Below are 72,089 nucleotides of genomic sequence, written 5' to 3' on the forward strand. Positions count from 1 at the left end.
CATTCTCTGCTTGCCCAGTGCTTCTTGTGTGTGCCATTCTCTGCTTGCCCAGTGCTGCTTGTGTGTGCCATTCTCTGCTTGCCCAGTGCTGCTTGTGTGTGCCATTCTCTGCTTGCCCAGTGCTTCTTGTGTGTGCCATTCTCTGCTTGCCCAGTGCTGCTTGTGTGTGTGCCATTCTCTGCTTGCCCAGTGCTGCTTGTGTGTGCCATTCTCTGCTTGCCCAGTGCTGCTTGTGTATGCCATTCTCTACTTGCCCAGTGCTGCTTGTGTGTGCCATTCTCTGCTTACTCAGTGCTGCTTGTGTGTGCCATTCTCTGCTTGCCCAGTGCTTCTTGTGTGTGCCATTCTCTGCTTGCCCAGTGCTGCTTGTGTGTGCCATTCTCTGCTTGCCCAGTGCTGCTTGTGTGTGCCATTCTCTGCTTGCCCAGTGCTGCTTGTGTGTGCCATTGTTTGCTTGCCCAGTGCTGCTTGTGTGTGCCATTGTTTGCCCAGTGCTGCTTGTGTATGCCATTCTCTACTTGCCCAGTGCTGCTTGTGTGTGCCATTCTCTGCTTACTCAGTGCTGCTTGTGTGTGCCATTCTCTGCTTGCCCAGTGCTGCTTGTGTATGCCATTCTCTACTTGCCCAGTGCTGCTTGTGTGTGCCATTCTCTGCTTACTCAGTGCTGCTTGTGTGTGCCATTCTCTGCTTGCCCAGTGCTGCTTGTGTGTGCCATTCTCTGCTTACTCAGTGCTGCTTGTGTGTGCCATTCTCTGCTTGCCCAGTGCTGCTTGTGTGTGCCATTCTCTGCTTGCCCAGTGCTGCTTGGGTGTGCCATTCTCTGCTTGCCCAGTGCTGCTTGTGTGTGCCATTCTCTGCTTGCCCAGTGCTGCTTGTGTTTGCCATTCTCTGCTTGCCCAGTGCTGCTTGTGTGTGCCATTTTCTGCTTGCCCTACGCTACCTGTGGGATGTAAGACTGTTAGGGGTTTGCTCTTGGGGTTTGTTAGCATTTGGAAATTGTTGTTAAGGATTCCCAAGGTGTTTAATCATGTGTTGGGGGTTGTTGTATTATCCACAGGGGAGGATGAGGCATATGGATTTAAGGGTATGTTTTTACTTAAATTTTTCACAAATGAGGGATATTCCTGCAGTGAGCACCAACCATTTGGTTTTTTGGTGTGCTACCGCCGTTAATGTGGATATGTTCTTAAAAGTTCTTGTGGTAACACAAGTGTGGTTTACAGTGGGTGTGGTTTAAAAGGGGGAGTGGCCAACACTGACTTCTATTATCTGCCGTCCACCACATAGGCCAGTAAAATTTTGGCCCTCGGTACCACAGAAGTTGGACAGCACTGCCATAAGGTAATATAGCTAATATGTAACATGAGGTAATTTGCAATTGCTGATAAAATATCAGTCTACATCATCCTAGAAGTAAATTTTACAGTGAACTACTACTTTAGCCCTAAAGTGAATAAAAGATTATGTACTCCTAAAATAAAAGTAAAGAGTTTCAAAATAAACTTTCTTCTGCTCGTGGGGTGAGCACTTATCCCTTCCATTCTGCACACTGTGCTCTGGGATGGGTGATTATAAAATTAAATAGAGAGATCAGTAAGGATCCCCATATTTTAGGTTCTCCTACTGAATGGAGTCCTAAGTCCTTTTATCTGATTCAAGTCAGAAAAAAGACACCTTATATAGTTACATAGTTAGATCATGTTGAAAAAAGATCAAAGTCCATCAAGTTCCACCCCTCCAAATGAAACCCAGCATCCATACATACACACAATCACACACACCGACCCCTCCATACCCTCACATAATCCCAAATCTATACTAACTATAGATTTTGGTATCACAAATAAGCTTGTCCAAGAAATCATCCAAGCCACTCTTAAAGGCAGTGCATTCCACAACCTCACTGTCCTGACTGTGAAGAACCCCCTACGTTGCTTCAAATGAAAGTTCTTTTCTTCTAGTCTAAAGGGGTGGCCTCTGGTACATTGATCCTCTTTATGGGTAAAAAGGCCCCCTGCTATTTGTCTATAATGTCCTCTAATGTACTTTTTTTTCCAGAGAAAACAACTCCAACCTTGACAGTCTCCCCTCATAATTTAAGTCTTCCATCCCTCTAACCAATTTAGTTGCACTTAGTCTCTGCACTCTCTCCAGCTCATTTATATCCCTCTTAAGGACTGGAGTCCAAAGCTGCACTGCATACTCCAGGTGAGGCCTCACCAGGGACCTATAGAGAGGCATAATTATGTTTTCATTCCTTGAGTTAATGCCCTGTTTATGAAAAACACTACTTTATTTGCTTATGTGGCTACACAACGGCACTGCCCAGAATTAGACAACTTTGCACTTTCTTGTTATGCCAGAATTCCATTCAGTGAGTTCTTTCGTCAGCAAGACAGGTGTTTTATGAAGTGGAAGGCCATTCAGTAGCAGCTGAACTGTTGCACCACTACACAAAACAGAAACTTGCACAGAGAGTGAGAATATACACAACAAACAATATAGGGGAACTCAACTTCACCCCTACATATTCTACTATTTACTGGTTTCTTGTATAGTTACCAGGTTACATAAGCTTTTGCTCCGATGACTGAAAAAGAAGCTAAAATATTATCATTTAATTAGATACTAAAAATCACTACCCTAAAGTCCTGTTTAAGCAAACAATTATTTTTATCTTGTTAGTGGCTTGTCCTAACTTATAATAGGATTACAAAAAAATGGAAAGGTTCTGGTAAAGACCTGTAACCAACCTGGCCTGAAGTATTACATTCAAATGCATGTATGAGGTGGTTATGCCACCTTTTCAAGTGCATAAACATTGCTGGGAACATCTCATAAAGATATCTATGTCTCTACAAAGCACAATACATTGTCTGAAGGCTGGAAAAACAATCCCTTGTTCCTTGTTTCTGCTTTTATTTCTTTCAGATCTTTTTAGAATTCAGTTGAGATAATTGCCACAGCAATGAATACCAGGAAATTAGCAACAGCCAGAATAAACCCTCTAATTTCCCTGACTTTGCAGATATAGCAAATGCATGCCAATGAACATTCAGTTGCACAGTGAGAAATGCTAAGGACATATAAAAACAGGACAAATATATATATACTAGACATTAAGCCCGTTAAATTAACGGGCGCTAGAGGTCCGTGGGGCACATGCGCAATAGCGCAATCCCACAGACACAGGGACTGGACGCAGAGACACTTCAACTTTATTATATAGGATACAAAATACAGCATTTCTAGCCTTATTCTATTTTAGACTTTACTTCCCCTTTAATTCCAGTCACTGAATGGCTGCCTTCTGGCTGAAACACACCAAGGGAGAATTTGCCTCACAAAGTGTCTGCCCTGAGGTGTATCCAACCAGTGTGACTGTGGCATGTGCTGGGCAAAACAAATCACCTAACCGAATTGCATTTGCCTCAGCTGTGGAGGGGCTGTGTATACCAGTCAGACTCTACCAAACAGCCCAGTCACATGGGGGAAACCAGAGATACATAAGGAAGTGGCAGGAATGAAAAAGCTCCAAACTGCCACTTCTGTGCCGTGTGTGTCAGTCTGGCACAGCTACAACACTGCTGCCAATGTAGCCATGGAGTTGGGCCAGTAGAAGTGCAGTAGAACTGTATAACTCCATCTGCGCATCTCTCCTACTGAATCAAGGGATTTCCAACATGGAAGCAAATGAGCATTTCGGTTAGTGTACCTGGTCCCGCTCCAATAAGCACCGTGCAGCTGTTCTGTTCCCACTCACCTGGTGTCCGAACTGGTTACAGGGGAAGGCGAGGACTTGCAGCCCGCGAGAGCCATATGTGCTCTGCAGCTTGCTCATCTGGGTATAATCCCGGATAGTTGTGCCTCAGAGCGATGCCACATTCTCAATGAGAAGCACTCGGCCCTGGTACTGGGACAGAGCCGCATTCTCCCCATTGGCGAGGAGCCGAGCAGATTAAATTAAATTAATGGGCGCTAGAGGTCCGTGGGGCACATGCGCAGTAGTGCAATCCCACGGACACAGGGACTGGACGCAGAGACACTTGAACTTTATTATATAGGATAATTACAATATTTGTTACGGCTGCTTCTAGATTTTGCCTTTTAGAGATGGTTGCGGTTAAAGGAGAACTAAACCCTAAAATGTAATATGGCTAAAAATGCCATCTTTTATATACTGAATGTATTGCACCAGCCTAAAGTGTCAGCTTCTCAATAGCAGCAATTATTCAGGACTTCAAACTTGGAAAGTGTCTGTGATACTCACATGTTCAGTGGGCTCTGAGCAGCTGTTGAGAAGCTAAGCTTAGGGCTTGTTGCAAATTATCAAGCAGAAAATGAGATTTGTCTGTATTATAAGATGATGCTCCAAGGCTGATTGTTAAATTCTGATGCTAATTGCACTGGTTTCTGTGCTGCCATGTTATAATTATCTGTATTAATTACTAATCAGCAATTTATATGTTCTATGTGTACTGTATTTTGTGAGTGGGTCCCTAAGCTCAGTAAGTGACAGCAGCACAGAGCATGTGCAGTGAATCAGCAGAAAAGAAGATGGGGAGCTACTGGCTAATGTACAACATTTCTGCCCTACTTCTTTAGTTAGTTAGCTGTCTCCGATAGTCTCAATTTTATTCAAATAATCAATTTTTTTAAAAAGTATTTCATATTTCTCTGTATTAATAAAACAGTACCTTGTACTTGATCCTAACTAATATATAATTATTCCTTATTGGAAGCAAAACCAGCCAATTGGGTTCATTTAATTTTTACATGATTTTCTAGTAGACTTACTAGACTAAGTAGACTTAAAGGAATTGTTCAGTGTAAAAATTAAAACTGGGTAAATAGATAGGCTGTGCAAAATAAAAAATGTTTCTAATATAGTTAGTTAGCCAAAAATGTAATGTATAAAGGCTGGAGTGATTTGATGTATAACATATCAGTCAGAACACTACTTCCTGCTTTTCAGCTCTCTTGGTTTACACTGACTGGTTACCCTGGTTACCAATCAGAGACTTGAGGGGGGGGTCACATAGGTCATATCTGTTGCTTTTGAATCTGAGCTGAATTCTGGGGATCAATTACAAACTCACTGAACAGAAATGTACCATGTGGCCCCCCATCAAGAGCTGAAAAGCAGGAAGTTGGATTCTGGCTATTATGTTACACATTCAGTCACTCCAGCCTTTATATATTACATATTTGGCTAACTAACTATATTAGAAACATTTTTTATTTTGCACAGCCTATCTATTTACCCAGTTTTTATTTTCACACTGAACTATTGCTTTAAGGTATGAAGATCTAGTAGTAATTTACTAGAAGTGGTTCCCCAGTAGCAAGTTTTTGTGGAAAAACAGATACTATGGTGCAGAAGCTGCACTGCTACATTCTTTAATTAATGTGTGGTCTATTTTTCAAACGTTGGATAACAAACCATTATACAGATCTTTTTAAAGGTATATACTGTACCCCACACCTGACACACTATGGGGCACATTTAGTAAAGTGTGAATTTTCTCTTCATCTAACTTCACCAAAGTTCACTTCAATTCGCCAGGTGAATTTTCACAACACGTAAGTACACTTTTTCAAGAGAAATGTGGTGAATAAGTACCTGAACTAGTTTAAATTATCTTTCACATACATTAGTAGTGGGGAAAATTCTCTTGAGAATTTTTGCTATGGATACAATTAGCTTGGAAAGAGTGATGTTGACAATGAGATTTAAAAGTGGCTACTCTATGTTTATAATGGTATTTCCCCAACCTGAACCTGGAGAAATTTCTTTTTGCAAAAATATTTTCTTTTGCTCTTAGTAAATTGGAGAATTTTCACTTGAGAAAGTTCACCTGGAGACAAGAAGAGATTTTACGCCAATACAAAGAGAATTTTTACCACTGTGAAGTTAATTCTTCAATACTTGGTGTATTCTCCTTTCATTAAATTGGAGATAGTGAGGGGAATCTTCATTTTTGGTGAAACTACTCCATATTTTCACTTTCAACCTTTAGTAAATATGCCTCTACCAGTGAAATTTAAATGTGGGATGCATGGATTCATTTCCAGCCTAGCCTCTACAATTGCAATCAATTTCAGGGTAACATTTGCTGGCCACTTCAAAGGGGCTCAAGTAAAGATGCTCAAGAATGACACGTTTGCCAGCTGTTAACATTAGTATTACTATTGTGATGTCAGAAGAGGCATCAGACTTCAGTGTGTGAATAGAAAGAGAAGGCATACATGCTGCGCTGTACTGATAATGGGATGGTTAAAGTTGTGCTAGGTGGTACCAGACCTTGTAGTGGACAGTGTGTGGAGTGATCCGACCCTGTATTGAACAGTTTGAGGGGTGATCAGTGCCATATAACAGGTTTAGCAACACACAATAACCAAAAAGACATTTGCTCTCAAACAGACCAATAATGTTAGCATGTTACCTTCTGCTACTGGAGAAAATGTGTCATGTTATAATGCTAACACCATATCATGCACATCAATGTTTATTCCACCTGAAGGTGTGATTTGGTCACAATTATGGTAGAGATTGCTCCTGCTCATATGTTTTGGTGGCATTAAGTAGTATCTACTGCTCAAGTTTGAAAGCATACTGTATATCCAATTGGATGCTATGAATTATTAGACCTGCTATATGCTATGACCTTCACTAAACTTCCCCTTAAAAAAAGTTGGATTCTTCTTAATTGATGGACCATCACAATTTTGTCTGTGCTACCCCATGCCCTGCTTTTTGTTTGATCATAAAACACAAGCCATTTTTTGTTTAACATATGGTACTGCTGCTCAGCCTGCTTCCTCTACCAGCCTGGTAATATCAGCTGCTCTGAAAGCCATATTCCTGTAAGTTTCAGTTAACACTTGCCAATGCCACTCCCTACTACAATGGAAGTTGGGTTTTTGAAAAGTCTTTCTGGAAAAAAGTTTTCTGGAAGTCCTTAGGTAAATCATTAATTAAGCTTAATATGGCGTCCTCAGAAGACATCCACTAAAAATATGATACTAAAACTGAAAACTAGAAATGAATGTTGTGCTACCCAATCCCATCCCTGCAGCTGTCCCCCCCCCCCAAGGCTAACACTGAAGAAACTGTTTGTTCCTTACAAGGTTATCACTCAGAGCCCTGGCCAACACTTGGTCCTTGGGATGAGAATGTTACTTTACGCATATAAAAAGGCCCTTCTTCAGAAGAGCAGAACTAGAGGCTCAGCCACTCACCTAAGCAAAGAATAAACAAAGCAATGGTTCTCCACCTCCACCACTTAGCTCTGCTAATTACTTTGCTCATGCCCCATTGGTGCTTGTGTTCAGCAAGCAATGAGTTGGGAATTAAACTGTGCGGACGAGAATTCATCCGGACTGTGGTGATGTCCTGCGGAGGTTCAAGATGGAAGAGATACTCACCAGAACCAGGACAGGAGAGAGTTAATCCCTACAGTAAGTGAGATTGTGTTGAATGTGACTGCATGAGACTGTTTAAAGAAAACTGAAGCTTAAGAAAGAAGTAGGTAGTTATGCTATTGATTATGGTTTGTGGTTTTGTACCAGCCCAAGACAACCACAGCCCTTTAGCAGAGAAGATCTGTGAATTCAAATATGTTCCCATCAACTCCCCATCTTCTTTTCTGCCTATTCACTGCACATGCTCTGTGATGTTTTCAGTTACTAAGCTTAGGGACCAGCACCCAATATACTGTATATATAGATTATTACATTTGTGACACAATTATAAGATTCAGACTCATTACATGGCACCTCCAAAATCATTCTTTTATACTCAGGCCTGTAACATCAGCATCTGTAAGAGGCAAAACTTGTTTTTGCGTGATGATTTGGGACAACAGCTAAGCTGACCTTCTAAACAGTAGCCTTAAAGCACACTGAGCATGTGCATGTCACTGACACACACTGAGAAGGCCTAAATTATTACTGATGGTGCTAAGCTTTTAGGCTGGTGTATTAAGCTAAATATATAATATATGGTATTTCATGTTTGTTTTTATGTTTTATTTCTCCTTTAAAGCATGCTTAATGCTTAAAGGGATGCCCATGCTTCATATGATGCAGCAAGACAATGACATTCTAAACCAAATTGCATTTACTTTCTATTTTTAGTGGTGTTTTATGGCCCTCTAGTTTAGCATTTGAACTTCTATCTGGTTGCCAGGCTTACAGCAAGGCATTTGCTTGAATATCAGAAGGAAGAATAAACAAATTAGTGGATGGACACAAAGATAAAAAAAAAAAGAATCAATGAGTCACACCTCACAATCAACCCTATCACTGGTTGCTAGTCAACTAAAAAGAAAATTGATTGTGAGGCTTAAATTTTAACAAATAGGCACACATTGAAAAAGGCTGAATAAAAAAAGCCAGTAATCCATGCAAGCAACAACAATTAAAAATGAAGACCAAATGCTATATTTCAATCTACACCATTCTAAAATTTCATTCTAACATTCTAAGATCCCAATTAACCTCACACTGTAAAAAACTTACTTTAATGCACATACAGTTTTATATTAAAGTGGGTGGATGATAAATAGTTTATTCTTTAATTAGTTGAGGAAGGTGAGGAAATCCGCCTGTTGCCTCCCTCAACACCAAGCAGCCAAATTGAACTTATATGGATCTATATGCAGCCATTATCACCAGCTTATGCAAGAGAGCAACAACAAATTACTTCCCTGCTGCAAATGAAGCTGATATTAAATTTTCAGGGTTTTTTTTTTTTTAGTTTACAAACTTTGCAATTGGTCTTTATTATTTAATAGTTATATTTTTTTAATTATTTGCCTTCTTCTTCTGTCTCTTTGCAGCTTTGAAATTGGGGTCACTAACCCCATTTCTATTTAGTGACTCTTCTCTTCATCTTCCAGTTTCTCATTTAAATAACTGCCTGGTTGCTAGGGTACATACAAACCCAGCAACAAGATGGCTGCTGGATTACAAAACGGGAAAGCTGCCGAAAAAATAGCTAAACAAAGGAAAAAGACAAAAAATAAAAAAGAAGACCAATTGTGATTGGTCTATCTCATACTAAATGTCGATTAAAAGTAAACTACCGCTTTAACAAACAAATAGGACAGTATGTTTGGCAAAGACAATCTGTGATCTCAGAAGATGCCTCCTGTAGTTCCTCATTTTCTTATCTGCTGATTTACAGCACATAATCTGTGTTCCTGTCTAGGGATGAGCGAATTTGACCCGCCAAAAACTCGCCGCCACCTTAATGTTGCTGACGCCCATTAAAGTCTAAAATTTTTTGTCACACGGCAAAAAATTTTTTGTCGCAATATGCCATACAAGTCTATGGGTGTCATTTCTGCAGCGAAACAAGGCCAAAAAAATTCGCCCATCCCCACTTACTTCTAGCTTTTTCTAGACATATTTATTTTTACAGTTTAATTCTCTTTTAGAGGCATGAAAGACAACTGATAATACACAATAACTATGGATAACCTGTGCAACATATCTATAATACACAGCCACGGACATCCTGTAAAATATGCCCTCATAAAAGATCACCACTTGTATATCACACTCTGACATATTAATAATTCCAATTAATTGTTAATTGCACGTTGTTGGTTTATAGACAAATTAACTCCCCACCCTGGGTATTATTCACTTGGGAAGTGTTGACGTTTTCATTAGGCATCTAGTCAGATGAATAAAAGTCTCAATAAAATAATAATTCTAACTAGGCAGGAACAACAGGTACGTGCACAGAGTGCCCAGCAATTCTACTGCATATTATTTTCTCCTAAGCCCTATTTACGAGTTTGCCTGCCAGAAACACAGGGGTGTGAGCTTGTATTTGTGTTATATTCTTAGCCAAATGTAAAATGTATTAATGCTAATCAGGAAATGCCAATGATAATTCAGCTGAATCATTTCAAATGTTCATGGTATTCACCTGTATTTTTTCATATAAAAATGTATTTAATATGAGGTCAGACTTTATTATGCCTTGGCTATGTTAAGGAGAAAAATCGACTGTTTATAAATAGGACTAACTTTAACACATGACTTGTATTGTATTTATTATGTTTGGGTTGCAGTCAGGATTCGTTTTGTTTCCAAAAACCCATTAAATACTATAGAAGTAGTAACTGCAACTATTACTGTATTGACAAATGTAGGGTTAATGGGGTTGTACACCTTTGAGTTAACTTTTAGTATGATATAAAGAGTGATATTCTGAGACAATTTGGTTTTCATTTTTTATTATTTGTGCATTTTGAATTATTTAGCTTTTTATTCGGCAGCTCTCCAGTTTGCAGTTTCAGCAATCTGGTGCTAGGGTCCTTATTACCCTAACAACCATGCACTGATTTAAATAAAATACTGAAATATGAATAGGAGGGGGCCTGAATAGAAAGATGAGTAATACAATTTAGCAATAACAATACTGTAGCCTTACACAGCATTTGTTTTTAGATAGGGTCAGTGACCCCCATTTGAAGCTGGACAGAGTCAGAATAAGAAGATAAATAATGAAGAACAATTCAAAAGTTGCTTAAACTTGGCCATTCTGTAACATACTAAAAGTTAACTTGAAAGTGAACCACTCCTAGTCACCTAACAGGAGCCATTTCTGTCCTATTTTTCCTGCCCTTTTTACTAACAAAGGTTTACAGTTGTCACAACCCACAGTATATTGCCAGAAATAATTGCAACCCATAGGTTGTGAGACCAAAAATAGCAGCGAGGGAGAAGGCAGTAAAAAAATGATTTTTAATAAAATCTGGAAACCTCTTTACTATTTTTGTAAATAAATGGAATAATATAAATAAACTGAGCAAAAAAAAGGCTCCCCGAAAATAATGTATCATAAAACAGTTCGAGCCACAATCCAATAAATTGTGCTGCTACCTCCCACACCTCAGATGACTGAAATACTTTTCTCAGTTACCAGCACGTCACAGACAAAGCCAAAATATACAGTTTGTATTTTTAAATTCCTGTTGTTCCCAGATGCAATACTTGGTCAAACTGGTGCGTGCCTTATTATTTTGGCTTTTTGTCTGTCTGAATGCCTGTATACCAACATTATTAATGGGTGAATGACTTTGTGTTTTATTGTCTTTGTCTATGATTATTACATGGAATTCTTTAAATATCTACAGTACGTGTAACATCCAGGCTAATTTGTTTTTTCTTTGTTTTGATTAGATTTTAGGTTGTCTGAAAGTAGATTTTGTTTCTTTTTGGAGTTTTAAAGGGATATTCACCTTTTAGGGGCACATTTACTAGGATTCGAATGAAAAAAACATCGAATTTCGAAGTATTTTTTTGGGTGCTTCGACCATCGAATAGGCTACTACGACCCGATTCAAACAAACAATTGTTCCACTATTCGACCATTCGAAGGTCGAAGTACTGTCTCTTTAAAAAATACTTTGACTACATACTTCGGCAGTTTAAACCTACCGAAGTACAATGTTAGCCTATGGGGACCTTCCCCAGCACTTTTCTAACCTTTTTTTGATCGAAGAAAAATCCTTCGATCAATAGCTTAAAATTGAAATTGACATTTTTTTGTGCTAAATCCTTCGAATTCGATATTCAAATTCAAAGGATTTAAATTCTAGGGTCGAATTCGAGGGTTTATTAACCCTCGATATTCGACCCTTGATAAATGTGCCCCTTAGTGTGTTATAGAATGGTCAGTTCTAAGCAACTTTTCAATTTTCCTCAATTTATTCTTTTCTATAGTTTTTGAATTATTTTCCTTATTTTTCTGACTCTTTCCAGCTTTCAAATGGGGTCACGACCCTCTCTAAAATAAATGATCTCTAAGGCTACAAATTAACTGTTACTTCTATATTTTATTTCTCATCTTTCTATTCAGACCCTCTCCTATTTATATTCCAGTCTCTTATTCAAATCAATGCATGGTTGCTAGGGTAATTTGGACCCTAGCAACCAGATTGCTGAAATTGCAAACTGGAGAGCTGCTGGATAAAAAGCTAAATAACTCAAAAACTACAAACCAACTGTTAATTGTTTAAGAATATCACTATATTATACTAAAAGTTAATTTGAAGTCATAATCAGACAAGATAGCTTAGGGGAAATGTAATAAAAATCATTATTGGAAATAAATGGTATCAATAAGAACCAAAACTTGAATTTTGAATGCTTGTCAAATACATAAAATACAGCACATTGGGTTTGATAAAATATATGACTGTGCTAAAATGCAAATCTGAAAACTAGTGGGTACAGACAAGTAGAACAAAAGAGAATCAGCTTGAGTGCTTATGTTCCCTAATAGAATGGCTTTGACCATAAGGAGAAATCCATTAAGATAATTCATACTTTAAGAGGGTACATTTTATGGACGAATGTGCTCATCTGTGTGAGCAAAAACAGAATATGGATTCTGTTATGTCTTTGGAAAAACTGTGCAAGAACATGGCCATTTGTTGGCAATGTTAGAAACTGCAATAGTTATTTATTAGTGGAGGCTGTTGTAGACAATTTTTTTTCAGACTTGTATCACTTAAACATTTCAATTAGGGCATGTGATACCGTCTCTGCACATTATGTACAATAAAGGTTTCCCCCCTGATGTATAAGACTAAGGCTGTTTTGATCAGCCTACCAAATCAAGCTGTCCTCTAAAACATCTCGATATTTGTTTTGTAGGAGACTTCATTGGCTGGCTCAACCAAGATTTCCTAGACAACCCAGAAAGCTTGAACTCATTGTACAATGAAGAGCATGGGGCTCAAAATGTCCCCTCTCCTGGACAGCAGCAGCAAGATGACACCATGGAACAGTTGCAGGGGCCCTTATATGATTCATTAGTAGGTCAAGAACCACGGAGCACCAGCCTAAGGATGAGGAGGAGTGCGGGGCCAGGAGGGTCTTGTTGTCAGAAAGGCTGCACCAAGACTGAACTCATGAAGTTTTGCTAGCAGAAGCTATAACACTCTACCCAGTGGCACCAACTATCTCTGTATCACTTCCAACAGCTTTTTTACTCTCAAAATAGCAACTCTGATTCTCCTGTTACCCCATTCCATTCTGGCATAATGACTACGAAGCATTCTAGATGTTCAGTCCTAACATTCAGTTATGCAGTGCTTGATGGTCCTTGTAATAATGCACATAGCAATCTCATTCATATTACAGCCCTATCATTCACTGGAATATCAGAAAAGCAATGTTTCTTAGTTACATCCCTAGCAGAAGAGCCACACACATACTTCAGCTTTGTATAATGATGTATTTTTGTGCATGCTTTGCATGATATCAGTTTCTAAAGTTTAAAGTAAATGAGGAAGTCACAACAAATGTAGGCCACTTCTGTTTTCTTCAGTTTATTGGGTCAATTATTTCATAAATATGTTTGGTGACTCTGTTATTGTTACAAGAGGTCTGTCGGGTCATGCTGCTGAACAAGGACCGTAGAACTCTATTAGTAGGCCACATCTGACCTGCACATTTCCTGTCCTGAGTTAGTTGGTAAGATAATACAGTAGCTTTACAAAACTCTTAAAGGAGAAGGAAAGGTTAAAACTAAGTAAGCCTTATCAGAAAGGTCCATCTAAATATACCAGTAAACCCCCAAAGTAATGCTGCTCTGAGTCCCCTGTCAAAAGAAACACAGCATTTCTTTACTTCTATTGTGTACACATGGGCTTCTGTATCAGACTTCCTGTTTTCATCTTAAACCTCATTGCCCTGGGCAGGTATTTTGGATCCGTTATCCGGAAACATGATTTCAAGATAGCTTTGAATTTTGGAAAGGCCATCTCCCATGGAGTCTATTTTAAGGAAATAATTCTAATTTTTAAAAATGATTTTTCTTTTTCTCTGTAATAATAAAACAGTAACTTGTACTTCATGGTAACAAAGCTACATGAATCAATATTGGAGGCAATAAATCTTATTGGATTTATTTAATGTTTAAATTATTATTAGCGGACTTAAGAGGTGATCCAAACTACAGAAAGGAAGTTATCTGGAAAACCCCAGGTCGCAAGCATTCTACATTATAGATCCTATACCTATATGAAGTATTTTTGAGCTGCAGTAGAAGCATTTTAGAAGGGGGATAGGCAGAAAACTATTTCAGTTAGAGAGCCATGCATTGGGATTCATTCAAGAGTTTTCTTCTTGTCTTGTTTCTTTAACGCAACTCTAAGAGGATTTATTTCTTCCCATCCAATAATCTAGTTTAATTTGCATTGTCCCTTAACAGTTTGTTTCATGCCTTGGCTTGGTTTTACATAATTTTCTTGAAGCAAATTCTTTTTGCATCTATCCCATCATTTATTTTCCCTTTTTGAGTTCCTAGCTTATTATGGACACACATATCTTTGCATCATTGCATTTAACATGAGAGTGTGAGCTGCTTTATTTCTAGCCTTCAGTGAAACATTCCTCTTCATAGGAATCAAATAGAACAGTGTCTGTATGACCACTAGATGATGATGCTCAATGAAAGTATACAGGGAATGCCTTTGAAGGCTTCATCTTCAAACACATCGAAATATAATACCGGCATACAATCTGTTATCAAGAAAGTTTCAAAATATAGGAAGGCCATTTCCCAAAAACTCAATTTTAAACAAATAATTCAAAACCATTTCCTTTTTGTCTATAATAATAATAGAACAGTATCTTGTACTTGATCACAATATATAAGTTATAATGAATCCTTAACGAAGGCAAAACAATACTATTGGAGTTATTTAATGTTATTTATTTTTTAGCAGACAAAGTATGGAGATCCAAATTATGGAAAGACTCCTTATCTAGAAAATTCCAGGTCCTGAGCATTCTGTATAACAGGTCCCATACCTGTACCTTATCTTTTATTATCAACTGTTTTGTAGCCCCAACACTATTTATACCAAACAGAAAAATACTGAATCTGTTTGAGCATTATTAATTGGACACCCTACCCCACGTTTAAAGGCATTTAAAAGACAAACCCTGCAAATAAAATGCAAATCCTGTTAATAAATTAGAACTATTTCCTAAAATCTTGGCACAGTCAGATTCTTACAGGCCACCAATACAATATGCCAGAGGTCAACAACCTTTTTTTACCGTGAGCCACATTCAAATGTAAAAAAAGTGGGAGGGTAACATATGCATAAGAAAAGTTCCTCTATCTTTTATCTAGCAGCTCTCCAGTCTGCAATTTCAGCAATTTGTTGCTAGGGTCCAACAATTTGAATAAGAGAATTTGAATAGGAGAGGCACAACTAGAAAGATGTGTAATAAAAAGTAACAATAACAATACATTTGTAGCCTTACCGAGCATTTGTTTTCGATGGGGTCAGTGAACCCCATATAAAAGTTGGAAATAATCAGAAAAAAAAGGCAAATAATAAATAAAAACTATAAAATAATAAAGACCAATTGAATAGTTGCTCAGAATTGGCCACCCTATAACATACTAAAAGTTAAATTAAAGATGAACACCCCTTTAATATGAACACAACACAAGTTCATAGGTGAATGATTTTGAAAAGGACTTATGGCCATCATAATCACTTCAAAAGTCAAAGAGAGATGTTATATCTGCCCCTAAATTTAGTACAGCTTGTATTTGGCAAGAATGAGGTGTAGAACTTACTGTACAGGTGTTTTATATATCATATAATATATATCTCTCACTCAGGGAGAACCTCAGCAGCCAAAAACACGTGTCTGCTGACAACCACTTACATTCCCCTAAATAGGAAATGTGCTGTCTATGGCACACACATTTATTTAAGAAGGTCATTTTTAACAACATACATATGCAGTCATTATTATAGGTGTTTCATGACTGACAAATAACAAACAATATAAAAAGTGTCAAATAACAAATAGACAATTTAAAAAGGGGCAAGAGGATTTAGCAGTTAAAGTCTTGGCGCCTCCACTTCATGATGTGCTCCTACTGGCAAGTGACTCTTGCAACTGCTCGACCTGCACCCCCAAGTCTTTAAATGATGGACGCTCAGAGGGAAGTGAAGACCAACACGAAAGCATTAATTTATACACCTAGAGGAAGCATACAAAAATCACCAAATAAAGCAGTATAATATTATTAAGAGAAATGAACTGGACAGGAAATAGTTACATGGAGCTAACATACCTGTATATCAATCGTAGATGCTATATAACAGATGTTTCTATACTTTTGTGGGGATTGCCCAATTTGTCGCAGCACTAAAACAATCACTAAAAACTCCACCATAGGTAATATATATAAACCAAAAATTGTCCTAATCACTTATTCTGTCTAACCAAAACAATTTTATATGTATTAAGAGAGACAGCAAATAGTTGAATAAACAAAAAACATAAGATTCAATGATAACATGAGGATGTAATGTGCAAAATATGAGAGTGAATTGGTTCCAAGAGAACCTTACCTCAGTAGGACAAGAGGCAGGTGTGCAAAGTCGTTTTCCTGCTCGTAAGAACTCTACCAAGCTACACACCGTTTGCTGAGAATTGTGAGGCCCCATCATACGCAGATACTCCTGCAGAAAGCATAATGAAGAGACGGTATACGCATTTTCTTCAACCTACATGGTTTGGGATGAATATGCTTCTCAAATGAAATTGTTAAATAATGGGTATTGTTTTGTTTGAGGTGCATTCTGGTTAGTGGTTACTCAGAATGAATGGTTTAGTGACATTTAGAAGGTCACCAGGAATTAGTATGTATGTATATTTTTATATAAGTGCTACTACTGAATGCAGCGCTGTACAGCAGTACAGTAAATTAATAGAACAAAAAGGGGTCAGTACAATAAGAAATACAAATAAATACAAAGTACACTAATATTAAAGATTAAGTACTGAAGGGGGAATGTAATAAAAATCGCAAGCTTTATTTAAAATGTCAGTTTTGCGAATGTTTAATGCTGCTCGCAATGTAAATTAATTTGCTGGTGAATATTCTATTGTGCATTATCACTAAGCAAAGGTTTAGCGTTAACACTTGCTCTGGAGTTTTGTTAAAGGAAAACTATACCCCGAAAATGAACACTTAAGCAACAGATAGTTAATATCATATTAAGTGGCATATTAAAGAATCTTACAAAACTGGAATATATATTTACATAAATATTGCCCTTTTACATCTCTTGCCTTGAACCACCATTTCGTGACTCTATCTGTGCTGCCTCAGAGATCACCTGACCAGAAATACTACAACTCTAACTGTAACAGGAAGAAGTGAGGAAGCAAAAGACACAACTCTGTCTGTTAATTGGCTCATGTGACCTAACATGTATGGTTTGTTGGTATCTTTGTGAGTACAGTGAATCCTACGATCCCAGGGGGCGGCCCTTATTTTTTAAAATGGCAATTTTATTACCCAATGGCACATACTACTAGAAAAGTATATTATTATGAAAATGGTTTATTTACATGAAGCAGGATTTTACATATGAGCTGTTTTATGCAATATCTTTCTATAGAGACCTACATTGTTTGGGGGTATAGTTTTCCTTTAAATTCCTTTTGCAAAAAAAGCTTTCTATTTGCAAATGTTGTTGTGCCTGCTCACAAAAGACATTGGTTGCAAACTTTGTGATGAAGTCATTGAGGTCTGTAAAAAGGGCACAAACATGGTCGCTAATGTTCGCAAGCGTCTTTTTGTGCAGGTTTTTTTTGTTGATGAAACATATTATGTCCCCCCATTAGCGTTACAAAAACAAAAGGATCCCGGGGCGGCCACACAGAGTTTACAAACTATGTCGGTGGATAACTTACAGAACAAATAGAAAAAAGAAGAAAGTGCTATAGATTACAGTGGTTAACATTTCATCATAAGTGCCAGAACAGGGTCAAATGTTATGCGAGAGCTATAAGAGGTAGTCTTTGAGTTTATTTCTCTTTGGAGGAATGCAGGAATGGCATTACAAATGTGAGGAGAAGCAAGACAAAAAGGTTTAAGGAGTAGAAGTGGTGGTGTGAACAAGCAGTTGCTTTGAGAGGAGTGGAGGAGTTGGCCAGGAAGATATGGATACACAAGAGATGTAGTGAGGTGCAGAGAAATGATAGCTTTGAATGTTATGAGGAGGAGTATATAACTTATTCTTTGTTTTAATGGAAGGAATGATAAAGACTTCAGTAAACTAACTTGCAGTACTAGATTCAAAAATCAATGTCAAATGGCCTTAAAACAGAATACGTATGGCACTTACTTGTGCACATCTGAGTGTCAACGTACTGTAGTTTCTCTCTAGCCTCAACCAACCTGCTAATGTACCAAACTGGTATATGATCGCCTTGGGCTCCTACCCCACATACTAGTCTCTTAGCTGGAACCACAGCCTCAATTGCTAGCTTGTTTATCTGCAGTTGTTAGGGAAAAAATGTCATTGGAGATGGGTCAGTTAAAAGTGAGGGGCCTACAAATTTTTGGCCTCCGGCCCAACACAGGCCTTAAACCAGCCTTGGTTTTTAGGTGGTCTTTCCACCTGATAAATATCAGCACTTCCTGTTTTTCATTTAAAAGAACAGTTTCCACCTGTTTGAGGCTACACAGAGCCAAGCAGACCGGAGATTGCCTTCAAATTGCCTGCTTTCGTGTATTGCAGATGGATGTCCTCTTGGCCCTGTGTAGACGCACACAGTTGGAAATTGTTCTTTTGAATGCAGAAATAGGAAGCTGCTAATTTCAGTAGTTCCGCTTCTCTTCCTTTCATTAATATCCATAGGGCGGAGAAAAGCAGAGGGAATGTTAGAGTACCCTTGATCTTAGAGCTCGGGACTGCTTCACACAGGTCTGGGGAATCGCAATGGATTTGAATTGGTTAACCAACAAATTTTTCACCAAGCTGTGGCACAGGACCAGAGCAGGAGCAAAAGTGAAGATTAACACTGAGATAAAGTTTGTTTATAGATGAGTTCATGGGGGTTGTAAAACACAGATTTATAAAACAGATAGCAGAGGAAATGGAAATGAACGCAGACAGCAATACCAATAAACTTACAAATAAAAGTGCAATAGCACAGGCAACAGGGCCACAGAGTTTGAAATGAATGCAGAGAGCAAAATTAGTGTTTATTGAAAAACACGATAGCAATGCTAGAGAAGGTACTCACAGTGGGAGGACTACAACTCCTTTGGCTGTAAGTGAAAAGCTCATACAGAAGAACTCCAAAGCTCCAGACATCTGATTCCCGTGAGTAAATACTGTCAGAGAGAGATTCAGGGGCATGCCTGGAATGAGGATAATTGTGAGTTATTGGTACCCGTTAATCAATAGGCCAAAGCATAGTCTGACACTACTATCAATGACATAACAGTTGCCCAATTCACTAAACTGCCTGCTTGACATATATATTAGACTAATATAGTAAAAAACGCCAAACTAAGTTATTTAACATACAGATATTTAACATATTGGTGTAAATTGCAGGTGATCTCCCATAATTTGCATTTTAAGCAAATAATTCTATGTGGTTTACCTTGACAAGGTATGATGGCTTGACAATCTTATGATCATAACTTTGTAACTAAAAACCTGTTTTTGAAAGTATAACCACAGATACTAGATAACTAAAGAAACAACGCTTTAATACCCCTCCGAATTGTGTCTGTATGTTACCCTCCCATTTAGACTGTAAGCCCCATGGCGTAGGGTCCTCAATCCTTTTGTGTCCTTGACACTGAGCACTTAATCTGTATTGTAATTATATTTATGTGGATTGTATTTCTAACTTATTGTTACTTATTGATGTAGTGAACCCTGGTTTGTTACTACTAATTTATTGTTTTGCTGTATAGTGCTTTGCCTTCAATGAGTGCTATACAAATAAAAATATACATACATACACACAACAGGAGACCAGGGAGCTGTCCCCTCTCTTTTCTATGTTAATGCATCCCATACCTGTACCCTGCACCAAGAAGTCATTCAGGTTTGCGGGCTGCATCCCTTTCTACTTTGTGAGTGACCAGCATTGCACAAATTTTTGCCCTGTTCATAATGCTTAAGTCATTTTGGTCACTATACATTGCACAGTGTTTAGATGTATTGTACAATCATGGTAAATTGTTCATCCTCTAGATTTTATATACTTTGCGACTAGTTTGATAATATAGACAGAGCAATAGGCAAACTGAGATAATATGTAAACACAAAAACAATAGGCATTTATCAAGCATCTGTTTCCCACTCACCAGAAAATTGGACTTTCTCCTTTTTCTCGAACGACATAGTACTCTTTGTCCTGTGGCAAGATCTTGGTCAAACCAAAGTCTCCAATCTTCACGTGTTCCCTGCTCTCCACTAGGACATTGCGACTGGCCAAATCCCTGTGCACATATCGCTGGGTACCCAAATACAGCATCCCCTGAAGCAGGTTTAAAGATAATTTACATAAAAATAGTATAGAACAATGGAACAATAACATTTGTGTTTGAGGCCTATGATATGACAGATGGGTTGATGGCACATTAGAAAAGGATGAAGACTGGATGAAGACTGGAAAATACACACCAATCTTAAATGTATACTGATACCTAACTATGTACAATCATATAAAACACACAATTTCTTTGGATATACTTACATGAGGTGGCACACGAAAAACAAGGAAGTTCTACCCATGCTTAGTTTTCCTAGCATACTTTTTACTTCCCCTTAAGCCAATCACAAATTGCAAATATCCAGTACACAATATTCTGTTTCTGCCCTGCCATAATGTAAAAGGCCCTGCTTTTAGCAGTAAATGACCCCCATTATATATACAATACCAGTGGTTTCCAACATTATTATTTCAGGTCATCTGACTTGCTATGGTGCAAAGTTCTGCACTTTGTGCACCCTGTCCTCCAGTTCATTAAAAAGTTTTACTTATATACTTTCATAATACCACGTTAAATATTAGCTTTCATTTTATTGAATATCCAGGAGATTGATGGCATGCAACAACAGAGCATGCTGGATGGTATGAAGACCCACCTTACAGATCTGGTAGGCATAAAGCAGGAGATGGCAGGTTCCAAGTGCATTCTGGTTCTTTGGCAGATACTCCCGTAAACTGCCATTTGGAAGGTACTCCATTATCAACTGGAAACTACGGCGTCCTTTAAAAGAAAACATCTAAGGGGTTATTTAATTAATGTTGAATTTTTCTGATCAAGCTTTTTTTTTTGCTAAAAACTCGAATTTTTCATGGAAAAAAATAAAACTAAAATTTTTCGATATTTATTATACCCCAATGTGGCAAAAAGCCAGAATCCGAAAATCTGCCACCTCAGACCTGTCGAAGTCAATGGCAGAGGCAACTATCCCAATTGGAAGTTATTGTGGTTTGCGCTGGGTTTAGCCTGACTTTCGGGCAAAAACTTGAAAAAATCAAGTAATTTGGGAAAAAAGCCCAAAAAACTTTGTACAATCAGAATTTTCGCTATATTTTATCGAGTTTTTTCATGATCCCATTAAATTGAGTTTTTTATTATTAATAAATAAGCTAAAATTGGGCATGGAAGTTTGGTCGTGGTTTTTTAATAAAATATCAGATAAATTTGGATTTTAGTAAATAACCCCCCTAAAGTCAGTCTGAGCCTAAAATAAATTATAAATCTTGAAATGTAGATGGACTGATCAATGTATGATAGGAGCTATATACCCAGTAACCAATGTTCCCTATAAATCCTTCTTGGACATGTGTGCAGAGGGAACATTGCTAGTAACGCTTGCTCTTGCCTGTTCCTCGTTGAATATTGGATTTCTAGACAGAGCTCCAAACAAACACATCAAACAGTTAAAGGGATGGTTCACCTTTAAGATAACTTTTAGTATGGTATAGAATGTCCATTTCTAAGCAACGTTTCAATTGGTCGTCATTATTATTGGTTATAGATTTATAATTATTTGCCTTTTTCTTGCGACTTTTTCCAGCTTTCAAATGGGGGGTAACTGACCCATCTAAAAACCAGTTCTCTGTAAGGCTACACATTTATTGTTATTGCTACTTTTTATTACTCATCTCTCTAGTCCAGCCCTCTCCTATTCATATCCTAGTCTCTTGCTCCAATAAATGCAAGGTTGCTAGGGTAATTTGGACCCTAGCAAACAGATTGTTTAAAATGCAAATTGGAAAGCTGCTGAATAAAATAAAAAGCTAAACAACACAAATAATAAAAAATGAAAACCAATTGCAAACTGTCTTGGAATATCACTCTCTGCATCACACTAAAAGTTATTAACCCCTTTAAAATGCCTTTATTCATGAATTTGGCACAGACCAGTAAAGCAAAGTTTCTGGTCTACAGTGACCCTTTTTTTCTTTCCATCATTTTTATTGGGTTTTTCAAAGCATAAAAGGTTTAGAATCCAACAGATTATGTTAAACACGATAAGGGTCAGTCCACACGAGCAGATTTGGGGAGATTTAGTCGCCTGGCTACTAATCGGCTCTTCTTCTGGGCAACAATCTCACCAAACTGCCTTTGCGTATCTTGCCGTCCACTATAATGAAAAGTTGCCTACGCTAAAGCACTCGTGAGGCTATTTCGTCTGACTTCGGAAAACAAAGCGCCACATGTGCTTTAGCACAGGCGACTTTTCATTATAGTGGACGGGAAGATACGCAAAGGCAGTTCGGGGAGATTATCACCCAGAAGAAAAGGCGATTAGTCACCACGTTACTAAATCTCCCCGAATCTGCTTGTGTGGACTGACCCTAAGATGACATATATGCCTATGTTATCAAAAACGGAACTAGAGGGGGGCGGGCCCTGGCGCAGGACGCGCAGCCGGGCCCCCACCCCCCTCCGTAACCCCGGAACTGGCCGCCGAACATGCGGCGGGCAGACTGCCGGGGGGCCCTGAGGGGGTGCGGGCCCTGGCCCGCTCACACCCCCTGCTCCCCCGGTAGTTCCGCCCCTGTATGTTATGCAACTTACAATTCCAAAGTATATAATAATTATATAAAGATGAGCAAGATAATTATATTATCTAAGGGTAATGAGCTAATAAACCCATAAAGTATTATTAAATAACCAGATCAACAAAAAATCAAACCTCGCATGATGGAATAACAAAATCAAAATATTTTATAATGACACAGAGTCGCCAAAATTGCCCAATAAATAAAGATAATTCAATTTGTAACAGCTCCCACATTTTTGATCAAAATAAAGCATTGACCCTTTTTCATGTTCGTTTGGAGTGCTGGCCAGGAATTCAATAGTGTGTGACCTGTGGAGTGATCACACAATATAAAGGAATCTGGTGTGGTGATCATTTCTAGCAACAATATAGTGAGTCTTACCTGCGCTGTAGCAGATCCCCTTGTATTTTACTATGAAGTCATTGTAAAGTGAGCGCAGTATCAGACTTTCTCGCTGGAAGTCACGGACATGCTCAGCTGTATGGTGCTGTAACTTCTTGACTGCTACTAACTCTCCTGTGTTATCTCCTAGAGGGTCATAACGGCACAGTTCCACACTGCCAAAATTTCCCTATATGGAAGTAGAAAGTTTATTACATTACAAAATAACTGAAAAAACTGAAAAAAACGGGTAATGTTATAAAATCCACCAAGTCTGTACTAAGTCAAAAAGCCCATAGCACCCAATAAAATGTTTGTTTTCAAACATAAATGTGATAAATGTTACTTTCTTGTTTGTTGCTAGGGGTACAAGATCTGTTGCAAACTTTGGAAACGACATTACATTAGGCCCTCCCTAACCAAGTTGTAGAACAGAGGGAGACACACAAGAGAAGGTATTGCTTGAAGACAATATCCAATAATAATGAAGGAACTAGTTATACTGGCTTATCTATTGCTTTTCTCTGCATTCTACAGCAGCTTGAGAGCCACATGTTGGATCTCAATGGGTGTCATTTACTAGCATGGTGCACATTTTCTTCAAAGCAGTAACCCATTGCCACAATTCAAACTTTTTTCAATATTCTTCTATACCAAAAACATTAGAGTTGATTGCTATTTGGCATTACTGTTCCACTGTCGTTTTTATATTAGTAAATTATAAATGTGTGATAGAGAGAACCAGAAAGAGGCACAGTTCAGTGACCATTACCTTGCCCAACACTGATATATACTTGAGGTGCCTTTCTTCATACACAGTAGGGTCCTGTAACTCCCAGCTACGATCACATTCCCTTCGACCTCCCTTTGCCTGTTGTCCTTTGGAATCTACTAGTAATTCATAATCTGAAAAGAAAATGAAAAGAGAATAGAGAAAATAGGTTTATAATTCAGAATATATTACCTGTGCAAAACACTGTGTAATGCTTAGTTACACAGCCCCTGCACTCACCAAATGCAATAATATTGTTTAGGTCACGCATGATCGATCGGAATGAAGGCCTGAGGAGGGGATTGTAGGACATGCACTGCTGCTCCAGGCTGGCCAGCTCTATCCAGTGCGGGGATGGCAGAGTCTTCTGGTCATTATAAAATTGCAATTTCTGCAAAACACAGAAGCATCTTTAGAGAGGGACATGGAAGATATAGGGTATACTGACAGAAGAAATAGTGGCATGAAAAAGAGGTAGTCTATCGATCTGCCTTGAAAGGAATTTAAAAAATCAGGGGAAAAAGGAGGGACAATATAATATAAACATTTCAAACCACTTGGCCTCTATAAAACTAATGTATTTCTACTAGAGAATGTATTTCTTGAATTTTATTTCAAATTCAGGTCAGCCAGTTATTACATGAAGGAAGTGAAGAATGGAATCAGTGCTGAGCAATATGTTGGCATTCTAAAAATACATGTTAATAATAATAATAATGGAAAGAAGGTGACTGACACTATATAGCTGAAGCTAATGACACCCTATAGCAGGGGTCCCCAACCTTTTTTTTACCAGTGAGCCACATTTAAATGTAAAAAGAGTTGGGGAGCAACACAAGCAAGCAAAAGTTCCTTGGGGTGCCAAATAAGGGCTGAGATTGTCTATTTGGTAGCCCCTATGTGGACTGGCAGTCTACAAAAGGCTCTGCTTGGCCCAATACTTAGTTTTTATGCAATTAAAACTTGCTTTCAAGCCTAGAATTCAAAAATAAGCACCTGCTTTGAGGACCCTGAGAGCAACATCCAAGGGGTTGGAGAGCAACATGTTGCTCCCGAGCTACTGGTTGGGGAACACTGCCCTATAGTGTTTGGCAATGGCATAGAACTCACAGTTGATGGATCCTCTGCACTTAGTGGCACGCAGCCATCATTGAATATCTCCCACAATGTCACACCGAAACTCCAGCGGTCAGACTCCAGGGCCAGGTTATTTGGATCAGAGAAACATTCTGGGCTAAGCCAAGGGATCCTTTCTGCCAGCACTTCAATAAAAGGATATTGTGTCAGGTTAAAAAATATGATACAACAGAGGACATTTAAATCTCACATTCAGGGGCACATTTACTAAGCTTGAGTGAATGAAAAATGAATGAAAAAAACGGCGAATTTCGAGTTTTTTTGGCTACTTTGACCATCGAATTGGCTATTTCGACCTTCGACTACAACTTCGAATCGAACGTTTTGAGCTAAAAATCGTTCGACTATTCGACTATTCGATAGTCGAAGTACTGTCTCTTTAAAAAAAACTACTTCGCCAACTAAAACCTACCGAGCACCAATGTTAGCCTATGGGGACCTTCCCCATAAGCTTTCTTAGCAATTTCTGATCGAAGGAAAATCGTTCGATCAATGGATTAAAATCCTTCGAATCGTTCGATTCGAAGGATTTAATCGTTTGATCAAACTATTTTTCCTTCGATCGTTCAATCAAACTAAATGCGGTAAATCCTTCGACTTCGATATTCGAAGTCGAAGGAATTTACTTCGATGGTCGAATATCGAGGGTTAATTAACCCTCGATATTCAACCCTTAGTAAATGTGCCCCTCAGTGTCTGTGAGAATCTTTGTATTTGGTTCTTTAGAATAATGGGCTTTTACTCCTACACATTTATTTAAATAAGCGCCCTGTGCTGTAATCCGTTTCATTTAATTAGTTATGACACATTAGGTCTATGACAAACAAGGTGTATAATAACCACAAGTGATTAGCAGTGATGAGTATAGCGGCATAGATACAGAAATTCCTCTGAAGTGATCACTGAACCTGTCCTCATAAGTTATATTGTAAGGAAAAGAAAGATGAAAAATTACATTTCTACAGACAAAGTTTACTACTTATCTTGTAATTTGTTATGAGTGAGTGATAAAAGTCTGATGCAGCACAAGTGGAATGTGCAGTGGATAGTGTGTGCTTGTGATTAATGCTTTCTGTTGTACTGGGTTGTGGCTTATTACCTACACATAATATCGGGATGTGTCAATGTATTGTGCCACCTATCCTGAGTTGCTTCAGCTCCCTGCGCAAGCAATCTGTTTTTCAAACTTTATTCTATTGCACAGTTATTTCTGTGTAAATACAGAATTTTTCCATGGTACAGAAATGCCATATTCTGGGCCTGAGGTCCAAAAATATTCATCCCCCACTCTTCACTGAGCTTCAGGCTGCTGCACATTTTTTATGGAACCAGCTCCTGAGAAGCCAATCAGGATCTAAAGTGATCTGCTTCATCTCCCTGCTCAACTGCTTTGGACAATATTGCAGGGCGCCAATTTTGGGAAAGTTAGGTTTCAGGTGGTGGTGAGTATGGTGCCCTCAGGGCCGTAACGAGCAAAAGTAGTAAGCAGAAGAGGCACGTGCCTAGGGTGCAAAGCTGGGAGGGCCCCAGACACATACCTTGTCTGTCGCCTACTCCTAGTCTGGTGCGTGCACAAGCAGTGTAGCACATATGTGCATGCTCATTTGTGTGTGTGTATGCGCCAGGGGTGAGGTGGATGGCTAAGTTGAATGGCACTGGTTCCCCAGCATCAATAGGTAGGATGGGCACAATAACCATAACTATACACAAGCAGAAGAAGCATGTTTGGAAGTGTCTTTTTAATTAGTGACGTTAATAAAGGCAACAATTTAGAGGGAAGATAGCTGCAATCATAAATTAACCTTTAAAAACCATAATCCTTATTTCAGTACATGAACACACACATTTACATGTACTCACAAGACTTCACAATAAAGAGCCTTCCCCCAGACTTACATTCTTTATCCAGGACTTTGATGCTCACACCTCGGTCACTAAGTTTGATAAAAGGAGGGTTTCCCTTATTCCCCTCACGGCTCAAAAGGATTTTTTTGGCTGAAATGTTCCCATGAACCAGCTGCTTATCCTCCTGTGAGAGACAAATATATAAGAGATAAACAAATTTGAGTAAAATAATGAGAGATTTAGTATAGCTACAGAAAACAAAATGAATGGCATGAATAACCCAAGAAATCTGTCAATCCTGGAAACCACTGGCATAGCAGTGGAAACAATGAAGCTGGGGGGCAAATATGCATACTGATACACAATTTCAGTATGGCAGGATGTATCTATAGTAACTTAAATCAAGATCAGATGATGAAAAAGATTAATTCATATAAGGTGTTAGTGTCTTCTTTGTTAAACTATGTGCTTTATCATTTCTGTGAGACTTTCTTGTACCACTTGCCTTTCAAACAATACCCCACTATATATACAACAATGCCCTTGCCTAGAGGTTTTATGGTTTAGTGGCATATATTCTCCTATAAGGTATTTTAAAATGCTGTTACCAGATATAAATAGTATATTGCTGCTGCATACAGTGCCTGAGATCTGCATGTGCACTTGCAACTCTCAGGGGCAAATTTACTAAAGGTCCAAGTGACTAATGCTGGCGAAAATTTCGGGACTTCACTGATTTACTAACGGGCGCTGGCGTAACTTTGCTAGTGAAGGAGATAGATTCTAGCGCACGCTAACGTCTGTTGAATTTTCGCTCTGGCGAATCGACACAACTACACAAATTCACTAAGATGCGGATTTTAATGAACGTCACCTCTATCGCCAGACTTGCCTTCGCCACCTCAGACCAGGCTGAGTGCAATAGAGTAAATAGGATTTTTCTAAGTCCCAAAAAAAGGCTGGCGACCTTTCAGTTTTTCAGGGTGATAGGCTGCAAAAGATCGTAAATAGTTTTTAAGGTACCCGGCTTCCCTCCTACATTTCCTAACATATGGCACATAAACTATACAGTAGGCTCATGTGTAGGGCAATATTCTATTTTTTTTATTAAGGTTCCCTGGACTTGTGTAAGTAATGTATTTGCTGCAACATATACGTCCATTCAACTTTAACTTCCCGTCGTATGCAAATTAGCCAACGATAGCGAAACTTCGCTTTGCCTGCCGAATTAACGCTAGCAAAACTTCGCCATCGTTCGGCGCCCTGTACGCAACTTCGCATTTTAGTGAATTAGCGTTGTCCTGGCAAATTTTCACCTGGTGAAGTGTGGCGATGCGAGCGAAGCCGTTGCTGACGAATTTCCGGAGGTTAGTGAATTTGCCCCTCAGTATCTGAAAAGTCTAATTGCAGGAAGCTGTATGCACAATACCTTGTCAGTGAAATGCTATACTGTACAATTAGCATTGTCAGAATGTTCGACTTTATTGCTAAGTAAATGTTCGATTTTATTGCTGAGTAGTGATAAAGCTCATAAAGAGGAGGGATCAACTATAAAAACAAAACTAAACAGTTGGCTGTCTGGCTCATAGGCTTCCTCAAACAAGACACTGCTGCTTACATCTTCCCTAGAAACTTTTTACTTGTTCCTTCATATTGCAAATGTCATACTGATACGAAGTGAATCCAGAAAAGGGAAATCTCGCAAAGTATATAATTTCCTCTTTCCCCCTCTCTGTTTTTTCTAGTTCTTTTTTCAGCATGGTTAATATAATTGCCTTTACAGCCTCGGGCACCCTCCCACCAAATCCGGCGCTGTGCCTTTATCTATATTTGTTAAAGTGTACAAGTATTATAAACTTTCTGCTCCTTCATTTTTAATGCCCTGGAGGTTCATTAGAGTTCATTAGAGATAAGCAGTCACATGGAGATCACCTTTTAAAGACATTTCTTCTAGACCCAGCCCCTGTGCTTCAATAGTAATATTATATTGTTTCTTGACAGGAAGAAAATGTGACCCAGGCTGTTTTCCTTTCACCTAGAACTGAAATAATCTTAAGCATATGTGTATCTATTTACACAAAACATGCTTTTAAATGTGTTTGCAAAATCCCTCTCGTATATCACCTCACTATTATCAGAGCATATTTCTGGAGGCCCAGGTGCTCTTGTCAAGCATTTAGCCAAGGTTTTTATTGGCTTGTGTAAGTCAAAAAGCACTTCCATCAAAGAAAAACCTATGCTCTGCACCATAATAAAATGTGACTTGAGGTCTGTCTGGCACTGGCTAGTGCAAGAAAGCTTTGTCCTTACTGCCTGCCATTGGCCCCTTTCCAACTTGCAGTTGATTCTGACTTTAGACTTATGTGTTTCAAGACAGAACGATAAGATAAATGACAGAGGTAAATGACAGAAAGAGAACACTTTGATATTGCACCCAGAGAATGAATGTTTAACAATTAAAATGTAACTATATATTTTTGCAGTTAAAAACTACCTGTTCACTCTTTGATTAAAACAATTTTAGACACCCAGTTACTAATCTATACTTTTGCTTAATGTAAAATGCTCTTGTTTTACACTAACAATTACCAAAGGACGCCAGTCACACATAAACCAACTGAATATCAACTGCTATGTTTATGACAACTGCTATGGATAACAATGACCTGCTTACTCAGTCAGTATTCTGATTAACTTATGTATCTTAAAGGGTGCTCCTTTAGGGTGAGAGATTTATGTCGGCCCAAGTTACTTCTTGCTAAAAGCAAGTTGGAGTGGAGTCCAAGGCTGCCAACAGGGGGTGACAGAGGGGACTGTTGTCACAGGCCTGGTTTATTGTAACTACAAAGGGGCCCCAGCCCGGTAGTAAATTGCATAAATCACATACAGCTTTAGGATCAGTTATTACTAGAAGGCCATGTCCCATAGACTGCATAATAATCAAATAGTTCAAAATTGTAAAAATCATTTCCCTTTTCTCTGTAATAAGAAAAACAGTACCTTGTACTTGATCCCAACTAAGGGGTACATTCACTAACAGACAAATTTTTTACCTGCGTCAGCTTCACACAGCTCGCACCAGTATGCAAGACACAAATGCGGAATGACTATGCCAGTTCACTTCGCCCTGGGCGCCGAACGATGGCGACTTTTCGCTAGTTTTACTAAGGCAGTTAGAGTATTTCTTAGCAAAGATGCGCTAGCATTAGTTTGTGCCTAGTAAAATTCACTTGTGATCTTGCAAATTGCTTAGGCGGGTAACATAAAGTTGTATGGAGGTCTTTATTATAAATGTTGGTGCAAATGCTTGAAGTTACCCATGTCCATGGAACCTTAATAAAAACAAGAGAGTTCATATAACGCCCTACGCATGAGCCCACTGTGAAATAAATGTTCCATATGTTATGAAATGTCTGGAGAAAACCGGTTACAAATAAAAAGTTTGTTAGGACTTTTGCAATCCCGCTTCAAAAAAGGAAAAGTCGCCAGCGTTTTTGTAACTTTAATGCATTTTCGGCACACAGCATATGATGTAAGTGACAGAAGATTGAGGAAGATCTAGCTTCTTTTTAGCACCTCGCTTGGTCTGAGGTGGCGAAGTCAACTCTGGCAAAAGAGGTACGTTCAGTAAAATCTGCACTTTAGCGAACGACCTTTCACCAGAGCAAAAAGTCGCCTGGGGATATAATGCGAACGAATGCTAGTGACGGTCTCTTTTGTTAGCAAATTGGCGACTTTTCCGGTTAATGAATTGGCGATGTCCCTGCGGATGGCAACGTTGGCGAATTGTCACTAGCGTTAGCCACTTCGTCCTTTAGTGAATCTGCCCCTAAGACATAATTAATCCTTACTAGAGGCAAAGCAATACTATTGGGTTTAATTAATACACTATTGACTCACAACTTACATTTAGTTTAGTAGACTTTAGGTATAATGATCCAAATAAGAAAAGGAAAAGAAAAGGCAGGTGTGTAAACTAATAGCAAACTCCTCTGACCCCCAATGAACTGACTGACATTAGCAAACACATTAACAAAACTATTTATATGGTCTACTTATTGCTTAAGGTCCTACTGGTAGACATGCTATCTTCATGTGCCTGCTATCTATATTTGTTAAAGTTTAAAAGTAGTAAAACTTCCTCTTATTTCATTTCTTATATATCTTGTGGGTTAGAAAAGATCAACGGTTAATCTGTAATATAACATTATAATGCAACTGGGCAGAAAGCAGTTACAGTACATAACCGTACCACCCTGCTTTTTCCTTTCATCTGATATGTGGCAAAACTGATATAAAATGAATATATGCATATGCCTACTATCTAATTACACAAAACATACTTTGGAATGTATCCTTTTGTAAATCACCACACTATACTCATTGCACATCCCTGGTGGCCACGGCACTCCCTGTTTGTACAAAATTACAACATACTTTACATCTACCAATCACTCTGTTTTACAATGGACCATTCCAAATTTTAAATATACCTGGGACATATTGGAAACGTAATAGGGTAATTGTAAGATTTGGACATGGTCTAACTGATTTGCCCATGGCCTTGGCTGAGAAGTCGCTTATTTAAATGTTCTGATATATTGGTGGGTATTCCCGGACAGCATAGCTAAAATGTACCCCTATTTGGTGATAAAACATAGCAATTAACCTGTAATACTACAAGGAACTGCCAATATATTTATGAGAAATGTGCCTTAAAATACTGTATGTTCATCTTCTGAACTAGTGAGGTAAGTGAGGTACTGACCTATGGTGAAATGGAATAAGAAAGTGCAAGGCCCCCATTTGTTGCAGGAAAGGTGGTGTAAAGCTGGCAATACACGGCCAATAAAATCTGCTGACTCAGTCCTTCTGGCCCAGAAGCTTATTGGCCTGTGTATGGTTCCAGCCAACACCCCTGCCCATCTGGCTAAATATCGGCCACATTTTGATCTGGCATGTTTAAATTTGATGTCAGATTGGGGACCACATCTGCATGTTGATACAGGACAGGGTACAAAGGTGAAATTGACATGGCTTGCTACTGTTATTGCACTTTGCACCCTACCCAGCACTTCAAACATGTATGCCGGGGCATACCCCATACCTAAAACAAGTCCCATAATTTTTAGCACATAATTATGTTTGAATTAGTTTTTATATGTTCAAAAAACCATTTTATGAGATTAATGGTATTGATCTGATGTATGGGCTTACCATAAACCTTAATTATATACACATTTATTAGGTGTTAAAATGGGCTCCCTAGCTTCTATTACGTACTGTATATGTAACCTACTCTGCATTCCAAAAAAATGCAATTGGTCTGTCTTTTCCCCATAATTTCCTTTTCTGTCCTCTAAACTCACTTGTCAGTCTAATAATCTTTCATTACCAAGCACCAGTGTGCATCTTAATGGTCTGCCCATGTTTGTTGTTAAGATCAAGGTCAAAGTAGCTGAAAATTGCAAAGAAGCACCAAACCAACAACCTACAGCCTACAGTCTGCCACAGGTTATGTAGAGATATTTTTTCTATGTGTTTTCTTCCTGCGCTGGCAGCTGTAGCTGATATTTTTTTCAATATTTAGAGCTACATTTATAACTAAATCTCAGCCGTTGACTTACCAAGTAGCAGAGGGCATAAGCCAACTGTTTGACTACTTCCAGCTTCCAGCTGATTGCTATGGGTCCTTTCTGCTGCTGTCGTTTCAGGTAGAGATCCAGGGCCCCATGACACACAAACTCCTGTACCATGATAACTAAGGCAGAAACAGAGAGAACACAGCTCTTTATGAATACAATGTGGTACTCAAAACACAATAAAATGGTCAGTACTACACTACAAGGATGCCTATGACTGAGAAAAGGTATTATAATAATAATAATGTCCCAAACAAAATAAATGCAATAAAATTACACAATTTGCCATGTTCCTTTTAACCGACAAAGTTATCTTGAGATCTTTCTTTGTCTTCTTGTGTGCATTGCAAATAATTGTACCTGTTGCTAGATGCAGGTTGCCCTTCATAATACTGGTGCAAAATTTGCATCCGGCTATAAATTAAACATGTGCATGATGTCCATAAGCATTATATTGAAATGGTATGGCCATTCTCTTACAACATTTCCATCTGCAAGTTTGCATAAAATGATTTTGCACAGGCCCAGACAATTTAAGAAACCCTGGATTTGCAGGGTCTCGTTCAAATAGATAGTCTTAGGCTCACTAGGAACAACCCGACTGATGCAGTCACTCCACTAGTGATGAAAGAGGCCCTCTGTAACCCAACTTAGCATACTTACTTTGTTTTCCCACGCAAACTCCATGCACTAAAATGTGGTGTTTATGTGAAATCTGGTTCATTATGCTGGCAGCTTCTAGAAAAGACTGAAGGGACAGGAATGGGCAATTAGTTAGAAAAAGAAAGAGAGTGTAAGGAGAAGAAGAGTTAGAGGAGAATCAACAGAGAGAGGACTGGAGAAACAGTAGTAGAGAAATACGGTTTTTCATTGCAAGCATGCTGAGAATTGATTTTCAGCAAACAACTGCATAAATGACAATTTGTCTACAGCATTACAGGATACAACACAACATCTCATCTTACTCTTTGACTCAATGTCCCTCTTCACTGTTTCTTGCCCTGTCGTTGCTTGACCTAGTGAATATACATCACTAATATATCACTGAAAGTGCTCTAACTGAAGTTTCCATTAATATAATAGATGTCAAAGCTATTACACGTTGGCACATATTATATCCTGACACCTGCACCAACAAGCAGAAATATGATTTACCACCATTTTTTTTACCTGTAAGCTGGTTTTGTATCTAACTGTGTCACTTCCACCCTCTACCTTAAACTTAACCTCTCTTAGAACTTTTGTTCCAAGCTTACGCCAGTATTAATGTGTAAAAATCAACCCAGCATTTTTAATTTCCAAATCTTCAATATATCAACACTTTCACAAATAATAATTCACAAAAATATATCATTCTTTTTCATTTACAATTTGTTCAATAAAGATTGACCTTGTCTATTAATCTTTTTACCCGACCAATCTGTAGTGTTCATGTTATTGTGCTTTAACACAGAGCTTGTATGCTGCTAAATATAACCTAGCAGGCTTACCTCTTGGTAATGGCCATAAGAAGGATCCAGGACTTTTAGCAGAACTTCCACCTCACATTGCTCGTCCCTCTCTTCATCACTTCTTAAACCCCGAAATATTTTAGTGAAGGAGCCTTTTCCAAGACTTTCCATCTAAGGAAAAACATTACAGATAACATAATTACCCTTTTGTAAAGCCTAAACAATATGTTGCTAATGTACAAACAGGGAAAATACCCTGGAAATTGTATTTCTTTGTGCCTCTTTTATTATACAGGTATGGGACCTGTTATCCAGAATGCTCGGGACCTGGCCAGGCCTGGATTTGTGGAAGGGGCATGAAGGCTCGGGCCTAGGGTGGCATACCAACATTTTGGAAAAAAGCCAATTAAGTTATAAACTTTGTTTCTTTTTCTGGCTGTTCAGTGCAGGAAAAATCGAGACTTTCCAGTACAAACGAGGGACTGCGGATTGAGCTGTCAAAAGAGGAACTGTCCCACTGAAATGGGACAGTTGGGAGGTATGGGAAGGCAGAATTTTAGGGGGCGGCCCAACCACACCACATTTGTTCAAGAACACTAGAGATGTGCAGAAGATAAAATTGTTTTTTAGATTTCCCTTGCGCCAATCCCCATTGCTCCAATTCGGATGATGAAAATTTGCATGAATAAAGAGGGGACAGGTGCGACGAACGGCAGTGGGCCTTGGGGCACCCGCTATGTAAATCCGGCCCTGGACCTGGGGTTTTTCCAGATAACAGGTCTTTCCATTATTTGGATCCTCATACCTTAAGTCTACTAGAAAATAATAATTTAAAATTAATAAATAAAATAAATAGGCTGAGGTTGCTTCCAATAAGGATTAATTATATCTTAGTTTTGGATCAAGTACAATGTACTATTTTATTATTACATAGAAAAGGTATTTGTTTTTTAAAATTTGGATTATTTGGATAAAATGGAGTCTATGGGAGACGGCCTTTCCATAATTCAGAGCCTTCTGGTTAAAGGGTTTCCGGATAACGGATCCCATACGTGTACTTTGCTTCTTGACAATATACCAGAAGTTCTGGTTTCTGTGTGAGAGGGTCAAAAGCAAAGATCACATAGGGCAGATTGTACAACAATGAGGGGCCTATTTATCAATCAGGTCGGATTATAGTGGTTTTAGAGGTTTTTGAATCCACGACTAAACTCACAAACTCTAAAACTAAGAATGTCATGGCATTTATTAAAAAAAAAAATGACAGATGGAAAATTACACTGAACAATGCACTTAAAAATATGAATACCTCAAAAACCTCTACAAATGTACATTTTAGTTCCTAGCAAATTCCTAGCTCTAAAAGTCCAAATTGATTTAAAATGGTCCAATAGGATCAGCACTGCTCCCACTGACTTCTATAGGACCTGAACAACTTTTCCTGGCAGAGTTTTGTATTAGAATTTTTTTTTTGTATTTTTTTTTGTATTTTTTTGAATTCTTATCAAAGAGTGAAGTTAGAAATCACCACAGTCTGCTAGCGTGAAATACCACCTCTCTCTTTTCATTTCTATGGGATTTTTAAAGGCGTATTTATCAAAGGGTGAAAGTGAAAGTTCACCATTTGTTAAATACGCCTTTCAAAATCCCATAGAAATGAATAGAGAGAGGTGGTATTTCACGCTAGCAGACTGTGGTGATCTCTAATTTCACTCTTTGATAAATATACCCCTTGGAGAACTCTAGAAGGCATGAAAAAATATTAAGCCCCACAAGGAGAACTTGAAACCTAGAAAGCCCCCAAGATCTCTGCCATTAACTCACAAATGTGATGTCTTTGAGATGAATCTTTTGGAAAGTGAGCGACTGGAGGTTCCGTCTCTCTCTGCCTGGAGATAGGACTCTTTGAGGACAGCTGTCCCTTAGAATCAAAAGATTGGATTTTTCTAAGATGAAAGAGAGGCAATTCACTTTGTGTTTTGTGGCTTATACATTGCCCAAAACTAATTAAGGTTATTTGCAGATATTACATATAATCAAGATTTACTCCCTTGAGGAAATTGAATTATACAGCTGAACCAAGAAAAAAAAACATTTAAACATATAGAATATTGGATATGTAAACTTTAGTACATCAGTCACCAATAAGAGTAGCAAGATATGTAAATTGTTTTTTTTTAACAAAGAGCTCCATCTAAAGGCAAAGAAGTGAAAGGACAACAATCATTTTTCTATGGGTATGTATAAATGACAAAACTAGTCTATATTTTCATCTGAAAGCAGCTAATCTTTGGCAAAGTTTATAAAGTCGGCTCACCTTTACGCCCAATCAGATTAAAAACCTAAGCTTCTTAAATCTATGCAGGTCTGTATAAATATACATATGTAACTCCTGCCAAACTTAAAAACAGTCAAAATGATCAATGTTAAAAAAAATGAATAAAAACATCATTGCGTAAGTACACCTTCTGGAAATGTCCACACAATACAGATATGAAGTGCACATGCAGAATTATCTGATCCATTCTGAAATCTGTATTATGCCATGTTCACCAGAAGGTTAATTTCGAAAAAATGTGTAAAATAAAAATGTATTAAACCAGAAAGTAAATTGAGTACTTTATCTCTCTAGTAGGGATGGGCGGATTTTTTCGCCTTGTTTAGCCAAAAAATGACGCCCATAGACTTGTATGGCATTGTGCGTCAAAATAAAAAGACGCGCCTCAAAAAAAATTTTGCCGCGCGACAATTAGAATTTTCAAGTTGGATTTTTGGTCAAAACTCACAAATTCGAGTTGGGAATAATCCAAACTCGAATTCAAGATTTATCATACCTTGACCCAGAGAACAACTCGAATTTGACTATTCGCCACTGAAAACCTACCAAGTTCATGTAATAGTCAATGGCAGAGGTCCACAAGAAAGCATAATGCATTAGCATCTAATGGGGGAATGTAATATTGGTCACTAACAGAAAATTCATTAGCAATGCTAATAAATGTTTACAACATGAACAATTTTGCCTTTGTGAACCCTTTGCCCCTCACATGACAGTGGGATAGCAATTGCACATTTTTTAGTTTGCGATTGTATGTAATAAAACTTCTTAATGAAAAAGTTGTTACGTTTGCTCCAAAAGTTTACACCACCTTCAAGCGTGTGTTAAAGGTTCGCAATGCGCAAATTATGCAAAATATTCTTAATGAAGAATATTATATTGCCACATGCAAATTGTTATTTTTATTTGTGTGCAAATTTGTTGTCTTTGCAAATTTTATTGAATCTCCCCCTAAATGTTTAGTAATTTCAACAAAAAACTATAATTTAATGTATTTAAGTAGGGAAGCCTGAATTTTCCAAAACAACTGCACCCACAAGCCATATGGAGCAAATTTACTAAAGGGCAAAGTGACTAACGCTGGCGAAAATTTGCTAGCGAAGGAGATAGACTGTATCGCTAATTCGCACTCTAACGCCAGGCGAATTTTCTTGTGAATGGATGTAACTACGCAAATTCACTAAGATGCGGATTTTACTGCACATAACCTCTTGCGCCAGATTTGCCTTCGCCACCTCAGACCAGGCGAAGTGCAATAGAGTAGATAGGAGTTCCTCAAAAAAAATGTGAACATTTTTCTAAGTCCCAAAAAACGCTGGCGACTTTTCAGTTTTTCAGGGTGATAGGCTGCAAAAGATCATAAATTTTTTTTAGGGTACCTGGCTTCCCCCCTACATTTCCTTACATATAGCACATAAACTATACACTGGGCACATGTGTAGGGCATTATAACAACTTTATTTTATTATATTAAGGTTTCCTGGGCTTGTATAGTGTAATGTATTTGCTGCAACATACGGTATACATCCATTGAAATTTAAATTCCCACCGTATGCAAATTAGCCAACGCAGGCGCAACTTCGCTTTGCATGCCGAATTAATGCTAGCAAAACTTCACCATCGTTCGGCGCCCTGGATGCAACTTCGCATTTTAGTGAATTAGCGTTGTCCTGGCAAAAAGTGGCGATGTGAGCGAAGCCGTCACTGGCGAATTTCTGGAGGTTAGTGAAATTCCTTTTTGCATTTTGTATTGTAGCAGATCTATTCTGTTCGGAAATTCAGCAGCTATGCTGCAGGCCAGGCTTCCATGTGGTTGTAGCACCCCCACACCTGTCTCTTTAAATGGTGGAACAATGCCTTTGGAAATGGGTGTTGGTCTGGGCAGTTTCTCTCTCTTAAAAGCCGCAAGCGGGTGAGGATTAATCTTATGGAACCAATGCTGGGGTCTAGGTTATCTCTCCCCTTTGAAAGCTAATGGCGGGGGAGGACTAAGCCCTATGATGAAAACCAATGCCCAGGTCGGGAGACCTTATTTTTCAGGTAATGCTCTTATGCTGGGAGGCTTTAGCATTTGAAATTATGACCAGAGGTAAATAGTTAGGGACCGCCATATGGGTTTTACCTTGACGTGGTATGGTGGCTTATCAATCTTATGATCATAATTTTGTAACTAAAAAACCCCCGTCTTTGTAAATACATGCATCTGCATAGATTACTGATATAACAGGGGACCAGGAAATGTGCATTGATCAATTTTTCTTTTTTTCTATGTCTGTAGTTAATTTGGCCAGATCAGTAGCACTTCCAATGTATTTTAGTACATTTTTATTAAACCATGGAGTGCTCTCACAACTTTTCCTTTTTGCGTTAGTGAATTTGCCCCATGTCTCTTCTCCACAAGTCTGCCTTGTTTCCAATATTTTAGGCACAAACATTTTAGACGCATGCCGAAGCAGTTTAAGAGACTATACCAAGGGGTTTTACCTATGGATTTAGATTTTTCATTTAGTATTATCCCATAAAAGATTGCTTCTCATGGATTCAGCTGAAAATACAGCCCTAAAAATGATTGCAGATATATATATAAATACTGTTATAAAACAACTTTTAATCTGGAAGGAAAAATGTTAACCATTTTGTTATTGCTTAAATGTATCCAAATACCCCCTCCTAACTGTTGGTGTTTTAATTGACAAACTTTGCTCTGTCTAATGTTGTGTAGCCAATCTGCATTCCAGTTCTCCCCAGGTAATTGACCCCCACTGTGAGGGCAAGCAAAACCAGGACCCTCTCTGTGATAAGGGTTGCCACCTTTTTTAAAATTCTTTACCGGCTGGTGGGGGTGGGGACACAAAGGGGCGGGCCGTGACGTCAAAATGGGTGGGCGTGATGTCAAAAGAGGCGGGGCCACGTCACGGACGATAAAAGAAGCACAAGAAAAGCTAAGTTCCAGGGGATTGGGGGCAGGACGAGGGCTCTTTTTAATCGTATTACAAATTTACCGGCAGCTACAGCTGCCGGTAAATGTGTAATACCGGCCCTGGCCTTGGCAGGTATACCGGCCGGGTGGCAACCCTATCTGTGATAAGTAACACAATACACATAGTTGGCCCCAAGTCCCCCTATAAGAGCTGTGCACTGTCTGTATCCTGTATGTGGGGGCCTATTTATCAACAGTCTAATTTTTGTGGTTTTAGCAAACCTCCAAACATTTTGGAAATAGATAGAGGGACAAAAAGATTTGGCGTGTGGAGTTCGCCGATTTTTCGACCACGCTTATTTTTGTGGCCACATCTCATAATTTCCATGTCCATTTTACAAAATTTGGCAGGTTATGAAAGTTTGAACACATTTCTGTGGTTTTATGTGTTATTACAGTAGGTGAATTGCCCTTAGAACTGCAAATCACAGTTTCCCCAAGAGACCTGTTTATCTTAATTTGTTACAATTGCTTCTGTGCTTATCTAAAATTGTTACAAAAGTATCTATTCTGGGCTCTCCAAAACCGAATTAAGTTAGAAACTTTGTATCGGGACAGTTGGGCGGTATGGTTTTAGGGGGTTTTGAAACCATGACTAAACTTAAAAACAAACCGTAAATTGTAAAATTACGAATGTCATGAAAATTATTAAAAAATCCAAATAAAATGAATGGAAAATTACTCTGAACCATTCACAAATAAAATAAAAGCACCTCAAAAACCTCTAAAAATTCATGTTTTTCAGACAATTCCTAGCAGAAAAAAGATTTTGAAAACCTCTAATTGATTTAGAGTGGTGCCAAAAGATCAGTGCAGCTCCCATTCTATAGGACCATGACAACTGTTGCCTGGTGATGTTTTGTATTAGTGGTTTTTGTGGTTTTTAAACTTAAGAAATCTTACATTTTTAGAACTTTTTTTTAAAAAAATGAGAAAACCCCAAATTTTTTCAGATTTGTGGAAAAAATTTAAATTTGATTGTTAGAAAATGACCCCCTTAGAGTTATCTGGGCATGCTCACCAAATGGCACCCAGTTGAACCAGAAGTATTAGCTGTGATTGGCCCTATCACAATTCAGTGTGGTATAATAAGTCACCCAGAATATCAAGTGATTGGCCACACTAAAAGATGCCTTTGGGGTTGGCAGAAAAAAATCATACTCTGTTCCTCGTTTACGACATGGACTGTTCCCTTTCTGGCTTACAAAGGTGGCTACCAGGAATGTCAGATTTATTAGTCTTTTTATACACAAGATCACAGCGACTGACCGTCTGTAACCATCACAAATGTACCCACATATTTTAGTGCCCAACCCTGGCATTATCCGCAGGCAGAACCACTAAGTACAGGCTGACTACCATCAAAACACTGAGAAAAACCTGTAATTCATTTTGAAGTTGCCATGCTGCAATAGAGCCTAGTTCTATAAAGGAGATCTGTGTGTGAGTCCTACCCTATGTGCACATCTTTGCATGGCTTGGCTCCATTAAATATACCAAATCCAAACCAGCAGGCACTCACATATTAATAAAGCATAATAGCCTGGGTGCAGTCCCAAATGGTAAATGGAAAGGAAAACAGATCGTCTTACAGGTCTTATGAAAAAAAGGAAGGTGCTTTATTATGTGAATGTCTAATAAACACACAATAGTGGGAAAGTGCACTACCAGAACTGGCTCAAACATTATTGTACAGAGAACTCGATTGCACAGCATGGTTTATCAAAATTATCAGTGGCTGTATTCCAGTGCATTTAGGAACACTCCGCTGTTAATATCTTACCACTGATAAGCCACTAATAACTTTGATAAAATAAACCAAAAATAGTAATGGGTGCGCCTTCCATCTGATAGAATGCTGATACAAATTACTGGTGTGCAGGCTCAAGTGAAATACATATTACCAAAAAGAGAGAAAGAATGACCCAATTGATTGCACCACCTTTAATACAATATCTCTGATTGGTGGAAATTTCCGGTTTATATACTGGGGTGGTGCAATCAATTGGGTCATTCTTTATCTCTTTTTGGTAATTAATAACTTTGATCTCTGCATTGGACTTCTCTTTACAGTAATATTTGGACGAGTTCCAGTAGTGCTCAAGTAACTGTTCATCAAATACAAAGTGAATTATTGTGGGTATTTGGCTTTTCTCACTCTATGGGGCATACAGGGGCGATCCTGGCCCCTCCGCCGCCTGAGGCAGCAGCAATTGCTGCACCCCCCCTCCCCCGGAAATTCGCTCTTAAAGTACCAGGAGCAGCATTTTTGCCCCTCCTGGTACCTAGTGGGGCGCTGCTGCCTGAGGCGACAGCCTCAACTCGCCTCATTGGTGAAGCACCCCTGGGGACATATTTACTTAACTCCGAAGTTGCGCCAGCGTTGGCTTCGCCGCACTTCGCGCAGATTCACGAAGATCACAAGTTACCGATCGTTTGCGAAGTTGCGCTAGCGATGTTAAGATCAGCGGTTAGAAGTTACGCTAGCGATGCCTATTTTTCATACGGCGCCAAGTTAAAGTACAATGGACGTATATGTAGCAGCAAATACATTACACTACACAAGCCTGGGAAACCTTCATAAAATAAAATAGAGGTGTTATTTTGCCCTATACATGTGCCCACTGATAGTTTAGGTGCCATATGTTAGGAAATGTAGGGGGGGAAGGAAAAATTTACAATCTTTTTCAGCCTATCACCGTATAAAAAGTAAAAGACGCCAGCGTTTTTTTTTGGGACTTTCAACTTTTTTTAGACCATCCCTATCTACTCTATTGCCCTTCGCCTGGTCTGAGGTGGCAAAGTAAATTCTGGCGCAAGAGGTAACGTTCACGAAAATCCACAACTTAGTGAATTTAATGTAGTTACGTACCTTCGCCAGAGCGCAACTTCGTCTGGCGTAAGGGTGAGAAGTAGCGCTAGAGTAGGTCCACTTCGCTAGCGAATTTACGCCAGCACCCGTTAGGTGGACAAGGCTCTCTAAGAGCCAGATGTTAATGCTGTTAAGTACTACTGTTTCATATATCTTTCCCTGAATGTAACTTTTTTGTTTATGCTCTTTCATTTTCTATTTCTCTTTCACACACAATATCTCTACACAATGACATGCAATGATGTCACTCAATCACAATTGTGTGTTTATTAGACGCATTCTGTGTGTATCTTCATTTTGATAAAGGCTAGATAACTATGCGAAATGTTAGTCTCCCATAACGAAACATCTTTTTTTTTTGATAATATATATATATACAGTGTCTCATCCAGAATTCTTGAGACCTGGGGAGTTCTGGATAAGGGATTTTTCCATAATTTGGATCTCTATACCTTAAGTCTGCCTAAACTGAGGGGCAGATAGATGAAACTTGCATGGTTACCTTTGGCTCGCGGTGGGCAGCAGGCTGTGAGTTTTGTGCGGACTCCACCCAAGCACAAGGCGCAGTGCTGATAATGCTCCAGGAGGCTCCACAAGCTGGAGAAATGACGAGGGACAGCAGCAAGAGAGAACGTATCATTCACATGCTGGATCATGCAGCCCCTGAAATCTTTTCCAAGTGGGGTCTGAAAGTTTTAGAACAAAAAGCACGAATGGTGAGGGGGAAAGTGAATAAAGCAGGAGATATTATAACTATAACAAATGATGAAAGGAAATGTCCCCTTATATATATTACTTAGTTTAACGGGGCACTTTTCCCAGGGTGGATTTTGGCTTGTGTGTGCACCTTGTCTGAAAAAACCCTACATACGCAATGACAGGTATGGGATACATTATCCAGAAACCCGTTATCCAGAAAGCTGCAATTTAAGGAAAGACTCCATTTTATCCAAAAAAAATTTCAATTTTAACAAATCATTCCCTTTTTTCTTTGTAGTAATAAAACATTACATTGTACTTGATCCTAACTAAGATATTATTAATCCTTACTGGAAGCAAAACCAGCCTATTTGGTTTATTTTTTTGTTTACATGATTTCCTAGTAGACTTAAGGTCTATTTAATGGAAATATCCATGATCTGGAAAACCCCAGGTCCCGAGCATTCTGAATAACAGGTCTTATACATGTACTACAAACAAGGGACAGTATCTGAATTTACTCAGCCAGGGGAGAATATGCATCATATGCCATTACCTTTATTTTGTTCGGGCACTCTCCTATACCATGAGGAGCAGTTGCCAAGATAACTAAATCCTAATAACCATAAATACGATTGAATTCAAAGCCTGTCGGCTACAAAATAAAACAATTAAAAAGAGCAATAAAATGCCTAAGAAAACAATATGTCTGTACTATACTTAAAGTTATTTTTAAGATAAACTCTATCTTCAAAGAAGAAGGAAGGGCACAATCACTAGGGGGTGTGCATCTCCAGTGATAATAAATGATCCTCTTTGCTGAAAAACTAACTGGCCAGGGGTAAAATTATAGTTAGCGCAGAGCTGATATTTTGTCACACGTCCCAGAGATCCGTTGTGCTTGCCCAGGGCTGTGCTTTCGCAGTAGAGTAAAATTTAAACTTTCACAAAATAAGTTAACCTTTTGCTCTGCTGTTAGGTGAACACAAGGATCCCAGGTACAGGAAACAAGAGAGTGTCTCATTGTTCACTAAAATACTAACCCTAGTCAGTTTTTTCATCAAAGGGGATCACTGGTTTGGGGGGTGTCTAACAAGTTTTAAACTCCTGGGAATTAGGCATTTTTCCTGGGGCAAGAGAGCATGGGAGACTGGCCACTGATATAAGCTCTGTTCTAGGAAAAGAAGATGCTTACCTCCACACACACTGTAAGCAAATACTTGTCAAAGTCCTCAGGGGAGCAACGTAGGACAAAGTTGCCAACAATACTCCCACTTTTCTTTAACTTGTCCACAGCAAACTCAGATCTAATAAGCAAAAGAAAGAATGTCTATCAGTATTGCTTGAGGGAAGTGTAAGGAAGTGGGTTAGATTTAAAATGGGATTGTGTCGATGGATATTGGTTGGTTGAAAAGATGAAATATGAAGGGAAAGTTATATAATACATTGCTGTTTGTTAGGTGAGAAGTAGTCGATAATCAAATCCCAGATTACACCTGAATAGTTAATGCGTGTATAAGATGGATATGAACATATTGCTCACGTAATAGGTCCATGACATTGATTCTCTACGTTCCACCGTAACCTTGGGGAAGCCACCTCTTCACAGAAATAATGGTGAGAATCTGTAGTCAAGCGGTAGTAACCATCAACCAGAGAAACAAACGAAAGAGCCTCTTGCAGGTTTGGGAACTGTGACTCCTTGATTGACGGTAAAAAGAGGAATACAGGATATAAGTCAGAGTCAGTGTAGGAAAAACAGCAAAGTAATCCCTCAAAATAAATAAATGTATTCAAGAAACAGGCTGTGTCTAATTATTTTAAATGAACAGCAGGTGGCACTAAAGGACTGGAATTTGCGTGACTTTGGTGGAGGGTGGAAAAAAATCACCTGTAACCAGGCTGTGACAGTATTTACAATTATGGCATGTGTAATTGCCTATAGGGAGATTTGGAAAGAAATAATGCTTGCTATATTTAGAATATTCATCTGCATTTGTAAGCATGTCTGGTAGATTGGCATTCCACCTATATGCAGGCAAGTGTTTTAAAAAAATAATAAATCTTGCTCATAGTATCATCAGTTGTGGTCATAGGCCAGTATTCTCGTAAATCTGAGATACATCTTTTGAGATGGACAAGTATGTACTAGGATATGCAGGTCTCTCGTTAACAGATGCTTTCTCCAGTTTTTTCTTCTGTGTGGGTATTGGGTAAGATCCAAATATTCTGAATAAAACAAAGACTATTTCTTACCAGATCTTCATATAGGTAATTACATATACCATATTTTGTCCCTAGCCAGACCATTTATCACACCTACCTTCACACAGAATAGTCTGCTGCTTATTCCCTCACTATTTCTTATATATAGACACCTTTGGGTTCCCCCCCCCTAAAGCTGCCACCCGTGCCATGGGCCTATATATATATATAAATATGTCCCAGCTGCCAGGTGATTTGTTTTCTGTCAGCCATTAAAAGGGAACATAAACGAGTCCTGCATTGACCTTGTGGACTGGCATATCTGTTTTGGCTATGGGCTGTTTAGATTGACAGGCTGCACCTGCTAATTTTTATCTTAATTGGATAAATTAATATATATGTGATATATATTGATATACAGTAGACAGTTAATTGCACATTGCTAATATACTGTATGTATTATTTCTGCTCTCATACCTATTTTTTCCACTCATATTAACCATAAATACTTACCAAAACCTTGTTGTCTTGCTTAGTAACTGTGACTATACGCCCCTCTGATATTATGGAATCAAACTTGGCTTGTGTTATCCTTATGTCGACTATATCTGGGAAATCGCAAAAAGGCTGCCACAGCTGGGGAAGAAATCATTTTGGGAGGTTATGTCAGGCATTCAGGAAGCAAACCTGACATATGGACATACAATTCTAGTCCTTGTGCAAATGTAATTGTTTTCTTATAAAAATATAGTTTGTCTAGTGTATGAATACTGAATTAGCACATCAGCACTTGCACCTACCAAATAATAAAGGAGCCCATTTCTCATATGCACCTCTACCTTCTTTACTTTGAATCATCTTTCTTCTTGTTATTTTCTACCTTTCTCACCTCTGTTTCTGGTACCATCCATGAGATCCCTCCTCCTCCAGACACTTTGAGAATTGTGTAATTTCCAGCTCCTTTTGGGCTCTCTACTTGGAAAGTCTCTGTTCCAAAGTGCTGGTCCAGTTTCTCAAGATCCACCAAATACTTGAGTTTGATGAGTGGAACTGTGAGTGTACAGGCCCTGATCTTCCTTAATGAATGCTGAACTCTGCTCCTCAGTCTCTTGCGGGACAAGAAACTCAGTTGCTGAATGGCTTGCCGTAGGCTCTGAGGGACACACTGCTTGTAACTGGGAAAGGATGGTATAAATAATATATCAACATTTGTACAAAATACTGGTAAAAGATAGAAGCTGAAGATTGTGCAAAATTTACAGTTCCTTTCCAGCAGAATAAAGTGTCCAACTTAGAGGGGACCCATAGACCTTTATTCAAAATTTGGTCTGGGGCTCCCTTTCTTGTTTCAGGACAAACAATCATATCTAGTTTCTTAATATCAGTTGTATCCATCCATATGCCTTAAGTTTGTATAAACACCACCGTAGAGGTGAAGTATAATAAATGCTTGGCATAGCAAGATTAAATATTAGTATGCAATAGTAAATTAATACATAATATATCAGTTATTGGATTAAAGAATTAAATTCCATCATCTGCTATAAATGTCAGGGCTCCCATTAACTGGAAAGCTCTACCCATGTGTTAGTCAGAAACAGATTATTTTTACACCCCTATTTGTGAAGAGGTGGGTTCTAAAGGAGAAAAAGCAATGTACTAAAATAAGATTAGATGAATAACCTTCTTTAGCAGTTACAGAAGGAATGTGGTATACACTAACCTGTGGTGTGGACAGACCTGAGTGCAGGTTGTACATAATCTATAAAATAGGCTAGGAGTAAATGCATTTATAGGTTCATTATGACAGACCAAGCTATCAGCAGATAGTGTTAACAGACCTGCATTAAAGTTTAAAAGCAAACATCTGAGTGGTTGCTATAGGATACTAGACATAGGCCACATTTTACAATGTATTACTTTAGCCCATTTGCATGCATACATTGATGTTTAAGTGTTTCTGGTCCGTGTGTTACTAACTGCACTTTAATGTACTGTACATTCACTGTACAGGTATAGGATCCCTTATCCGGAAACCCGATATCCAGAAAGCTCCAATTTACAGAATGGCTGTCTCCCATAGACTCTATTTTATCCAAATAATCCAAATTTTTAAAAATGATTTTTCTCTGTAATAGTAAAACAGTAGCTTGTACTTGATCCCAACTAAGATATAATTAATCTTTATTGGAAGCAAAACCAGCCTATTGGGTTTATTGAATGAATTTCTAGTAGACATAAGGCATGAAGACCCAAATTACGGAAAGATCCGTTATCCGGAAAACCCCAGGCCCCGAGCGTTCTGGATAACAGGTCCCGTACCTGTACTTTAATGCACTTTGTATAAACTCTTGTAGAACGCGATATCTTCCTTCAAGGTTCATATGTCTATAATCTTTGCTCCATTTTACATTGCTCAATATAGTCCTAGGCTTCTGCTCACCTAATCATGCTGAGAATCTCCTTTGGGGTTTTGTTGTTCTCCTGAGTCAGTCGCATCATATCTAGCACTGCCAGGGCCAAGCACTGATCCTGCATGTCCAGACTGGTGGGAAGATGCATGCGATCATTCAAAAAATCACTGCGACACTGTAATAACAAAAAACATACAGTCCTATTGTACATGAACACCATACCTAACACTAATAAACAAGCACTATACAGCTGTATTTGAAAAAGTGCTCAAGTGAGCAGTTTATTTATTTTAATAATTTCAGCCTTCTCTTGCATCAATTGCTACATGTGTGCACTATTCATCAAGTACTATAGAAAGTACAAAGACTGTGTATTGGCACAATTACCTTTTATGAATGGTGTCAATTTATGCTGATTTTTTTTATTCCATTTTAGTGAAAAAAAAAAAACCCCAATTGGTTGCTATTGGTAACTGCATGTATGCAAGTTAGCGCCTATGTTTTTAAATAAACCGTTAAGTGGTGAAATTATTTTGGGGCTAATCCGAAACTTCTAATGCAGAAAGTGTGGAATAAATAAGGAAACAATAAGATGTAATAAAGAAACCTGGGCACATAAATGACAAGGAGGTGGCCCTGCAAATTTTAACTTAGGGCAATGACACATAGATGTCACCAGCACTAAAACTTCATTGCTTTGGACGACAAACCTTCCTGAAAATGCCTTACCTTTCACTAACCTTATAATTGCTGCAAGTAAATTACAATACTCGTGGCAATTTGGCTTAAACGTGAGAAAATGTGAGAGCCGGAGAATTGTTGCCCAAGGTAGAAAATTTTTAAAGTGTGTGAAAAATCTCCCAGTGTGTCATTGCCCTTTGGGTTCATGGGCTTCTAGCTACTTCTCTGCAGAGCAAAATGTTTTCCCTAATTTAGTATAGTACCAAATGGGCCCATATGGATCCTGTAGCGCTCTCAATGTCACTGCAAATGACTTTAATTTATCACAATCCTCACCTGGGCAAAAAGGTAATCAATGACTGGATAGCTGAGCAGGGGATCAGGAGGGAGCTTCAAGACACTGCAACGGGAAGATTTTTGTCCCCCTACCCCAATCCAATGGGGAAAGAAGAATCTTAAAAAAGAAAAAAAAGTGCATTCACAACATTTCAAGTGCAACCTCAATGGTGCCACTAGCACTATTAGTTCCCCATATATTCATGTTTGTATTTTCTGCAAAATAGCCCACAGCAGTTTATCTTCTCTGTGTGTACAAACAGTACAGCCGCTGTCCCTCAATCTCTTTAAGTGTATCCATACCTCTACCCATGCCATCTAAATAGGTATGATAGATCATAACAACCTACCTGATCCTATAAACCACAACATGAGAAGTGCTGCTGTCCACAGAAAATACATAATTAGGATTATACCAGGTTTTGAGTTGAGGAGATGCCAATGCAAACAGACAATGATAGACTGGTTGGATACCTACAGGGAGAATATATATGAATTTTAATGGAACCAAAAATTGCAACTCTTTTATGAATCACATACTGTATACATTTTTAATAAATACTGGTATTTTAACGTTTTTACTATAATTTAAGCATAATTTTAGGTGTGACGGGTTTTGCACCTGTTGCAACTGTGCCTGGTGTGTTAAAATGCGTGCTTTGCAAATTCCCATGTAATTATCCTTATGAATGGTGTAATTTTTGGTACTTGGTATCAAAATTAAGTCTGCATCTGATTCTATAGGCGTAAGTCTACTCTGGGTATTGACACAGCTGTAAAGGGAACCCTGGAATTATTGCAGCTTGAAGGTGGCAGTGTTAATAGAAACAATTCAAAACAGGAGACTGGATGAACGACTGCATCCATTGTTGCTTGACTGCAGTTGTGATATAAATCATTTAAATAGGAAATGATGGTTTCATTATCCTTATTAATTTGCATTATCAGGCTACTGAAAAGATTCAGTGTGAGCAGCACTCGAATATCTGTGGAATAGCTAAGACACCATCCCATCTAAAGTGTGTAGATTGGGCCAGTTCTTTAAGAACCTTTGTAACTTCCATCTTTTTAAAAATTGATTATACCAAGTGTTAAATTGTTGCAATGGGTACATTCAAAAACTCAAGAGACTTTATGGAATGGGAGAGCAAATACATTTACAGCAGGGAAACCCAACCCACAACTCTGTTGCCTAAGACAAACTCCCAGTAATTATTAGGGATCCTGGGGGTTATAAAGCAACTGGACTGGAGTTATACCAACTGGACATTACTGCTCTGTTTTCTATCCAGTTCTGTTTGTATGCACTTGAATTTTTGTTTGGAAGATTGATCTCACCACATGATTTGGCAGCCGCAATGCACAATTCTTCTGCAGAATACTGGCCTCCAGAGAAGGTAAGCTGGGATTCAGAGGGGAAATTAACAGAAAGAGAGGAGTGATACAAAAGCAACTGGAGGGAGCCTGTGGCAGTAGAAGAGGTGCTGGATGAGCGTGACCCCCATAGCAGTGGACTTTCCTCACCAGACATCTGTAGAATGGGAGAAAAGGAATTAGGAAGAAACATAATAACAATATGAGATGTCTAATTAATCATAGTGAAATCCCTGCATCTGATTAAACATTCAGGTTTATTCCAGCAAATGTGCTCAACACTAGAGAAATGATGATGTTATGTGCAGGTGGCAAGTATCTGTATTGATGTAATATGTAATACAATGGCCCCAACATGTAGTATAGTATGTAGTATAATGAAGAGTGCCATTTATTCCACATAGTCCCATGCTGAACGGTTTTATACAGTAGCTGTACCAGAAAACTTACAAATATACAGAAGGAGAACCTTCCAGTTTGGGGAATTACACAAACAGATCTGTTGTAATGACAGCTTCTTCTGAAATGATTAAGAGTCCTGTGGGTGTATTTGTCATGAAATAAAGGTCAGTCTGTAGGAAGCGTAACACATCTCTTGAGTTTGAAGGAACTGTTTTACTGTAGTTTAATATTAAAGGAAAACTATTCTGGTTATTGTTGTCGTAGCCCTCTGTAGCTTTTAAACTACAGACACGAATGGTGTCCCTTAAAGTTTATGTTTGTGGTTCACAGCCACATACCATCCCCCATCCCAACCAACACACACACATTTTAAGCTAGAACGCAACAAGGATCAGTGACCTCAGCCTTTAAATTGATGATCACATTTGCAGATATGCAATTACTCCGAAAAACCTATGGGAACTTTTTGACTCTGTGCTCGTGTATGTGACTGGGTACATTTAGTGACCTGCCTAATTCAGAATGTCATTGGGTTACATTATATCATTTTGTAACCCTCCACAGGAAGTCTCTCGAAGTCAAAGTTTTTTTCTATTTTCTTAAATGCATCAAAAAGAAGCCTTATCCAGAATAAAAGCTTCAATATATATATATATATATATATATATATATATATATATATTTTCTGAATCCAAAATACATTTCTTACTCTTACTTACAGATCTCACTAATCAAAGCAGTATGTATTTTAGGCTTCATATATCTTCAATACAAATCATTTATTTTACCCTTTACTGGCAATATTATAAGGACACATGCAAACAACAAAGTCAAACAGACACCTAATTATACATATGAAATATGTGTATAGATATTTATATAAATATACTTATAAAAATGAGAACTCCTAACTTAGAATGAATTCCTTGCTCTTGCCTTGCCCTGTGCTTGTTCTGTATCACTTAAGGTGAATGTGCCCATATGGCTGTGGCCATGTATACGTTTATTGGGGTGCTCACTCCTGTAATCCCTTTACTGTCAGTATTATAAGGACACTGGTAAACACCAAAGACAAAAAGACACCTAATTATACATATGAATATATATTTATATAAATATACTTATTAAAATGAGGACTCCTACCTTAGAATGAATTCCTTGCTGTTGCCTTCCTCAGTGCTTATTCTGTATGAGTTAAATAGAATTTGCCCATATGGCTGTGTCCATGTATACGTTAACTGGGGTGCTCAATCAGATAGATGTCTTTTTTATCTGTATTTGTTTCTATAAACTTTACCAAGGTCTACGTTAGTGTGTTCGTGTTAATACGATCTGCCTCCAGTGTCTCCCCCTTTTTCTATGTCTGTGTGTCTACTCCCACCTCTGTGTATTTCTGCTTTGTGTGTGTGTATAATGCGGCTATAAGGTGTCAAAAAATATCTGAACATCACACTTCCTGGAACAGAATATGTATAACCGCATGCAGTTTCCTGTTTGAAAGAACCATGCATCCTGATAGAAATGCTACCCTGCCATGTCTATACAATTGTGTATGTTATTATCACTTCTCTATTGTGGGAAGTTAACATTGGCTAGTATTTATGACATGGGTTCAAAACGTCATATGAAGATATTTCTGCTCTCCATTTTAAATACTGCTATTTTATACAAATAATATATGTAACCATTTACATTTTTGTATAAAAGGAATCAATGTAAGCATTTGTATCTTTATCTAGAGACCTGTTATCCAAAAAGCTCTAAAATATATGAAGGTCATCTCCTATAGAGTAACATTATTCTAATAATTAAAATGATGTCCTTTATCTATGTACAAATAGAACAGTCCATTGTGCTTGAGTTGCATGAATCCATATCAGCAAGAAAACAATCATATTGTTTTTTTAATGTTTAAATGATTTTTAGCAGATTTAAGGTATGGAGATTCAAATGACTCCAGGTCTCAAGTATTCTGGATAATAGATCCTATACCTGTATCACTTAATGACATGCCCATCAGGTCTTAATGTGATGCCTCATAGGTAATGCATCTACATGTCTACCCCATTTCCAAAGATTTCTTTGATGGCTAATTTAATAATATACCAAGCATGTTCATGCCATTCTTCACACGTTTCACAATTCCCGTGTTTTTTAAAGAGGTATTCACCTTTAGTGGAAGGCATGAAAATAACCCTGCTTTTTCCACTTAAAACATTGGAGAATTTCAAGACATGCAATCAACAATAGGGATGTAGCGAACCGCCGAGTATGTGTTCGCGAACGCCGTTCGCGAACACCGGCAAAAATTGCGAACAGTTCGCGAACTTCGAACATCCGAAAATCGTTCGATTCGAACGATCGTAGGATTTTTAATCGTTCGATCGAACGATTTTCGTTCGAATCGAACGTAAATCGTTCGATTTTAGCGATCGAATGGTCGAATGGTCGAACGATTTTGACGCGAACGCCTATTGGCGAACGTCGCGCGACGTTCGCGAACTTGCGGCGGACGCGAACAGCCGATGTTCGCGCGAACAAGTTCGCCGCAGAACAGTTCGCTACATCCCTAATCAACAACATCACTGGCAGATGATTTGTCCCAAATGCATACAGTGTATATGCATTTGGCAGTATATGCCATACACCAAACGACAAGCATTAAACAACAGTGTTCTTTTCAAAGTTAAGGGCATTTCATAAGGGAAACTTTTCATTTACCTTATATACTACTATGCATATTAAACATATTATACAAACATCAGCTTCATTTTCTACATATCCCCATATTTGTATGTAAGTCCACTTCTGTAACAAGTATATAGGTTGAGTATACAAAGCCCCATATTCACTAAAAGCATCAGTACCAAACATTTTTATGGAAAAACCACAGCAGTACAGAAGCAAATGTTCAACCTACTGCACCAGAAATAAGTATATAACACATAGTAAATTTCAAAATTATTTAGTTAAAGCAATTAAATATTAAATTAAATATTTGGTTATTACAAATTAAATATTTGGGTAAATTCAGATCCCTGCATGATTACTTATTACTAATTATAATTTTTAAGTGTGAGCAATGTATAGTGCAAAAGTTTATAAGAGTTTATATATATAAGGGCATTGTGAATACACCAGAGGACTGAATGCCAGGGACCAACCAAGCATGCCAAAGTAAGGATGCCTTTTGCCTGTCACTGAAAAAAAGTCTTACTTTGGGTCCCTTACTGATGCCCAAGGCCTCTTTCTGTAATTTGCACACAAAATCAATTGAAAAGATGCACACAAAATTACCTTACACCTCACAGTTAGGAGCTGATTTATTAATTTAGGATTGTATAGTGCCATAAGTCGTGGCATAAAGAAAATGGTGTCAATTGCAATTTTTTTCTGCAGTTAATATAATCTTCATCTCAGCTTTAGGTGGCAAGATTTTTATCTTTTGACAATTTTCTTTTGAAAAAACTCAATCTACTTGGATGTGGTCAAGGGTGTGATGGGACGTGGCCAGGGTGTGACAGGGCTTGACTAAGGTGCAAATAAATAATAAAAACGCCATGTAAATATGGACAATAGTAGCCCCTAGTGATTAATCAGATGTTTGCTTTTCAATTTTGTGGCCGGTGTTTTAAAAATAGTGAAGAGATGGTATGTGGCACAAGTAGTGAACAGAGCAACATTTTCTTCTGGGACACCCTCCCCCCTTTTAAAGGCAATGCATATTCCAACACAGACCATGCCTACTTTTGAACCCAGACATGCCATGCAGTTAAAATACATGTTTTTTTTGCTAAAGTAAGTTTTGCAAATGTTGTGCAATTTCACTGGAAATGTCCTGAAAACATGTGATACAAAATGCTACAATTTGGTTAAGTTGAAAACTGCCATTTTCACATTCTCTGTACAAGACCATGCTGCTGACACACAAATGTGATGTTATATAGCCTTTAAATCAACAGTTTAAAATATTGCACATGGAACAGCTTAACACACTGCTCCACTCCGGTATATACCATGTTCTTGCAATTTCTATGTGGAATTTTCCCATAAATTTCCTCCAAACATTGCAAAACCCAGCTATTTCTTTGACAGAGGCACTGATTGCTGATTGTTTTGTTAGCAAATTCTCACATTACAAATCAGTGTATACTCATTTAGCCCTGGTATGAATCAAACTCCTTTCAGAGTAAATCTTGCTAATTGTTTGTCATTTCGTAGTCAGTTGCAGCAAAACTGGTTACCACATTCTCCTTGTCATTTGAATCAACAAAAGAAAAAGTGATGCCAAACACAGCAAAGCTTCCAAAGTGTCCCTTTTCCTTGAGATGTAGATAGACTGCCGAGTCTTGTCCTGAGGAGTTCTATGTTGGGCCATTCTCTTACAAAGTGGTTGTTTTGTCTTCCGATCACTCTTCACTACACTGGACAGCTTAGACCACATTACTCTTCATGTGCTTTGGATGAGTGGTGAAAGGTTTTCAAGGAAATTAATTCTACTAGATAGTGTACATCATGACCTGGATAAATGAGAATCTTCATATACATATCTATTGGGAGACACTGCCACAAATAAACACTCCATATATTGCAAGTATAGTCTCAATGAGCAGTTTCCATGTGAAACTGGAGATGGAGCTGCCATCTTGCCATTAAGAGAAAAGTTTGTGATAAGGTTAGTTAGTGTTAGTTATAAGGTTAGTGTAATAGAGGCCCGAAGGTGGTATGTTTTTTTTCACTGGGTTATAGTGGTAGTTTATAAATTGTCCATGTGGTGGCAGCAGTCAATTTATACAAATATTATGTATGACTTTCAAATAGCTTGTTATGTTTACCGTAAAAAGTACATTTTATCCTCTCACCTACAAGACTTGTAGCTATAAATACAATAAGTATTATACAGTATAGTATAGTAACATCAGAAAACCAAATTATCTCACAGAAACACATTGGTCATCACACAGGTGCAATGTTACATTAGTTCTGTAACCTATAGCAACCAAACAAACAAGCACTTTAGCTATTCTAACTGTAGGAGCCAGATCAAAGTTTGAGTTAATTATTCAATAGGGGTGCACACCTATCTTAGTAAATGAAAGCCACAGCATGAACAACATAAGGACAAACTTGCATTAATGTAGTAACCCATAGCAACCAGAATATGGTCATTTCTAGCACTAAGCATTAAGATGTTAGAAAGTAATTCTTTTGGCCTATTGATGCAGCCCACAGTTTGGTCCCTGGTGGTAGCTCCAGGGTTCCCAAGCATTGATAGATGCACATGTGCGAAATGGAGACGCAATGCTCCTTAGAAGTGCAAGGAGCATATTTAGATGGAGGTACTTTTAATGAATATGTCCATACATGCAACATTTGTGCAATGAAATTTGGAAATGAGTCCTAAACCCTGAAAGCAAATGTCTAATTGGTTGCTGTGAATTATCTCAGTGCTACTATGTCACACCTACGTTAGTAAATAAGGGTCTGTGTGCAGGACTATATTTAGGTCCGATACTGCCCTAGACATCGGACCTAAACACAACCTCACATTGTGCACGTGACATCACTTCCACGTTCTTCCTTGGCCCCCCTCACCCCTTCAGCTCCGTCATCGGATTTTCCTATGGAAATCCGTAGCAGAGGGGTTAAAAAAAAAATAAAAACAAAAAGACAAAAAATATGCACCTAGAGGGCCGCCCCCAAAACCGTGCCGCCCCAGGCCCAGGCCCCTGGGGGCCTTAATATAAATATGGCCCTGTCTGTGTGTGAACTTGTTGCCATGCTTAATGACAGCAAAGGAAATACCAATTTAGAACTTCAAGCTTTTACTCTCCAGGAGCTCACAGGAGACACACATTATAGTTTCTACTTTTTTTTATAAAATCATTTAGCTCTTACAAATTTTGAAGTTTCTACTGCATTTTACAGTTGTGTTAACCTTGCTAAATTATATTTTCAAATGCTATGACATTATCCATTTTAAGCCATGAATATGTCATACATTTTTTAATTAACATGTGCTGCCACCTTAAGGTATGTTAGAGTATATATATATATATATATATATATATATATATAGTCAAATACAAGAGTCCTCTGCACTCAACCCATTATCAATATATTTAAGACAGAGACATTTTGTGCATACTGCTACTAAAAAATGCCTTACCCTTTAAACAAAACAGGGATTGTTTGTCCATATATTGCAATATATTTAAGCTGGCCAACTACGTCAAAGTCATCCCATATCTGGCCAGTCCTATGCTCAATTTCATCTGATTCATTAAGAATTCTATTGCTTCATTATACATTTTACAAAGGGACTTGGTTTTACCTGCAACTTAACTTGCTGCTTTCAAAGTAAACCTCCATACTTGGCTGCCCTTTTATTAGACACCAGTGGGATCACCTGACTATAGCTGGGAAGGGTGGGAGCTACAACATGGAGCTGGTCACTGCTCCTGTATAAACTATAACAAACAAGGGAAAGTTGTGCTCACCACTATTTTTTAAAACCATTAGGCGGGGGTGCAATGAGGCTGTGACCACAAAATACATATAGTCAAATACAAGAGTCCTCTGCACTCAACCTATTATCAATATATTTAAGACAGCGACATTTTGTGCATACTGCTACTAAAAAATGCCTTACCCTTTAAACAAAACAGGGATTGTTTGTCCATATATTGCAATATATTTAAGCTGGCCAACTACGTCAAAGTCATCCCATATCTGGCCAGTCCTATGCTCAATGCTATAATGAAGCAATAGAATTCTTAATGAATCAGATGAAATTGAGCATAGGACTGGCCAGATATGGGATGACTTTGACGTAGTTGGCCAGCTTAAATATATTGCAATATATGGACAAACAATCCCTGTTTTGTTTAAAGGGTAAGGCATTTTTTAGTAGCAGTATGCACAAAATGTCACTGTCTAAAATATATTGATAATGGGTTGAGTGCAGAGGACTCTTGTATTTGACTATATGTATTTTGTGGTCACAGCCTCATTGCACCCCCGCCTAATGGTTTTAAAAAATAGTGGTGAGCACAACTTTCCCTTGTTTGAGATATATATATATATATATATATATATATATATATATATATATATATATATATATATATATGAAATATATAAGAAAATACAAATTTAAATAAATGGTGGAACCACAAATAAGGACAAACACATTATTATTTGTATTCTGAATGAAAACAAAAATATATAGGTCATTAGGACCTTTGTCAAGGAATGAGGACTGAAATATTTGATTACTTATCTAGAGTGTGCTGGTCCTACCTGCAAAACTGTACATATTTTGACCATGCACTTCAAACAAAATGCAGCAATAGAGTGCAGACACTTTTTTTAAATATTTGTCTGCACTCTATTGCTGCATTTATGGTCAAAATATGTACAGTTTTGCAGGTAGGACCAGCACACTCTAGATAAGGAATCAAATATTTCAGTCCTCATTCCTTGACAAAGGTCCTAATGACCTATATATTTTTGTTTTCATTCAGAATACAAATAATGATGTTTGTCCATATTTGTGGTTCCACCATTTATTTAAATTTGTATTTTCTTATTATAACTATGATTTTTATTGAGAAGATTTATGGTACAAGATACAAACAGTTAGAACTGATGCAATCATATGAAAGTAATTCCCAGACAGTAAAATATTATCGTCATGCCATCCAATAACCAGTCTCACTGCATTAATTTTGCAGGAAAATGTCCTGAGACTACAAAGAGGCCCGGCGGAGCCAAGGTGTTGATGAGCAAAAGAGGAGCAATGGGATGTGGAATAAGTTAAGGAAGAGGATGGTTTTGGTGCTCAGACAGAAAAATAAACCCCCCTCCCTCCCGCCAGATGAGTAAAATGACTGCTTGGGGGAGCAGGACAGGATAGTATCCTTATGCCTCTTATCACTATTATTCTGAGTGACTGAGAAGATTGTCAGCTTTATAATAGGTTTAGCAAGAGCTCCGGCAGTCCATTTAAACGGTGTGGAATTAGTCGGATAGTCACTGTCAAGTACAGGGCTGCCTTGTGCCCCGACAGTGCGCCACCTGTGTCTTGTGCTAACACAACAAAGCCATTACCCTGGAAGCAAGTGATCAAGGGCAGTAAGCAGTGCAATTTCTTAGTGCTCTTGCATTGGTGTCTGGGGCAGACACCAAATAACCTCTATAATTTTTCCAATCAAAGAGTAAACCAGAAAAATCAAAATTCAAAACTGCTAAAGTGTAAATACTGTACATAGTGCACTCACATGCACACTCACAGCTGATTACAGCATAGTCCCTTTCACACCAGCGGCACCTTAGGAAATGTACAGCACTGTAATATCACATTGTTCCTTTTAACTTTGGTAAATATTGCAATTTGTCTGTAATCCCTGACAGAGATATGTCTTTTTGAATTTGTTAAAAAATTGAAAAGCAAGGCAGTAATCAGTTATTTGATTTAGGTCTTGTCTTAGATTGCATCAGCGAGCAAACATCTGAAAGTACACCATGGCACTTTAGCATACGAAGGCTTTTCTATGTGCATATCAGCAACATTTGAGGTCTATTTGCACAGGGCATTCCTTGTGATTAAAGTTGATGGCAGACCAGGAGATAAGTCGGCCATGATAAATCTGCTCTTTTGCAGGCAAGTCCTTTCATGTTAATTCTTTCCCTACCAGCAATAATATTACATCCTTGGTGGTAGTCGTCCTTGAGAGGCAACTTCACGTGACTTTGCAAACCCGAAGCAACGTGTATGTTTTTTACATTATTGCTGGTTGGAAAGTATTTGCGAGAGCTTAGTCACCCACAGAAGAGGAGATTTATCATGGGCAAGTTTTGATTCCCATCATTGGTTCTAAGGTGGTTAGATGTGGTGCATTTTATGGTAGTCTAAAGAAAAACTGCATTACACTTAGAGACATCCACTGTATAAAGAAAGAACAAAGATATAGGAAGCCCCAAATGTGATATAAAAGAGCAAAAAGTTTACAAAGAGCAATATTTAAAATAATAAATTGATCACAATACTATTAAAATTAAAATTATTTCATCCCATAGGCAACAACCTAAATATAAGAGCATATCATAGTCTGATAAACTTTATTAATGTACTATATAAAGCAGTATGTCTACTTATGTTATGATTTAGTGAAACATAGCACACTGATGCAAAACAGCCCCAAGATTGGGTTTGGACAGGTCATTATGCAGCCATGCAAATAAGCTATCCATAGTGGTCCTAGTCTATCATAGTCATATAAGTAGTTGAAAAATAGTTAATCTCATACCAAACTTCAAATGAAAGTTCAGTTACTCCAGTCTAAAGAGGAAGCCTCTTGTTCTTTGATCTGTTCTATGAAAGAAAAAAAACGTCTCCTGTCTATAGAAAATCGTCTGCTATTTGTCCAATGTCTAATGTAATCACCTCTTTCCTCATAGTTCTTCCAACACTTTAACCAGTTTAGTTGCACGTCTCTTCACTCTCTCCAGCTCATTAATATCATTCTTAAGGATTGGAGCCCAAAACTGCTCGGCATACTCAAGATGAGGCATTACTCTGATCTATAAAGAGACACAATTATGTTTATGTTGACAATAAACTTGACCAATAAAATTATTTATGTTGCAGGATAAATATAAAACTTTTCAAAATAAATAAATCTATGTATAGGTACTCATTCTCTTATCCACTGCAACTACCAGTTGTGTCTGACCTCATCAATTGCAGTTCAATTCATACCTGGGTATAGCTTGTGTTTGGTGTTTTCTGGGGGGTTGCAGGGATGTTGTACAGAGCAGGCTGACTACAAAAGTACCATAAGGTGCACCTATACTACACAGGAGACCACATGTAGCCTGGATTTGACTATCAAGCACCCCATGGACCCTGTCACCGGCTCGTTGCGACTACCACCTCACCTTCACGCACATGTACACATTTTCCTCATAGGATACAGAGTGCTGGGAGCCCATGACTAAGCACCCTGAGAGGTGTGAAACGCGTAGGGTGGATGGAGATGAAGCTACATTTTTAACTTTTCTACTAATAAATTTATTTTTAACTGAATATCTCTGGTCTTGTGGATCTGTTTGAGTGTCGGTCAGCCCTGCTTCCTTATCTTCTGCTGTACCGCTCCCTAAAGCTGGGGGTCTGGGGCTGGTGCACCCGGACCACTTTCACTGTTTGGTGAGTTACTTTACCACTAATTCTGGAGCACCGTGTCCTCCTCTAACCATTTAAATTTAGATTGTAAATCCATTTAATTTCCCTTTGTTTCAGGAGCAATTCCCTGTCACCACCTCGAGTGGGTGTCTTCACCTGTTCTATCCCCACGAAGCGTAACTGATTGACCTGATGTTGTGCTTGTGCAAAGTGCCTAGCTATCGGGGACGAACTTTTACCGAGCCTCATCTCACTTCTGTGTTCCCAAATTCTAATAATTATAGCCCAGGTCGTCTTACCTACATTACATACACTTTCCCACATTGGCATTTCACAATATATACTACATAATCCGACTGACAGTTGATATAGTCCCTCATCTCATAGCTTTTGCCGGTCATCAGATGATAGAATTTGTCTGTACGAACCACAAAATTGCAGTTAACGCACCTCCCACACTTGAACATTTCCTTAGTGCCACTCAACCAAGTACCTTGCTTTTTGGGGGTCTCCCTCAATGCATGGACCAACTGATCCCTCAAATTTGTCACTGTCTTATATGCCATCATTGGTGGGTCAGCTACCCATGGTCTCAACTTCTGGTCCATCTGTAACAAATGCCAATGTCGATGTATGATATTTTTCACATGTCCTGATTTGGTGGAGTATGTGGTGACAAAGGGACATCAGTCTGTTTTCTTATTTACCTTTTTAGTCAATAAGGTTGCCCTTGATATCTTTTTTGCTTTTTCTTTAGCTCCCTCAAAGAGATGAGTATCATATCCTCTACTCTTAAAATGTATCAGCATCTCACCAGCTCTCTCATCAAATTTGTCATCAGTACTTACAATGCGTCTAACCAGCAAAAAATGCTTATATGGCAGCCCTTTTGTGGTCGCAGGTCGATGAAAACTGCAAGGATTCAAATAGGTTATTCTGTCTGTCAGTTTCCTATAAATATCTGTCACAAGTCTCCCCTCTTGTAGTTCTACAATCACATCCAGAAAGTGTACCTGATGTAAGTCATATTCTAGGGTACATTTAATGGTAGGGATCCTTGAACTGAGATAATCATTGAAGATATGTAGAAGATCTTCTGGTCCCTGCTAAATAAATAAGATATATATATAGATCCAGGTTAATATATTGGGCCAAAACTCTTGATTTACATATACAAAATCATTTTCATACCATGCCATGCCATGTATACATTTGACCCGATTGATGTCCCTTGGCTCTGCTCATAGTATTTCCCTTCAAAAATAAAGTAATTCTTTGTCAGGACCCATCCAAGAAGTTGTAGCAATAGTTCAGCTACACCATCTGGTAGTTGTAATTCCTGAACCACTATAGCTACAGTTTCAATGCCCTGATCATGTGAGATAGAGGTGTATAGGGGGGACACAGAAACACCTCAGCCAAAAGGTCAGTTTCCTACTGGGGTGAGAGGGTTTAAATCTAGGGAGGAGTTGTTCTGGTATAAAGGCTTCCTTGCATGATGGTTAAAGGGGTGGTTCACTTTAAGGTAACTTTTATTGTTATAGAATGGCCAATTCTAATCAACTTTTCAATTGGTTTTCATTATTTATTTTTTATAGTTTTAAATTTCTTTGCCTTTTTCTTCTGACTCTTTGCAGCTTCCAAATGGGCGTTGCTAACTCCTTCTGCAAAGCAAATGTTCTGTAAGGCTACAAATGTATTGTTATTGTTACTTTTTATTACTGATCCTTTTATTTAGGCTCTCTCCTATTCATATTCCATTCTCTTATTCAAATCGATGCATGGTTGCTAGGGTAATTTGGACCCTAGTTACAAGATTGGTTAAGATGCAAATTGAAGAGCTGCTGAATAAAAAGCTAAATAACTCAAAAAACTTCAATAATAAAAAATTAAAACAAATTACAAATTGACTCAGAATATCACTCTCTATGTCATACTTAAAGTTATCTCAAAGGTGAACAACCCCTTTAAACCCCTAAGGGGGATGACCCTTAATTTGGATGATGTTCAGGTAAAATTAATGTTACAAGTGGAATTTATGATGGAACATAAATCATTTTAATGGTCAAGTTTATCAACATGGTGAGGCACTCATAAACGACTGCTCTATAGCAGAATAGAATAGGAGAGTTGTTAAATGCATTTCCCCTGAGCTAGAACTTGCAGCTACAGGATATTGTTTCAGCTCACAGAAGGGCAGACTGACAAGTACATATTGCATTGATTGTTGTTTCAGTAATTTTACATTATCTTTGTCAGGTCAATAAGGCTGTGCCAAGTATATCATTTCAACAATTAAAATCATAATGCAATTTATTTGATAGGTAAGAGTTATGTGTGATGCCTGGGTCATCATTTTAGACACGTAGCTTATAATGAGGAACTGGGGCACTTAGTCCAATGAGGTACTAGGCTGGTACATATTAACAGTATTTGCCACTTTAGCTTCATTGCTAATTCAAGAGCTGGTGAAGAGCAGGCAGAGGTTTTCTTCTTGAACTCCTTGAACCATGTAAAAACAAAATATTCTACTGTAACAAAGTTAAAGCTAAAGTTATCTTCAAAATTAGTATTGTAACCCATATTGAAGTTTGAAGATAAAACTAGTGAATATCCAAACACCAGTAATTCAATCCACAACTGCACGTGTTACTTTTGTTCTTGGCTTTTATCTCCATATTTCGCTACAGTACAAAATGGTAAACTTTTAGATAAAATGTAATACTAACATTTGCAGAGTACAACTGATTTCAACTTTAAACTGGGGCGCATGTCAAGCTTTTAGAACAAATATCACTTTCCATACAGAACCCTAACATGGTAGAACTATACAAATTCCACATACTAACATACGTATGAGAAGAGCAAAGGGTGAAACAGGTTACTTGGTTTGCTAATCTAAAAAGAATAAGAGAGTAGAACTGCACCTTTGGTAATTATATCAGTCACTTAAGTTGGTAGGTGACCAAATTGCTGGATAATTATGATATAAAAAGGTATAATACACAAAAGCCATGAATATCTTGTAAATTATATCCTTATAAACGGTGAGTAGTGATGTCATCAGTTATAAACGGTGAGTAGTGATGTAATTTCTGTCACATGACTCACTAAAATTTGTGTATTATAATAAATAAAGTACCCCCAGTTGCAAAAATATGAGGATATTATAAGTTACCTTGGAGTTCCATGACCTGTATAAAAACACTTGGCCTTCAGCCTCATGTTTTTATATGGTCATGAAACTCCTTGGTAACTTATAATATCCTTTTATTTTACAAGAGGGGGTACTTTATTCACTATATAAACCACACATGTAAAATAAGGCGACTGGAGAATGCAAAAAAATGTGGGCACAATCCATCTAGAAGGGTTGCTCTAACTGCCTGCATTTTAAATGCAACCAATTTGCAATAATTTCAGCCCAGCAACTTTTTTAGAAGTGGTAGAGATATTTTATATGCTCCACTGACCTTAATGTAAATATGCTATAATGCATCTGGGATGCACAAAATGTTAATATCAAATGAAGCCCCCCTTCATCTGTGAGATGCATATTGACAATGTTATATTACAGCAGCTGTGAGACTTTGCTTGAGGTTTAGGAATTCACAGTGCAGTCTTGCACTCTTGTATGTGTCAGGACCAGTTCAGGTGGTACATGGTGCCCCAAGTGGTACTTCAGAGATAGGCCTGCAATAACTGACATCCCCATGGCCAACCCACCTGTCTCACTTTATAGACAACACTATACAGCAGGTCAACACATCAAACCATTCACATAAACCTAATATCATGCCAAAGAGCTGAGGTGCCTCAGTGCTTCATGACCTTATATCTGCTCCCCTCTTTGGGTCAAGAAGCACAGAGACACCTTTGCTGCTAGGCCTGGTATGATGTTTATTTAAATTGTTTGCTCTATGTGTATTACTGCCTACTAACTGCAAGTGCACCAGAGTTTGATCTTCCAAAGCACTTGTTTAGGAGCTGCACACACAGACCAACAATCATATAATACAGCAGAAAATGACTAAATCATAAGAATGTAGAGAGTGGCTCTACAGGGCAGGGACTCATTGGGGATGAAACATTTTCTTTTCAGCATGCAGTGCTATAAAAAATAATTACCCAAAAAAGAAAAGCTAATTAGAATAGGGGCGTGGCAGGAAAACATATACAGCACCAAACTAATCACCTTGGTTTCTATTTTAGTACTTGTGAAGCTTCTGTCGTCTGTCTGTGTTCTGTTTTTATTCCCAACCTTATAACACTAAGCTTTGACAACTATTTTGGATGGTTACAAAACAATAGGATGTGGAAGTACAGGTATTTCTTTATCATGACTACCTCTGGGAGCACCTGGATAACACCTGAACTGGCACTTATATAACAGTGTAACAAACTGTAACCCACAGCACCTTAATACCCCTCTGAATTGTGTCTGTATGTTACCCTCCCATTTAGACTGTAAGTCCTACGGGGTAGGGTCCTCTAGCCTTTTGTTTCCTTGACACTGAGCACTTAATCTGTATTGTAATTATATTTTTTATATTTATGTGAATTGTATTTCTAATAATGCACTTATTGTTACTTTTTGTTCCAATGACCCCTTGTTTGTTACTACCAATTTATTGTTTTGCTGTACAGTGCTTTGCCCTCAAGGAGCGCTTTACAAATAAAAATATACGGGGAAACACAAAACAGGTAACAATACAAACAATTAGAACAATTAGAGCATCAAAAGATGCTTAAACTAATCTATTTTGTAAGTAAGTGCATTACAACACATCCATATTAATTGAAATCTACACTCTACTGTTGCCCAACATTGTACATGTTGTGGGATAGTTAATAAATATATTAACATAATATATTAATTAATATTCATGGCCAGGGTTGGACACGGGGAAAATACCTGACGGGCCGTGGCCCTCATGGAGCCCAGGCCGCCTCCCGTGATCTAACGGCCCAAAAAACAAAAAAGTTGCGGCGCAGCACGCGGCGTTCACGCATGCATGCGGGGCCCCCAGGGGTTTGTAACCCGGTGAACCCCCAATGTTCAGTCCGACCCTGTTCATGGAACAGGTTATAATACAATGATGATATCATTAAATGAAGACAATGAAGTGTATGGGCAGGCTATGGGCCATAAATACATATCTCATCTACTGACTTCCAGTAAGACAACCCCCTACGTAACTTCCTAGGAGCATAAAATACAAAATAGTCTCACTATATTCTACAGTTGTGTGGTCACTAGTAGTTCACCTGTTATTCATTGTCATCCATCTCCTTCAGCTAAAAGGCCATGTGGTCCTTTGATTGTCTGCTTAAATTGTGCTGGTGTGTTTTGGCAGGACATTGCCACAAGGTTGCCTCGATGTCTGGAAAGAAAAAACTAGCATTCCTTTCTTTGTTATTATTCTTCTCTATTAATAACACTAGCATAATGTATCATTTTTTCCAAGAAGGCCTGTAAAAAAACCACAGGTGGAAAACTCACTTGCAGAACAAGAGCTAGCTGTAACACTTTGTAGTCACTAGGTAATAAACTTTCCCTTTTTTAATTATCAGTGTGATTTAGCCCCAGGCCAAATTGACTTAGCAAAGAAGAGGAACAACAACCATGAAACTAAGTAACTGTTGAAACTGAATATATGAAGTAATGAAAAAGACAATTGTGTATAAAAATATAAACAATGTTAAAAGTGGGTATTGTAGAATGATTCCTTTAATTCAGCACATTTGATCAAATCCTACATCTACAAAGAAAAGGTGGCCACTTTTGACCAAGTAACTTAATGGCCCATATATATGCTCCTAATGATCCACTGCCCAGCTAATATCTGATTTAACTGTAAAGCCTGCATAATATTACTGAACCAGCCTGTGATTATGACTGCAACCAGATGGCCTGATAAATGATTTCTGACTTTGACTGATCTTGAGTGACCAAAGATTCTCTTGTTTGGTGACAGCCAAACAAACAGATCCTCCAAAAAGTAGCCGATCATTATTAGTTATTTCTATTTCAGTAGCATGAATGTGAGGCCTGCCTGTGTAGCTTGCAGGTCAAAAAATATGTATTGCTCTCCCAATGTCCTTCTCTCATTATCCTCAGATTTTGTTTAACAACAATAGCCACCTTTCCTTGAAAACGTTTAGCAGGGATCCATGACCTAATTCCTGCATTTCCTTACAGTATGATTCTGGGGCAAATGAAACTGCTATACAGTACTGAACTTTGTTTTGCCAAAACGTATCTCATCAGTTCCATATTTTAGCATGGACCAAGTAAGGAAGAATCTCCTTATGATTGTCACACTCTCTTTGCCTACTATCTTTGCTATTAGAATACATGGGAAAAAGGAGGGAAGAGCATGTCTGTTTACAGGGACTGCCTGGTAGGAGGCCTCTCACACTAAACTGCTGTATAGTCATTGCCCAGAATAAAGCAGCACAGATATTGGTTTTTTTTGTAGGTAAAGGTGGTCGGCCACAGCTTTATTTGACATAATATGTTAACCATGCCCTTGCCATTTTTCACTTGACATTTTGAAGCTTGTCTGTAAACCACCGAATGATACCAGCCATCAGTAATTTATGGGCATGCAAAGAGCTTTAAATTAAAAACATTGCAAGGACCCAAATTACCACCACCAGCTGTGACAATAATGTTTAAGACAATGAAGCCATTGATAAAATTACACATAGGAATAAAATCATAACGCATACCCAATGACAATTTATGAAATATTAACAATGCAATAGAAATAACTAGGAAAATGTACCAGAAAATTAAAGTAACAGAGAGGATTGTAGGACTCTTGTCAACATTGTTTTGGGAAATGGGAAAAAAAAACCCTTGTGCACTGTTCTGGATACAAGTTTCTTACAAATCCCATTGGCTACTCCGGCGCGCAGTCCCAGGCACCTTGGTTATATACTTTGGTGACCCAAAGGAGTGCAATACAAGTACAACAATGCCAAGGGCTATGGCAACAGCTCAATCATTTTTCTTTTTCAAAAAACTGGATCAAAACAAGATTCTTGCCAAATGCTTCTATAATCTATGGATATGCCAAATCTACATTTTTGGTTTAGGTCAGATACTAAATCCTTCTTAAAGATACCTATAAATTATGAATTAAGTGCTGATTTTACAGATATACTAAATCTACGATCATAGTAACACAGTCATTTAGGTTAAAAAAAAAGCTTATGTCTATAGTTCAAATATTTTGGCTACATAAAACTGCCTTAATGATAGTTGATCCAGAGGAAGTTGAAGAAAAAAAAACATTTGAAGCCACTCTTTGTCTCAGAGAGGAAAAAATTATTTCCTGATTCCAAAATGACACACCAGTCTTTGGAACAACTTTGTGCTAAGGTTAAGAAAAGCTTATGTCTATAGTTCAAATATTTTGGCTACATGAAATCTGCCTGAATGTTAGTTGCTCCAGAGGAAGTTGAAAAAAAAAAAACATTTGAAGCCACTCTTTGTCTCAGAGAGAGGAAAAAATGATTTCCTGATTCCAAAATGACACACCAGTCTTTGTGTTAAGAATTTATGTATTATCTCATTTGCTAAAAATAATATCCAACTGCTTCTTGAAACTATCTAATGTATCTCCAGCACAACCACTTCAGAAAGAAAATTCTACAGATTTACTGCTCTCACTTTAAAAAATTCCTTTCACATTTTAAGATGAAACCTCCTGACTTTTGGAATATGGTCTAGCAATTTTTGGCTGAATGTGTTCAGCTAAATCCAAATCCTCTCTGAATGTGACAATTTATTTGATCACATATAATGCAATTCCACAAAAGTGTATATGAGAATTATTAAATATGTAAAAATATAGAAATAAATCAGTTAAAGGAGAAGGAAAGCTAATGAAGCAGTTTATTGCCAATAGATTAGTCACAATAATGCAAGCTATAACACTATATTTATTCTGCAGAATGCTTTGCCATACTTAAGTACATAGCTCTAGAAGCTCTCTCTGTTTGTTTAGGATAGCAGCTGCCATATTGGCTTGGTGTGACATCACTTCCTGAGTGAGTCTCTCCCTGCTCGCTCATAGCTCTGGGCTCAAATTACAGCAGGGAGGGGGAGAGGAGCAAACTGAGCATGCTCAGTTGAAGGGACTCAGCATTACTTTGAGGGTTTACTGGTGTATTTATATAGACCTTTCTTATAAAGCTTACTTAATTTTAGCCTTTCCTTCTCCTTTAAGAAGTGTCCACAGAAGAAAGAAAAAATTACCAATAACATGTGCTAAGTTTTTAGGCTGTAGGAGTTTACTTCTTCTTATAGAAACACAATTGCTATATTCTATTTAGGGGCACATCACAAGATTTTAGTTCAGGTTTCGGTAAAGTCTATTAAATCTCTGAGATTTTTGTACTTGCCCTTGGCGCCACTACATAGGGCTGTTGTATATTGCAGCGCATTGCAATACAAATGCCAGGTTTTCCAACGAACCATCCACTAGACAACAAGTATCTGCTGCTGACATGTTTATCTTTAAGGTGCTGTTCTATACACAGAAAGGCAAAAGACTCCAGGTCAGTGGTGGGTTTTATGCTATGGCAGAGCTTTTGATGCATTAGGTTGATGAATGTGGGGAAAGTATTGGAGGTCTGCCTTGCAAAGAACAGATAATGAATACCATTTCGGGATGACTACCAATGCACGTAACCATTTTAAACATGTAACTTTATGGCCTATGCAGTTGACTGCTTGTGCCAAACTATAAATAGGTTTGATAGTTATTTATTTTAATCACACAACAAAGACAGCAAGTTGCAGTGAAAACTGAGAATTTAATTTTAAATGTGGTCAGTTGCTTACTGTAGTCAGTTACATTCTCGAAAGAATAGTCAGAAAAACAGAGTCATTCATTAAATCATAAAGATATATTTATACAACAGATTATTTTTACAGTGGAAAGGGGATGACTAACCTTTAAATGCCTTGCTGTTTACCATAAAATACATTAACAACATTCACCGCAACTGTTCAAGGGATACATTTACAAATGCAAGTGCGTTCATGGAGATTACATTTTTATAAAACTGGAATATTTATTCTAAAGGAAGAAAAGGAACTGCCCACTAGTCATGACATCAGCTATGAAAATATTAAATTAATGTAAGAAACACAATATTGTGTACCTATCAGAAAGCAAGCACGATATCCAAGGCAAACTCTCAAAGAAGGCTAACAGCAAATGAAAGTCTATATTTAACTCAGCTTTATCTGTCATTTATTTTGCTTAGTCAATAAATATAAGGACGTCTGTTATTGTCTGCTCATATTTAGGATCTGGCCAGAGCGTAGTGATCAAGTACAGACCAATTTTAACTAAGGCAGGCAATGAGTGCGGGCTCACTAGCATCTCTTGCTATTGGTGATCTCTAACTTGTGCATCTAATGTAAGTGCGCTCTAATGAAGCTTACTGCCCCCAGCCCACCACTCATGAATACAACAAGGCTAAACGCAGTCATTGCTGTATTAATGGGAAAGGTACAGATATTTGCACAACTACCTGCAATGACAAAGACTGCAAACTTTGTGCTTATATTTTGCATTTTGCAAATTGCACCATGTCCTGCCATTAGTAAAAGAGTCCTACTATCTTTAAAGACAAAACAGACTTCTGGAATAGGGTTACTTTTTAACTGCATTTTGAAAGTGTTTTTACTCAGACACAGTAGACAGAACCACATTTCCTGAGCTATAAAGATAAAGTGGCAATAAAGTACCTCAGCTGCCCTCTTCTACATTTTTGAAGACTGTGACTGTATCTACTTTAATTCATAAAAGTCACGATTTTTTACTTTCTTAAAGGGGTGGTTCACCTTTAAGGTAACTTTTATTATGTTATAGAACTGCCAATTCTAAGCAATTGTTCAGTTGTTTTTTATTATTTATTTATTATAGTTTTATAGTTATTTGCCTCTTTCTTCTGACTTTTTGCAGCTTTCGAATGGGTGTCGCTGACTCTCTTCTAAAAAACAAATGCTCTGTAAGGCTACAAATGTATTGTTATTGTTACTTTTTATTACTGATCCTTCCATTCAGGCCCTCTCCTATTCATAATCCAGTCTCTTATTCAAATCAATGCATGGTTGCTAAGGTAATTTGGACCCTAGTTACCAGATTGCTTAAGATGCAAATTGAAGAGCTGCTGAATAAAAAGCACAATAACTCAAAAACCACAAATAATAAAAAATGAAAAACAATTGCAAATTGTCTCAGAATATCACTCTCTACATCATACGTAAAGTTAATTTAAAGGTGAACAACCCCTTTAAAACTTAGTGGCTCATTTATCAATAAGGACAAATGCAAAGCACAAAGGTGAAATCTGACCATTTATTTATTTCCCACAATACATTTTTACTTGCAGAATACCAGTGTTATTGCTCCAACAAAAGGTTGCATAAAAATGTTGTGGTGCAAAAACATGACACCTCTATTGATATAATTATGGGCAACACACTGGGACATGCATGGATGTTATTTAATATGTAGTACATTTACTTTCAATTGTAAGGTGTTAGTCATAACAAAAGGCTAAACATGAAATATTCAAGTATAGAAGAAGGAACAGGAACTCCAGCAGTATTACTGCAAACAACTTTTTATTCCAGGCAGTGGTAAACACAACATGTTTTGGGTTCAATACCCTTTATCAAGTGAATAAGGACCATTAACACAATGGAAAAAACAGGAAATATTGACATGAAGAGCAAGAAACCATAGACACAAGCTTGCCATTTTTAAGGATTTTACATGCGAAGTTGCAGATATTTTGTGATTTATTGGATATTATTTATTTTATGTGGGGGTTTAGATGAATCATCTGCCCTGTCGCAATGTAAAATGTGCATTGATAGAGTGGGTTAAATGAATTACATTCTTGAACATGTAAACATTACAAGCTTATGCAGAACAGGTGGCTAGACATGGACTAGAGACGCTATGGCACTTTGTTGTGCAGTCACTGACTTGGAACCTCCTGTTGATGTTGGGGATGTTTGCTTGTGAACTGCACACCCACTTGCTTGTCCAACTGATTAATATTGCACTAAGCAGCTAGTAGCTAGCCTCCCCCCACAGGGCCCATATAAAAATATCTTTGTAGTCAATGGTTGAGCTTGGAGTACACTACTCTGGGTAACATCAGGACTTCTACACACTTTGGCATGTGTTTGTTTAAGAATATTACATGTGAATGCCCTTAGGCAGGATCCTCTCCCATACTGTCTGCATTCTATGGTGGAGCTATGTCAATAAACAATGTTTTCAAATTCATAAATGGACAGGTTAACTGTATATTTTAAAAACCTGAAATTCATTAACATTAACAGACAAAAGAGATCCTGTTGTAAAACAGAGTGCAGTTTTTGATATGACACTATTCTGCATCACTTCTTTACTAGGTGTTGTGCCACTG

General features: G+C 38.0%; 2 protein-coding genes across 4 annotated transcripts; one reads left to right on the forward strand and one right to left on the reverse strand.

Annotated features, from left to right (window-relative positions):
* The first annotated feature begins 7,211 nt into the window (after positions 1 to 7,211).
* Positions 7,212 to 13,332, forward strand: rflcii.L (relaxin family locus C type II L homeolog). The gene is made up of 2 exons (XM_018256715.2): positions 7,212 to 7,461; positions 12,682 to 13,332. Exons 1-2 carry the CDS (start codon positions 7,266 to 7,268, stop codon positions 12,951 to 12,953), a joined length of 468 nt encoding a protein of 155 aa, XP_018112204.1. The 5' UTR covers positions 7,212 to 7,265; the 3' UTR covers positions 12,954 to 13,332.
* Positions 13,333 to 15,716: 2,384 nt separating this feature from the next.
* On the reverse strand, positions 15,717 to 56,808 carry jak3.L (Janus kinase 3 (a protein tyrosine kinase, leukocyte) L homeolog). Of its 3 annotated transcripts, XM_041562903.1 has the most exons (25): positions 51,578 to 51,837; positions 51,346 to 51,489; positions 49,997 to 50,189; positions 49,009 to 49,132; positions 48,659 to 48,776; positions 47,671 to 47,816; positions 46,117 to 46,402; positions 45,741 to 45,863; positions 44,566 to 44,723; positions 44,218 to 44,329; positions 42,826 to 43,009; positions 35,958 to 36,079; positions 34,173 to 34,304; positions 33,346 to 33,430; positions 32,668 to 32,801; positions 27,092 to 27,224; positions 25,169 to 25,320; positions 24,299 to 24,449; positions 24,059 to 24,192; positions 23,287 to 23,476; positions 20,970 to 21,094; positions 20,186 to 20,358; positions 19,105 to 19,222; positions 16,416 to 16,526; positions 15,717 to 16,041 (listed from the first exon to the last, which is right to left on the reverse strand). In XM_041562903.1, exons 3-25 carry the CDS (start codon positions 50,187 to 50,189, stop codon positions 15,922 to 15,924), a joined length of 3,324 nt encoding a protein of 1,107 aa, XP_041418837.1. In that variant the 5' UTR covers positions 51,346 to 51,489; positions 51,578 to 51,837; the 3' UTR covers positions 15,717 to 15,921. The 3 variants fall into 3 exon arrangements, with proteins under 3 accessions (XP_041418837.1, XP_041418841.1, XP_041418827.1); XM_041562907.1 differs by lacking the exons at positions 51,346 to 51,489; positions 51,578 to 51,837 and adding an exon at positions 56,769 to 56,808; XM_041562893.1 differs by lacking the exon at positions 51,346 to 51,489.
* Positions 56,809 to 72,089: the final 15,281 nt, after the last annotated feature.

The sequence above is a fragment of the Xenopus laevis genome, chromosome 1L (assembly GCF_017654675.1).
Source record: "Xenopus laevis strain J_2021 chromosome 1L, Xenopus_laevis_v10.1, whole genome shotgun sequence".
In the NCBI taxonomy this organism is placed as follows: Eukaryota; Metazoa; Chordata; class Amphibia; order Anura; family Pipidae; genus Xenopus; species Xenopus laevis.

What these genes read in the sequence shown, in the direction of transcription:
- rflcii.L (XM_018256715.2), top strand. Translation starts at nt 7,266, where the DNA reads ATGGTTCTCCACCTCCACCACTTAGCTCTGCTAATTACTTTGCTCATG. An exon ending in GGAGAGAGTTAATCCCTACA is followed by an intron (nt 7,462 to 12,681) that starts GTAAGTGAGATT and finishes TTTGTTTTGTAG; the next exon opens with GAGACTTCATTGGCTGGCTC.
- jak3.L (XM_041562907.1), bottom strand. Translation starts at nt 50,189, where the DNA reads ATGTCTGGTGAGGAAAGTCCACTGCTATGGGGGTCACGCTCATCCAGC. An exon ending in GTTGTGGTTTATAGGATCAG is followed by an intron (nt 48,777 to 49,008) that starts GTAGGTTGTTAT and finishes TTCTTTTTTAAG; the next exon opens with ATTCTTCTTTCCCCATTGGA. An exon ending in TTGATTACCTTTTTGCCCAG is followed by an intron (nt 47,817 to 48,658) that starts GTGAGGATTGTG and finishes TTGTTATTACAG; the next exon opens with TGTCGCAGTGATTTTTTGAA.